The 72,089-nt window shown below is 43.7% G+C and overlaps 3 protein-coding genes and 1 long non-coding RNA gene across 6 annotated transcripts in view; 3 read left to right on the top strand and 1 right to left on the bottom strand.

Moving 5' to 3' along the window:
- Positions 1-22,878: 22,878 nt before the first annotated feature.
- LOC106560556 (protein odr-4 homolog) lies at positions 22,879-28,466 on the top strand. The gene is made up of 13 exons (XM_045687883.1): positions 22,879-22,967; positions 23,074-23,196; positions 23,304-23,408; positions 23,556-23,651; positions 23,775-23,881; positions 24,319-24,355; positions 24,775-24,912; positions 25,096-25,194; positions 25,287-25,337; positions 25,533-25,667; positions 25,773-25,854; positions 26,311-26,520; positions 27,744-28,466. Exons 2-12 carry the CDS (start codon positions 23,101-23,103, stop codon positions 26,391-26,393), a joined length of 1,029 nt encoding a protein of 342 aa, XP_045543839.1. The 5' UTR covers positions 22,879-22,967; positions 23,074-23,100; the 3' UTR covers positions 26,394-26,520; positions 27,744-28,466.
- Positions 28,467-30,784: 2,318 nt separating this feature from the next.
- On the top strand, positions 30,785-40,584 carry LOC123724419 (protein odr-4 homolog). Its single transcript, XM_045687884.1, has 12 exons — positions 30,785-30,853; positions 35,015-35,119; positions 35,267-35,362; positions 35,500-35,606; positions 36,225-36,261; positions 36,699-36,836; positions 37,020-37,118; positions 37,211-37,261; positions 37,448-37,582; positions 37,688-37,769; positions 38,242-38,451; positions 39,444-40,584. Exons 2-11 carry the CDS (start codon positions 35,039-35,041, stop codon positions 38,322-38,324), a joined length of 909 nt encoding a protein of 302 aa, XP_045543840.1. The 5' UTR covers positions 30,785-30,853; positions 35,015-35,038; the 3' UTR covers positions 38,325-38,451; positions 39,444-40,584.
- An 8,240-nt stretch (positions 40,585-48,824) lies between these two features.
- LOC123724418 (uncharacterized) lies at positions 48,825-54,421 on the top strand. Of its 2 annotated transcripts, none has more exons than XR_006756958.1 (5): positions 48,825-48,938; positions 49,123-49,257; positions 49,362-49,443; positions 49,914-50,123; positions 51,347-52,457. It is a non-coding gene; the product is annotated as an uncharacterized lncRNA (long non-coding RNA). The 2 variants fall into 2 exon arrangements; XR_006756959.1 differs by lacking the exon at positions 51,347-52,457 and adding an exon at positions 54,207-54,421 and having other exon boundaries at positions 48,914-48,938.
- A 9,259-nt stretch (positions 54,422-63,680) lies between these two features.
- pdcb (phosducin b) overlaps positions 63,681-72,089 on the bottom strand; it is an 11,514-nt gene continuing 3,105 nt past the window's right edge. For both annotated transcript variants that reach the window (XM_014123551.2, XM_014123553.2), the window contains exons 2-4: positions 66,069-66,130; positions 65,206-65,354; positions 63,681-64,845 (exon numbers count right to left, since the gene is read on the bottom strand). In XM_014123551.2, coding sequence (XP_013979026.1) covers positions 64,315-64,845; positions 65,206-65,354; positions 66,069-66,114 — 726 coding nt within the window. In that variant the 5' untranslated portion in view covers positions 66,115-66,130 and the 3' untranslated portion in view covers positions 63,681-64,314. The remainder of the gene's footprint in view (positions 64,846-65,205; positions 65,355-66,068; positions 66,131-72,089) is intronic.

Below are 72,089 nucleotides of genomic sequence, written 5' to 3'. Positions count from 1 at the left end.
CCTTAAACCGGCAGAGCTGTAGTAGACCTCACCCTGATAGGCCTAAATGTACTAAGACGAATTGCAACTAAGCCTGGGCATGGTATGTTCTCTATAAAAACACAGTAAATGTAGTAACAACAGTTTCATTAGGTTTTAGAAGCTCATGACATTATAACGGGGTGTTTCTCCCATCAACAGGCCAACAGCTACATCTCAGTCATTTAGGCCTATGTTGTAATTATTTCATTGACTAGATCTACATGTAACATGTATACCACGTCTTTAAGCAGCAACATGTTGTTGTTTTTAATGATATAGAAGACAGCAACGGTCTATTAATAAATTGTCATTTTTTTGTTGTCAATTTCCTGAGCTTGTCTATCCTGAGACACAGAGCTGAATAACCTCTTCTAACAGATGGTAGATTCCAACCAAGCCTCAAGTATTCAACGATGGGGAGTGGACAGCTTCGAGACAAAATCTATTTATAAACCTCAATTGAGGGTGACAAAAATCCTGAATGGGCCATGCAGGACAGGAAGAGCGGCTAGACATCCACCTGCCAGCTCTCAGATAAACCCATTTTACCACACTATCAAACCCTCTTCTCTTCAGCCATGTAGGGGCGAACTGAGGGCTTTTGTTGAGTATAAGATAAGTCAAGGGTGAGTTGATGACAGGCATTTTGTGGAAAACAAAACCAATCCAAGAGCTGTAGGTATCGTATCATATTGTCACATTCTTCTTCGTCAGATGATAAAGAAAAATCATTGTCGGACCAAAACGCAGCGGGGTTATGTGCACTCATCTTCTTTTATTGAATTGGCAAAGAAGGAAAAACCAAAATAAACACGTACACAAAACACAATGACGAATAACAGGCCGGTAAGGCATAAAAGCTATACCTAGCACAATCTCCCACAAATTACCAAAACAAACACATACCTATTATATAGAACCCTCAATCAGAGGCAACGAGAAAACACCTGCCTCCAATTGAGGGTTCAACCCCCCAATTAACTAAACATAGAAACACAAACGACTAGACTAAACCTAGAAATACATAAACAAGAACATAGCCCAAAACCCGGAATAAATAAATCAAACACCCTTCTAAACAACCAACCACCCCGAACCACAAAACAAATACCCCCTGTCACGTCCTGACCAAACTACAACACAAATAACCCCTATTACTGGTCAGGACGTGACACATATTGTATTTACTGTATATGATATAACATCTAATACTGTTATAGCACTGGTACTCACTGGTACACAACATTGGTAGGCTGCAGTTGTATCAGTTTAATAAGCACATAACGCTCTTCAGGTATTTGTTTTTTCATTTTTATTTATTTAACGAGGCAATGACGGCCTACCAAAAGGCCTCCTGCGGGGGCGGGGGATTAAAATAAATAAATAAATACAATATAATTATAGGACAAAACACACATCACAACAAGAGAGACAACACAACATAAAGAGAGACCTAAGACAACAACATAGGAAGGCAGCAACACATGACAACACAGCATGGTAGCAACACAACATCACAACAACATGGTAGCAACACGAACATGGTAGCAGCACAAAACATGGTAGAAACATTATTGGGCACAGACAACAGCACAAAGGACAAGAAGGTAGAGACAACAACACATCACACAAAGCAGCCACAACTGTCAGTAAGAGTGTCCATGATTGAGTCTTTGAATGAAGAGATTGAGATAAAACTGTCCAGTTTGAGTGTTTGTTGCAGCTCATTCCAGTTGCTAGCTGCAGCGAACTGAGAAGACGAGCGACCCAGGGATGTGTGTGCTTTGGGGACCTTTAACAGAATGTGACTGGCAGAATGGGTGTTGTATGTGGACGATGAAGGCTGCAGTAGATATCTCAGATAGGAGAGAGTGAGGCCTAAGAGGGTTAGAAAACATCCCCATATTATATCATATATAAACCAGAAAGCCTTTGACCACAGTCATGTGTACATGCAGTACATAGGTTGAAAGGTCCTGACCATTGTACTGCTACACCATCCAGGGTCAACAGAATAGCGTCAAATGTTTGTTTAAAGTACATTAATCCTCTCAAAATCAATACATGGGGTACTAATTATCCTCTCCCACGTTTGTCTACTTCCTCCTGTGATGAGCAGTGTGTGGTGCAACACCGATACAGCTTCTCCGCCAGAGTCACGTTTCAGCGGGGTGTTTACGGTTCCACCATCAGCCATGACAAACGAGGACAAATTGCAGGCCAGGAGTGCATTAGCGCACGGTGATTGTATTACATGTTGGTAAAATACAAGCCTGACAAAACACTTTATCCTGCACAATCTCAGAGGTGTCACAGATGCTGCACAAATTGGAAAAAGGAACAATGTCCCTGTCTCTTACAGCACTGAGGAAGGTACCTCAGGGATTACCATTTAAAGTAAAAGAAAGCACGGGGATTAAACGCACTATCGCACTATTCTCAATATTGACAGTTCAAAAGGAGATTATCCAGGCAATATGCTCTTTCTGTGAGTTTGGTCAGTCAAAATAATATAATCAATGCATTTTTCATGGGAAATTGTTACGTGACACTGTTACAGACATCACGTTGCTTGCTTAGCCGGTACCACTTCCCACTGATTCAGCTCATAACTCGGGATCTCTACTTTACTAATACACGTGACCGCCCTCTTTGACAAACGTTCCAACTGGTTGAGCCACCCAAAAGGTACCAATTGGATGGCTCCATCCACGACACGTAGGCTAGCTGTGGAGTGATCTTACAGTACGTTCTTAACGCCGTTACACCACTTCCGTCTCAACATATAATAAGACTCTCATAAATTACCATTTTAGATATTTACTCCCTCAGAAGACCTCCATCCCAGCAAGGAAATCAACAGTATATCCCTTTGGCAGCAAGTCTCTTTATCTCTCTTTCTTTCTCTATCTCGCACTCTCTTCATGTACTCTTCTTCATGTACATACAGTATCTACTTCAAAAACCTTGTACCTCTGCACATTGATCTGGTACTGGTACTCCCTGTATATAGCTCCACATTGATCTGGTACTGGTACTCCCTGTATATAGCTCCACATTGATCTGGTACGCCCTGTATATAGCTCCACATTGATCTGGTACTGGTACTCCCTGTATATAGCTCCACATTGATCTGGTACTGGTACTCCCTGTATATAGCTCCACATTGATCTGGTACTGATACTCCCTCTATATAGCTCCACATTGATCTGGTACTGGTACTCCCTGTATATAGCTCCACATTGATCTGGTACTGGTACTCCCTGTATATAGCTCCACATTGATCTGGTACTGGTACTCCCTGTATATAGCTCCACATTGATCTGGTACTGATACTCCCTCTATATAGCTCCACATTGATCTGGTACTGGTACTCCCTGTATATAGCTCCACATTGATCTGGTACTGGTACTCCCTGTATATAGCTCCACATTGATCTGGTACTGGTACTCCCTGTATATAGCTCCACATTGATCTGGTACTGGTACTCCCTGTATATAGCTCCACATTGATCTGGTACTGGTACACCCTGTATATAGCTCCATTCTCTTGTATTTTATTTTATTCCTCTTGTGTTAGTTACTACACGCTTTGTATTATTATTTTTAAACTCTGAATCTTTGGAAAAGGTTCGTAAAGCAAGTATTTCACTGTAAAGTCCTCACCAATTGTATTCGATAAATACAATTTGATTTAATTTCTCACACACAAATACACGCACATACACACTCTCTCTGTACCTCACACTTTTTCTCCCTTTCCACCTCTCAATCCAGCCCCATCCTGTAGCTTTAATATTGGCTCTAAACGCACTACAAGGCCTTGCTGGTGGAAACTGATTGCTGTATGGAACACCATGGAGAGGGTTGCAGCCATCTGCATCAATCCAGATATATGACAAAGGCAAGGGATTGTGACAAGGCACTTTGCAGATGGCAGGCAAGTCTGGAAATCTGACAATTAAATGCTAGTCCCTGTGAGATGCTAGTCCCTGTGAGGTGCTATTCCTTGTGAGGTGCTTGTCCCAATAAGGTATCGCTAGTCCCTGTGAAGTGCTAGCATATCTCATGCATGACATGTAGTAACCCCAGTAGCCTGCCAGACAGGAAGTAACCCCAGTAGTCTACCTGACATGAAGTAACCCCAGTAGCCTACCTGACAGGAAGTAACCCAAGTAGGCTACCTGGCATGAAGTAACCCCAGGAGCCTACCTTACAGGAAGTAACCCCGGTAGCCTACCTTACATGAAGTAACCCCCCCAGCCTACCTGACAGGAAGTCTCCCCAGTAGCCTACCCACCAAGAAGTAATCCCAGTAGCCTACCTGACAGGAAGTAACCCCAGTAGCTTACCTTACATGAAGTAACCCCAGTAGCCTACCTGACATGAAGTAACCCCAGTAGCCTACCCACCAAGAAGTAACCCCAGTAGCCTACCTTACATGAAGTAACCCCAGTAGCCTACCTGACAGGAAGTAACCCCAGTAGCCTACCTGACAGGAAGTAATCCCAGTAGCCTACCAGACAGGAAGTAACCCCAGTAGCCTACCTGACAGGAAGTAACCCTAGTAGTCTACCTGACAGAAAGTAACCCCAGTAGCCTCCAGCCTCTATTCCAGTGCATACAGATGACATGTCTTTTTTGTCTTGCCCCTGTTCCTGTTCCTGCCCATTTGATAATAGGGCATTCTAAATGGAAACTAATTTTACATATTAGTTAAGACAACATTAAATTGAGAATAGTCTGAGGGGTGAACATTTGATCACTAGATGAGAGAACAGCATGTGCAGAAACAGATCGCAACTCATCAATAGCCTATAGTCACATCATGCAGCCCATATATGTTTTGATTTCTAAGACATTTTAAGGTTTGCATCATTCAATACTAAAGTTGCCAAATAACTAAATCTAGCACATAGGACCTGTTTCAAATGATTGCTTTTACACTCAACATTGCCACTTCATATGGGCACGCTCCTCCAGAATGGGAAAAATATAATTTCTATTTTATTCAGCTAAGTTCAATTATGTTCTTCTTACTATAAAATCATATAATATAAAATAATGGCAAGGTGATTATAAGCATATTGTATCTTGTCAGCTAAATGAATAATCCTAGAGCCTATGGCATGGTGCATAGCCAGATAACATACAGTAGGCCAACTCATATTCTGTTCTTCAGAAATACATTTTCTTCATATCATAATGTTTCTTCAGACCTGCCTAAGATAAAAAATAGATTTATTGTGATGGTGTATATTACATTGATTTATTATACTTTTTTAAATGTAGATGTTCCAAAGGCGCGCATCAGCGGCTTGTATGCGGCTTCTATGCATGTCACTGTGTTTAATTATGTTAATTAATGGTCAATTACAGTGAGACAGGCAGTCTTTGTTTTTTGCATGACAATAACCATCTGACTATATTTCATGACGGCCACAGCTCTCGTCATGATCAAAGGCTAGCTCTGGTCCAACGTTAGTAAAGCCAACTCTCTGAAGTTCAAAGAGATTCAAAGTTCCTTCCTAGAAGCCATTCCTCTGTAGTTATAATTCTGTGTACCTAATTCAGATAATGCATGGCATAACAACAAGATACACAGCACTTCATGCATAGCGCTTTCCTCACCCGCAAAATTTCAGTCACATGTCACACCATACACTACACTTATTTGTCCAATGCATGTCCATAGCTTGCCCACTCAATAGGAAGCTGCTCTATATATTAATTTGAGAACCAGGCTTTTAATTTAATGTTGAGCTAAATGTAAAAAATATATATTTTGCTGGTCGGAACAGTGGAACGGAATTCAAAAAATAATCATTCTGTTCAGAACAAAAATAAATAAATAATTTCCCTTGACAGAGTGATGATGAATGTAAAAAAGGTATCAACTTACCCCACTCTCCCATATAGCTAGACTGGAGAAAATGTTCATCAATGGCAGGATTACATTATATAATCTCTGGAGAACAATTATAACTTGGATTGTAATTATTATCAAAAGTCGGGGAACGCACGAAAACTGTGTTTTTGAACATTCTGTGTACTAAGGAAATTGAGGGTCGACTTCCAATTATAATCAATTTGTTTGGTATGCGTCTTCACTTAACCTTGGGGGCTTTGAAGTTATGTTGAATGTGCCTACACACACACACACACACACACACACACACACACACACACACACACACACACACACACACACACACACACACACACACACACACACACACACACACACACACACACACATCCCTCTAGTCTAAAAGAAGCGATTGATGTCGTGGACTAACTTGTAATGTCCAAGTTTCATTAAAACGAAATTCAGGAATAAAAAAAAGGGAGTGAGAGAAATTAGAGCAGATTTGTGAAGCCTGGTTCTCAAAGTGACAGGCCTGAAATTAGAACAGATATGAAGCCTGGTTCTCAAAGTGACAGGCCTGAAAATAGAACAGAAAAAAACCTGGTCCTCAAAATGACAGGCCTTAGAACAGATTCAAAGCCTGCTTCTCAACGTGACAGGCCTGAAATTAGAACAGATATGAAGCTTGGTTCTCAAAGTGACAGGCCTTAGAACAGATTTAAAGCCTGGTTCTCAAAGTGACAGGCCTGAAATTAGAACAGTTTGAAGCCTGGTTCTCCAAGTGACAGGCCTGAAATTAGAAAATATATAAAGCCAGGTCATCAAAACAACAGGCCTTTGAACAGATCTAAAACCTGGTTCTCAAAGTGACAGCCCTGACGTTAGAACAGATATGAAGCCTGGTTCTCGAAGTGACAGGCCTGAAATTAGAACACATATGAAGCCTGGTTCTCAAAGTGACAGGCCTGAAATTAGAACACATATGAAGCCTGGTTCTCAAAGTGACAGGCCTGAATTTAGAACAGATATGAAGCCTGGTTCTCAAGGTGACAGGCCTGAAATTAGAACAGATTTGAAGCCTGGTTCTCAAAGCGACAGGCCTGAAATTAGAACAGATTTAAAGCCTGGTTCTCAAAGTGACAGGCCTGAAATTAGAACAGATATGAAGCCTGGTTCTCAAAGTGACAGGCCTGAAATTAGAACAGATATGAAGCCTGGTTCTCACTTAATTCCTTTGACAGACCTTTTGAGACATGCACATATTCCTATTGGGCCTCCATTGTTTCCCATTATTATTACTTTGGTATTATCAATTGGCAGGAGTAAGGACAGGAATCCTGATCATTAGCACAATCAAATCAAAATTACATTTTATTTGTCACATGCGCCGAATACAACTAGTGTAGAAATGCTTACTTACGAGCCCTTTCCCAACAATGCAGTCAAAAGGTATTAACATTAACAAATAGATCAAAAGAAAATAACAGCAATGAGGCTATGTACATGGAGTACCGGTACTGAGTCAGTGTACTGGGGTATGAGGTAGTTGGGGTTGGTGATTGATTGAGGTAATATGTACATATACATTTGGTTAGGTGATTGATTGAAGGCAGGGGGTGAAAAGCAGAAAGTCTGGGTAGCCATTTAACTGTTCAGGAGACTTATGGCTTTGGGATAGAAGTTGTTCAGGAGCCTTCCTTTGACACCACCTAGTATATAGGTCCTGGATGGCAGGCCAGTCAAGATGCTCTCAATGGTGCAGCTGCAGAACTTTTTAAGGATCTGAGGGCCCATGCCAAATCTTTTCAGCCTCCTGAGGGGGTGAGAGGCTTTGTCGTGCCCTCTTCACAACTGTGTTCGTGTGTTTGGACCATGATAGGTCCTTAGTGATGTGGACACAGAGGAACTTGAAGCTCTTGACCATCTCCACTACAGCCCCGTCGATGTGAATGGGGGCGTGCTCGGCTGAACAATCTATGAGCTTCAAGGCCCAATGCAATGTGCCTGAAATGTCTCATTTCTACAATGTCTTACCAACTCTTTACAGCTAGGCATCTTATCAGAAATATAAAACGTTAAAATACAAATCAGTAAATGACCTAATCTTGGCTTCAGAGAATTCCCACAAAAAGATGTGAAAAGGGAGTTGTAGTATACTTAAGGGACACTACAACTCCCTTTTCAGTGGCAAATGTTACTACTACATGATGCACCAAATGTTTATTTGTTTAATTTAACCTTCATTTAACTAGGCAAGTCAGTTAAAAACAAATTCTTATTAACAAAGACTGCCTACCCTGGCCAATGACGGCCTACCCCGGACGACGCTGGGTCAATGGTGCACCGCCCTATGGGACACCCAATCACGGTCGGTTGTGATACAGCCTGGAAACAAACCAGGGTCTGTAGTGACGCCTCTAGCCCTGAGATGCAGTGCCTCAGACCGCTGCGCCACTTCGGGAGCCCAAAACTCGAGAGCCCAAAACCAAAACTCAGCTAGATTATGCTCACGTCACAGGTCAGTGACTACTGCAACAGAATGGGGTTTGTTTACTTTCTCTGGCTGCCCAAAATAGGAAAACTAAAATTGGAAATCCCCCCCAGAACAGACTTGTTATTGTTTTCATCATCTCCATGTTCCAGCATGTGACACCATAGCAAGGCACTGTCTCTCTGGGACCAGCAGAATAGGGAGCAGAATGTCCAGTATACACATGTACAAATAAAGTTATATTCTATGGTTCCACAGCTCATATTCTATTAGGGCCAATCAGGGACAGTGAGATGGTAGATTGATTAGTCTTTAGCTGATTACTGAGGGCAGAGCTATAACAACATGGCCGTCCCCTCAGTCTTAGCTCGCCAATGGAGATTCAGCATGTAAATAAACGCCAAATCTTGAAACAAGCTCCTGGATGTGTTCAGTTGTACACAGAAAACCGGTGAGCATGTTTGTACTGTGGAGAGAGAGACAGACAGACAGAGAGTGTGAGAGAGAGCAACGGAGGCATGACTGATCAGCATGAAAGGAGCGTTATCATAGTCAAACACATCAATGATTAGCATCAGAGCCAGATTAGCCACAATTAGCAATCATTGACAGCCTATCTCCAGTAATATAAAAATGTACACAACATCACTGGCACAAAGCCTATTAGATACACCAGATATAAATAGAATATATTACCGGGTGGATTTTGTTTATTAAAACAGAAAGTCCTAGGAGAATGATGACTCAATGAAGGAAGGAAGAAGGAAAGGAAGGGCTGGTGCAGATATCAGCATATTTTTGTTGCTCAAAGCTAAATAACTAATTTATTCTCAACAGACACCACCAGGCACCCTTTTTGCATCTGTAAGATATAGCAGTTTTTAGTTTTTTTGGCGAAATAGTAATTTCTCATGCACACAATCTGAAGCGCTACACTTTTCTTGGTACATGTAGTACTTTGGGAAGTGCATTCCAAAACCAAGGCTCGAGAATCTTTTACATCGTCTGAGTTAAAATGATAGGCATTAATCTACATTTTCCCAAAAGTTCTGTAGTTATCAAAAGACCAGCCAACTGTAGATAATGAACTCAAATTAACACTCTATATAGTTAGTATTTCATAGCATAATGGGCATATACTGTATTCCCCTTACTACTGCAGAGGCAGTTCAATTACTTTTGTAATGGCCTAATTGGAAGATATATTTCCAGTGCTATATGAAGCCACCTCTTCCTCTCATTTCCTGCTGTCCCTCTCACTACCTAGGTTACATCACCAGGAGATAATTCACACAGTGCAGAGAGATACAGAGAGAAAGAGAGAGAGATATACAGAGCGAGATAAAGTAAGAGAGAGATACAGCGAGAGAGATATAGAGAGAGATAAAGTGGGAAGGAGATACAGAGAGAGAGAGATACACAGAGAGAGAAAGAGAGATACAGATTGAGAGAAAGAGAGAGAGAAATACAGAGAGAGAGAGATACCGAAAGAGAGAAACAGAGAGAGAGGGAGGGAGAGAGGAGGAGAGCAATAGTCTGCAAGAGTCATACCTACATTTTACAATACTAACCTCTCTCTTGAAGCTGCCTGTCAGCACATCAGAGTGTACATAATTACAAATACTGATAACTGTCCATTACACACTCAACACAGCTCTACATGTCATCCAGATGTCAACAGATCCTTCTAGAATAGCACATATTGGTAACTGCCAAAATAAAGGAAACACCAACATAACAAGTGTCTTAATAGGGAGTTGGGTCACCACGAGCCATCAGAACAGCTTCAATTCGCCTTGGCATAGATTCTACAAGTGTCTGTAACTCTATAGGAGGGATGCAGCACAATTCTTCCAAGAGAAATTCAATAATTTGGGGTTTTGTTGATGGAAAATGTTGTCTCAGGCGCTACTCCAGAATCTCCCATAAGTGTTCAGTTGGGTTGAGATCTGGTGACTGACACACACACACACACACACACACACACACACACACACACACACACACACACACACACACACACACACACACACACACACACACACACACACACACACACACTAAACACCTTCCGCTAATTCCCTCTTTCAAAGACTCTCTTCTTCTAGCCATGATAGCCAATATAATGGGCAACTGGGAATTTTTATACATGACCCTAAGCATGATGGGATGTTAATTGCTTAACTAACTCAGGATCCACACCTGTGTGAAAGCACCTGCTTTCAATAAAAATTGTATCCATCATTTACTCACATTTCCTTTATTTTGGCAGTTACCTGTATGTCTGTCAGCATGCTCTGAATGCACATGTAGCTAGGGCTATCAGGACTGGGCTGTGCTTAACACACTTACCCTGAGGGCTACAGTACATGTGCACTCAGAAATTAATCTGTTCTTTGTAATCTAATCTCTGAATACAAAGTGGCGATAGAAGAAAAGGACTGGGATTGTAACTGCAACAGGACCGCTAAAAGACAGTGAACATCTGCTGTTTGTCATGTGATTGGTGCAGCCTGCCATTAAGGTGTGCTCAATTCAGTTACACTTTATTTGAACCCAATCTGTCTCATAAGACTTACTTAGTAATAGTGTAATAATGACATAACAAATCTGTCTCATAAGACCTTCTTAGTGATAGTGTAATAATGACATGATGTCCTAAAAAGTTTATCAACAATTGATGTTTGAATTCTGGGTCTATACAGACATTTACAAGAAACAGAGTAGTGGGGCTGCAGATGAACAAAAACAATGTGATATTGACCAGGCAGCCGCCTGTGCTTTCCATGCAAACCAACAGCACAGTAATGAAGCATTCTCAACTGCTCAAATGCTGACTCATAGGCCCAATTAAATCTAAATATTCTGTTTTGTTTACCACTGCTGTGTAAACCACAGAATGAGTAAATACCTTCTGAATGTGTTTACAGCCAATATCCTACTGGATTAACAAGTAAATCACGTCTTGCCAACTGAAAGGAATCATTTACAAATTTCAAACATGATGAAGAGCTAAGGGTCGACATGTAGTCAAAATACTGTAAATCACACTATGGTAAATCAAAGTTGGGGGCATACTGTAGATCACAGTATGCAGAATATTCCTTGTATTATTTCTGAACGTTGGCTACTTTGGCTACTACTCATAAATTAAATGAAAGGATTGCATACATTTTTTTCATCAATTGCACACAAGGTCCAACTGAAACTTTCCTTCCGCTTTTAACCCAACCCCTCTGAATCGGAGCGATGTGGGAGGCTGCCACATTGGGCACCCAGGGAGCTGTTGTTGTGGGGGATTAACCAGCTTGCTAAAGGGCACAATGACGGATTTTTCACCTTGTCGGCTCAGGGATTTGAACTGGCAACTTTTCGGTTACTGGCCCAATGCTAACCACTAGGCCACCTGCCGGCATCCAGCCGGTCTTCATCATCTAACAACTGGATGTGCTTCTGTTTCTATCTTTCCCAAACGAATTCCCTGAATTACTACACATAAGATATAAGCAAGATTAAAAGCAAAACACCAAACAACACGTAGCATAATACTGCTTCCCAAAGCCCAAACTGTAGCCTAAAGCCCAGACAGAGAGACGGACAGCTCAACCAGTGTCTCTCTGCGTCATCTACCCAGTGTGTTCATCCAATGTGTGGATGAGAGTTTTAATAGGAATCATAAAACATCCTGTAGCACCTCACAAGACTTTCATTCAGCCAGCTCTCTCCTTCAACAGTACAGACCCAGTAACCGTAACGGTTTATGAACTGGTGCGTTTCACAGAGGGAGCTGATGCAGAGGTTCAAGGTTGGCTGCTTCCTGGCCTGAGCGATAATACCCTCTAGTCTGGACAGCCGGTGTATCAATCTCTCTCTCCCGTCTGGCAGAAGTAAAGTCTGCCCGCTGACTCACCGACTTGCTGTAGTCAGGGAGTTCTTTCAAGGCCTCGGCAGGGAGAGGGGAGGAGAGAACTCAGGAGGGATTTGCCTAGTGATCGGGCCAGAATCAGGAAGGATTTGCCTAGTGGTCAGACCAGAATTAGGAGGGATTTGCCTAGAGATCAGACCAGAATCAGGAGGGATTTGTCTAGAGGTCGGACCAGATCAGGAGGGATTTGTCTAGTAGTCGGACCAGATCAGGAGGGATTTGCCTAGTGGTCAGACCAGAATTAGGAGGGATTTGCCTAGAGATCAGACCAGAATCAGGAGGGATTTGTCTAGAGGTCGGACCAGATCAGGAGGGATTTGTCTAGTGTGCGGACCAGAATCAGGAGGGATTTGCCTAGTGGTTGGACCAGAATCAGGAGGGATTTGTCTAGAGGTCGAACCAGATCAGGAGGGATTTGTCTAGTGTTCGGACCAGAATCAGGAGGGATTTGCCTAGTGGTTGGACCAGAATCAGGAGGGATTTGTCTAGAGGTCGAACCAGAGCAGGAGGGATTTGTCTAGTGTTCGGACCAGAATCAGGAGGGATTTGCCTAGTGGTTGGACCAGAATCAGGAGGGATTTGCCTAGTGGTTGGACCAGAATCAGGAGGGATTTGCCTAGAGGTCGGACCAGATCAGGAGGGATTTGTCTTGTGGTCAGACCAGATCAGGAGGGATTTGTCTAGTAGTCGGACCAGATCAGGAGGGATTTGTCTAGAGGTCGGACCAGATCAGGAGGGATTTGTCTTGTGGTCAGACCAGATCAGGAGGGATTTGTCTAGAGGTCGGACCAGATCAGGAGGGATTTGTCTAGAGGTCGGACCAGATCAGGAGGGATTTGTCTAGTGTTCGGACCAGAATCAGGAGGGATTTGCCTAGTGGTTGGACCAGAATCAGGAGGGATTTGCCTAGTGGTTGGACCAGAATCAGGAGGGATTTGCCTAGTGGTTGGACCAGAATCAGGAGGGATTTGCCTAGTGGTTGGACCAGAATCAGGAGGGATTTGCCTAGAGATCAGACCAGAATCAGGAGGGATTTGCCTAGTGGTTGGACCAGAATCAGGAGGGATTTGCCTAGAGATCAGACCAGAATCAGGAGGGATTTGCCTAGTGGTTGGACCAGAATCAGGAGGGATTTGCCTAGAGATCAGACCAGAATCAGGAGGGATTTGCCTAGTGGTTGGACCAGAATCAGGAGGGATTTGCCTAAAGGTCGGACCAGAATCAGGATAAGGTTTAAGAACAGAGAAAACATAACCGAACTAAAACGCTATGAGTAAACTCTGAAACAGGTACCACACTACTGTGGGCTCACTGTTTTAGCTGATTTATTTGCTTACCATTAGATAATAAGCCCCCAGATTTAAAATGACGAGGGTGTCATTCCAAACTGACGATTTCAAATTCCCCTCGACAGACAAATGTTTCCCTTCCTCTCAACACACTGAAATGCTTTGTCTTCCCTCGTCCTTCTCACCTGAGTATCATGTTGTTCTACCTCAGGGCAGGCTCCCTCCCTCCATTACCGCGTGATAACCAAGACCTTCCTGAAACACTATGGCAATTACAAATGTTTATTCATTTACCTGAAAGATGCTTTGTATAATAAAACTGTTTGAAGTAGGAAGAACACCATGCACGCCATCATTCCTGCTTTATTATAATTAGCCCATCTGTCATCAACCCATAAATAAACCTTATGAATACTCTGAGAAAAAACACTGGCGTGAGAGAGAGCAAAAGAGAGGGGGGGGAGTAGCAAAAGAGAGGGGTGGGAGAGAGAATGACAGGGAGAGAAAGAGAGAATTTTAATGAATAAATGAATGAATGGCATTTCTGCATAGTGAAAAGCTCCCTTCGAAAGGAATGAGAAATGACGCACATGCAGTATTTTAAACCTTACACTACATTAAGTGGAAAATAGAGGATTTTATAAGAGACCCATTTCAATGAGAAAGGGTTATAAGTGAATGAATACATAGTTGGCATATTCCTTGCTGTATTTCTCTATCCACAGCAGAGAGAAGAGAGGCGTGGCAGATGAGCGCATCAGGACTGACCAGCTGTCACAACAGTTTGACAGGATGAATGGTGAGGTAGGATGGCCTGGCAGCATCACACATGTAGGTCTCACTGCTTTGACTGAGGAGAGGCAGGTACAGCCTAGTGACTCTGACACTCACACAAGCATACACACACACACACACGCACACACACACACGCACACACACGCACACACACAAGGCACGCACAAGGCACAAGAGTGACTGGGCCATTTCATTTCCATGGCAACCACTCATTGAAGCCTAGAGTTGTGCTGTGTAGGGACAAGAGAGAGAGAGAGAAGAGAGAGAGAGAGAGAGAGAGAGAGAGAGAGAGAGAGAGAGACAGTAGGGATGAGGGTGAGGGTGAGTGGGAAAGGCAGTAGTGGTGAGAATGAGATTGACAGTAAATATGACAGAGACCATAAATATGACAAGAGAACTAACATGGCTTTTTAGAGCTGCAGAAGTAATTCAACAAGAAGAAATTATGTGAAATAAGAAATTTCTCTTAATGTCAAACAGCATTGCTCCATTACCATCCATGTCTGTCAGGTAAAACAGTGCACTTGGCCTGAGCATAGGTACCTGGTGTGCGACCTACAGCTCCAGCCCTGTCTCTCTGCAGCCTCTGTATCTGAACTAGACCCCACAGAGACACTCTGAGAACCTGCTGGTCATTTTTCAGCTGATGTGCTTTCCTGTGAAGCAGATTATTGAGGTGCAGATAAAGAGTTTAAATTGCTGCAAGGTCAACGTAATTCCTGCTTGAGATAAAGGAACATGGACCTTCTGGCACTCACCTGGGCTTTCTGAAGCCAACTGATAAAACTGCACTGGGGGGGGGTGAGAGGGAAATCCTACCTATGTGGGAGTCCTTTTATATTAGCAAAGAAAATCACATCCTGAATTGAGAATGTAACAAGTACAGTTTCTTCAGACAGCCATCTTCAGATATGAAACTAAATTACACAGGATTAAACTACTGTACAGATGTATTGCTTGTATATTCTTGCTAAATGGTAGCTGCACTTGACCTGATTATACGTGTAAACTGTCAAATTGAATTTTGTTTTGTGTTTCGTGCACACAACACACTATATGACCAAAAGTATGTGGACACCTGCTCGTCAAACATCCCATTGCAAAATCATGGGCATTAATATTGAGTTGAGCATTAGTGAGGTCAGGCACTGATGTTGGGCGATCAGGACTGGCTTGCAGTTGGCGTTCCAATTCATCCCAAAGGTGTTCAATGGGGTTGAGGTCAGGGCTCTGTGCAGGACAGTCAAGTTCTTCCACACCGATCTCGACAAACTATTTCTGTATGGACCTCGCTTTGTGCAAGGGGGCATTGTTATGCTGAAACAGGAAATGGCCTTCCCCAAACTGTTGCCACAGTTGGAAGCACAGAATCGTCTAGAAAGTAATTGTATGCTGTAGCGTTAAGAAAAACAGCCCCAGACTATTATTTCTCCTCCACCAAACTTTACTTTGCACTTTGCATTTGGGCAGGTAGCGTTGTCCTGGCATCTGCCAAACCCAGATTCATCCGTCGGACTGCCAGATGGTGAAGCGTGATTCATCACTCCAGAGAATGCGTTTCCACTACTCCAGAGTCCATTGGTGGCGAGCTTTATACCACTCCAGCCAACGCTTGGCATTGCACATGGTGATCTTAGGCTTGAGTGCGGCTGCTCGGCCATGGAAACCGATATCATGATTCATGGAAGCTCCCAATGATGTTGCTTCCAGAGGCAGTTTGGAACTCGTTAGTGAGTGTTGCAACCGAGGACAGACTATTTTTACGCGCTACGCACTTCAGCACTCGGTGGTCCTGTTCTGTGAACTTGTATGGCCTACCACTCGTGGCTGAGGCGTTGTAGCTCCTAGATGTTTTCACTTCACAAAAACAGCCCCTACAGTTGACTGGGGCAGCCAATCCACTAATTTCAAAGGGTGTTCACATACTTTTGTATATATAGTCTACTTCAAGAAATTGGTGTATGACACTGAATTAAATAAAAAATGAATCATGTAGGTTAGTTGCTACTGAACTGATGAGCTGGTAACGGCAGAGAAGTGTGGTGTTTTTTCCTGAAAAGATGTATGGCATTATGTCCAACACATAATGCAAACATTAGTGGTTGATCACTGATTGGACCAGTTTGGCCCAATAGAACAGGACATGTAGCCTATCACATCAATACTAAGCATCATCAATATAAACAAGACGTACACCTCAACAGCTAATAGAGTGAGGTGGGGATCGATTCATCCATCAATAGAAATGGCCTGTTTTGACCTTGTGAAAATAACCTATAATTTCAGAACAAAAGCAGCAGCATGTCCAATTGTAACTATGACACAGCTCAGAGGCGGTAAACTAGTCCCCTCAGCATCTTCCAACAGAGCATTCTGTTTGACAACTTGTATCAAGGGCTCGTGGATTACTTTGCTCAAGGAGCTGTGAAATATCTTCAGAGACCTCAAACCGCCCAAACAACCCGGTGTCTGTCCGCCCTTTCTGCTAGTGACGCACACACACACAAACACATGCACACACACACACACACACACACACACACATATGCACACACCGCCCATCGTCCATCTTGAATAACAAGGAGACACCGACACCCGGGCCCCACACCAGACAAGATACCACCCCCCCATCCCTCCTCTCAGTCTGAACCACCACACTGTCAATGATTGGGAGGCGTAAACTTAAGGATTTTAAACACTGACCCGACATCGTACCAATCCAATGTGTGTCAACTGTGCCACTCACCCCCAAAAACAGCAATAAGCACTGACAGCCGTCAGGAGAAAACTAACGTGGCACATTGCAGTAACCTCCCTCTAAAACAAATGTCACCATTGATAGCATCGCCCATCACAGTCAAAATGAGTCCTGTCCAACCTTTTAACAGAGATGTCAAAAGAGTAGGAGAAGGGGAATCTAACAGTTTAATTTCAGATGCCTAAAACTTATGTTTCGAATCCCACCCCCCGTATCTCATTCCTAGAATGTCAACACTGCCCACCCTGTCCCACGATCACACGTAGCCTACTCCCTCAAGCAAACATGATGAAGACAGGAGGGAAGGCATTTTATAGGCGGATGTTGAAGGTTGTATTTCATTGCTGGTGTCGCCTTGTCTCCTTCTCTCTGTCTGCACTGCTCTGAAAGGACAGGAGAGATGAAAGCAAATCCTTCTTGTTTCCACTTCATTGCGTTGCTGCCCTCTTAGGTCAAACCAGATTAATAACAGGAAAACACAGTGACAACTTCACCATAGAGACCAGTTTCCCAGAGCAAGAGTGAGACTACTCTTGGACTAAAAAGCTTGCAAAATGGAGAATCTGGATTGAAAATTCCTTCCAGGAATAGGCTTTTCTTGGCTCTGGGAAACCGGCCCTTGGAGTAGAGGTGCACCCTATGAGGTAGCCTCTACTATCTTTCCGTAGCTATAGTAATCATGCAGTAGCATGGCCTTGATCAGGTGCTGAGCCTTGACTCCAGAGAGAGAGGACCATGATTGTCCACCGTGGGGGGGAGGGGGGGGGGGGGGTGATTAATGAGGGTATCCTGTGCTGCAGCACCTTGTGGGCTGATTACACGGCCTAGTCAAATGCATGCAGCAAACGGATATTAAATCAACATTGCTTATTGCCATGCCACCGAACGGCGAGGCCCAGGCGTGGGCAAAATACGTCTGCAGCTCACGCGTAAACACTTGAGGGGGAGTGGGGATAACATTTCCGGGGTTTCTGGATGAGTTAGGCAATCTAGCTGTCAGTGGCAATGATTAATTAAGATGGTCTCATAAATTCTGCAGAGAAATATATTGCCCCTATAATATCTGTCATTTGCACTAGGTTCCTCCTCTGCCTTAAGGTCTGTTCTGGGAAACAACAGTCAACAAATGGCTCAGTCCCCAAGAGTAAAAAATTAAATACAACTCCCACGCCTAGCCTGACGTATGACTGAAGGAGTATGGGTAAAAAAGACAAAGTAGATCACAGTGACGCGTGCTTGGCTTATCTGCGTGGTAAGAGCTATGGATTTTGGTGTTAGCTTATCGAAGACATTGCTAATAATGAATGATTATGCACATCGCCAACAGGCACATAACAGAATCTCTCCAGCACTCAGCAGCCAAACCAACATTGAGGAGGGAGAGCATAGTTTTGATCAGTGAAGACCATGATAACTTCTGTTATTACCTCACCATTTAAAAAAGACACAGTGCCAATTACAGTCACTCATATGAGTGGGGAGAGGGATTGCGAGCAGGAGAGAGCGAGAGCGAGAGCGAGAGCGAGTGCGAGAGCGAGAGAGAAGGGGGATGGAGGAAGAGAGAAAGGGTGGACGAAGGAAGAGAGAGATAGAGAAGCTAAGTTGTATTGGTATTTTTGGGGTATTTTATTAGGATCCCCATTCGCTGTTGCAAAAGCAGCAGCTACTCTTCCTGGGGTCCACACAAAACATGAAACATAACATAATACAGAACATTAATAGACACGAACAGCTCAAGGACAGAAGTACATCCAGGTTGATAGATGCCTCAGAGACAAGACATAGAGCGAAAGAGACTTTCCTATTGGTCTCTTTCTTTAAGGTTATCAATGAGGATGAATTGTGTGCGTTAATCTTTCAAATATGTAATCACTAAATAATGAAATGTTCTCTCCCTTTACTCAGAAGCTGGGAAAGAACCTAGCCCTTGTGCGTTATGGTTGGCAAGTTATGCCCCTAAGTTTCCTGGTGGTTTGTTTTTTCTCTACAAAGTAATTTTAGCCAGAGGGACTCCCAAATTGCCACAATGACTATTACTATGGACACTTGATTCATTAGGCACCTTTCATGACCTGTGACCTTGAGGTGACATCATACTCTATGATACCATTCTCATAAATAATACTGAAGCCATTTTCTCAGTTGATAAATAATTGACTAGCAGTTTCAAAAACATGGTTTATGTTATCATATAATGATTTCTGTAGTTAAGGACCATAACACTGCACATGCAATGTTAATCAATAGTTTGATCAATGACCTCTATTGATCAATAACTAACTAACATGATGACAATCTCTGGACTGGGGGCAACTACTAAATGAACAGGGCAGTGTGGCGGATGTTTTTTTATTGTTATGGGCAGGTATGGTATGCCCTCATGTGATTGAATATCAGAGTTGAACTAATAATACAGGACCCAGAGCAATATCCTGGGGGTGTACATTCACTAGCAACCAAGAAGAAGCAACCGGGATGACGTTTGACAACGTTTGGCTACACAACGTGGCCCTGTAGTCCCACCTCATATAGTTGACAGCATGTTCCCTGCTGCCTGTCTTCATCCCGCTGGTAGACATGCAGCCACAGCATCAGAGGCAAAGCTCCTGCATGGTCCAGTGTGCAAGAAAGCAAGCTGCAATAAAAAGAGGAGAAATACAACACACAATTGCCAAATGTATGTTTGATGAGGGAGGAGGGACAAGAGACTATTAAAAATGCATTTCATCTTTATGACATGAGCATGCATATACAGTGCATTCAGAAAGTATTCAGACCCCTTGACTTTTTACACATTTTGTTACGTTACAGACTTATTCTAAAACTGATTAAACAGTTTTTTTCCCTCATTAATCTACACACAATACCCCATAATGACAGAGCAAAAACATGTTTTTAGACAGGAAGAAGTATGTCCATAATAAAGTGCTACTCTGCCTTCTTAACAGCACTATCAACAAGGCAAGTCCTACAGGCCCTGGTTTTGTCGCACCTGTACTACTGTTCAGTCATGTGGTCAGGTGCCACAAAGAGGGACCTCAAAAAATTGCAATTTGACAAGAGATTATTAAAAATGCACACACTACCATAAATCTCAAGAATCTCAAGAAACAAGCAAATGGAGAGCTTGGGACTATAAGGTTTTATCTGCGTTTTTGATTTATTGAGTTATTGACACAGCCTTGATCTGTTCAATGTTCTCTACCTAAATAGTACTCTAAATACCCTAATTCATGTTGTTAAGTTCAAAAGAATACAAGATTTAAAAAAATTACTGACACCATTCAAACCAATGATGGTTCGGAAACGTTAATGCCAATTATCTCAGAATCCTCTTTTTGCAAATCGAACCTTACAGTCCCAAGCTCTCGAAATGTCACCAGAGATTTTTTTAGCAATCTTTCTTTGCTAAAAACACCAGTCTCAACTTCAACAGTGAAGAGGCAACTCCGGGATGCTGGCCTTCTAGGCAGAGTTCCTCTGTCTGTGTTCTTTAGCCCATGTTAATCTTTTATTTTTATTGGCCAGTCTGAGATATGGCTTTTTCTTTGCAACTCTGCCTAGAAGGCCAGCATCCTGGAGTCGCATCTTCACTGTTGACGTTAAGACTGGTGTTTTGCGGGTACTATCTAATGAAGCTGCCATTTGAGGTCTTGTGAGGCGTCTGTTTCTCAAACTAGACACTCTAATGTACTTGTCCTCTTGCTCAGTTGTGCATCGGGGCCTCCCACTCCTCTTTCTATTCTGGTTAGAGCCAATTTGCGCTGTTCTGTGAAGGGAGTAGTACACAGCGTTGTTTCTGGCCATTTTGAGCCTGTAATCGAACCCACAAATGCAGATACTCCAGATACTTAACTAGTCTAAAGAAGGCCAGTTGTATTGCTTCTTTAATCAGAACAACAGTTTTCAGCCGTGCTAACATAATTGCAAAAGGGTTTTCTAATGATCAGTTAGCCTTTTAAAATGATCAACTTGGATTAGCTAACACAACGTGCCATTGGAACACAGGAGTGATGGTTGCTGATAATGGGCCTCTGTACGCCTATGTAGATATTCCATTAAAAAAATCTGCCATTTCCAGCTACAATAGTCATTTACAACATTAACAATGTCTACACTGTATTTCTGATCAATTTGATATTATTGCAATGGAGAAATGTGCTTTTCTTTAAAAAACAAGGACATTTCTAAGTGACCCCAAATTTTGGAACGGTAGTGTATATATTCTTAATTCCATTCCTTTACTTTGGATTTGTGTGTATTGTTGTGAAATTGTTAGATATTACTTGTTAGATATTTCTGCACTGTTGGAGCTAGAAAAACAAGCATTTAGCTACACCCGCAATAACATCTGCTCAACACGTGTATGTGACCAATAAAATTTGATTTGATTTGGCTCAACCTACCCTGTCCTGCGGCTCAATTTACCCTGTCCTGCGACTCAACTTACCCTGTCCTGCGACTCAACTTACCCTGTCCTGCGACTCAACTTACCCTGTCCTTCGGCTCAACTTACCCTGTCCTGTGACTCAACTTACCCCATACCTGTTTTCAAGAGATCACATGTTTTCAAAACGGTTGTGTTTACATGAATTTGGATTAATTCCAGGGATACACATCATCCTGAAATATATCTGGATATCTTCGTTAGAAAGAATACTAGATTTCCCTTGAAGGAGTGATGTTGAATGTAAAAATTGGCTCAACTTACCCCACTTTCCAGTGTCCAACACACCAGTCAGATATTAATGGTCATCGGAGCATATGCCGATACTAATATGCTGGAAAGCAAGGGAGTGCTGCTCTCAGATCAGCTTTCTCCATTAAATTCACCATGCTCAGTTGGTAGAGCATGGTGTTTGCAATGCCAGGGTTGTGGGTTTGATTCCCACGGGGGGCCAGCACAGAAAAAAAATGTACGAAATGAAATGTATGCATTCACTACTGTAAGTCGCTCTGGATAAGAGCGTCTGCTAAATGACTAAAATGTAAATGTAATTACTTCACAATTGCCTACTGACGACTTATCAACTCCTGTTACCACATACGGCTGCAAATATTGACCAATCTTAGTCTAATGCTTAACCCCCAAAAATGCACTAAATCACCGATTTGGCACATCATTGCGCACATGTTAGTCTACACATCATGAAATATATTGAGACAAATTACAGACAGTAGCCTACAAGTAGCAAAATAGAACTCAATTGATTAACATGAAATGTATTTCAATATGATTGAATTAGGCCTATAGCCTACTGTTTATATTTTAATGCAGTCATCTAGGTTTTCATTTAAAGCATAATTTTATACATCACTTGTTTGTATAAACTGCAAAGACATTGGCAACTTTGTAGGCTATTTGAAGTCAACTTTGTTCTGAAATTATCGGCGGCCGAAGAGAGACGGATAAACCATTTGATTCTATGTTTAGCTGAAACCTGTATATAAAGTGAAGCGGATGGTCAAAAAACCATTTAATGACGCAATGATTTACTTATTATTTGAAGCGGATGGTCAAAAAAGCATTTAACAACGCAATTATTTAATTATTATTTGTCTGATTGAACATGGTCAAGAGGCGTTTATAAATTCACTGCATAGAATACTGTGCTTGATAAATTACGATGAATTACGTTCTAAAAAAAGGACATGCTTGAACTTCCTTATGTCACAATGCATTGCTGCATTATGACTTCATACATGTTCTCGAATCACCCGTTCAGGAGATGAGGTAGTGGAAACTCAGCGAAGACTGTCAAGTACTGTTGACTGGACGATAACAGAATCCCAAACGTCTGAAATTGAAACAAAATCCCCGTAGGTTTCTTTGATGATATAATCTTGCATTCTTCTAATACACTGACAATACCTACCTATAGTCCTATACTGTAAAGTTCTCATTGATCTTCATTTATAATTGCAGATTAACTTGGTGTAAATCGGGAAAGGAATGGGAAAAGGCATCATTGCTGATGCTGCAGTGGAGAAATACTTTGCTGACCTGAATGCAAGCACATCTTACATCATTGGACTTTTAGTTGGACAGGTGAGACATTTAGGCCTACTGTACGTAAGGGGACGTAGTCTGTCTTTCTAATGTCAGGCTATCCCATGCAATATCATTTTATTTGTTCAACATTTGTTTTGCTACAGGGGGAGTTTGTGGTGCATGCAGCGATGACCCCACTAAAGGAGGACAATCCTGGTGGCCTGATGAATGAGGATGACAAAGACTACATCCTAGATCACGCAGAACATGTCAGATTTAATGGAGAACATGCCTGAGAAATATGGAGGATTGTTTTTTCTGAAACGATCTTCTGTTGTACTGTGGTGTTATAGTGTTATGATATTCAAGTGTCTATGGTTTGGTTAATGACTCCTGCATTTTTCCTTTTGTTAAAGCTGAACCGCATGGTTCCTGGAGGACTGTCTGTGATGGGCATGTTTGTGGTCTCCCCGTCCCATCAGACCAAAGAGAGCCATATGAACATGAGGCGGGTGAGGCAGGAATTTCTTCTTTGTCAAATTTCAAGCTTTTGTTTTCCTTCGATGTTTTTGGTTTGATTGTCTATCTGATGATTTATCCATTTGTCTGTATTCTGTCTGCATTTTCTCTGTTAGACTATGGTTGCTGTGGAAAATCGTGTATCTGAGGACAGGCTTTGGGGTTTGTCAGAGGAGGACACCAATGACAGAGTGATGCTTCATATCTGCTCCAACACCAACAAGTATCCTCTTACCCAGACTCCACTGCTGATGACACACACACACACACACACACGTCCACACACGCAGACACACACGCAGACACACACGCAGACGCACACGCAACATGCAGACACACGCAGACACACACACGCAGACACACACACCCATCCACACACACATCCACACACGCAGACACACACGCAGACACACACAGACACACACACGCAGACACACACGCAGACACACACACGCAGACACACACACACAGACACACACACACAGACACACATGCAGACACACGCACACATCCACAGACACACACACGCAGACACACATGCAGACACAAACACACATCCACACACACACACACACGCAGACACACACACACACACTGACACACATGCACATAACACAAAGACTAAAGAGAACACACTCTTTCTTAACAATTTCATCACAGAGTGACTTGCTGGATTATGAACATTAAAGAACCCAGTGTGAGTACGGAGTTGAACATTTTACTCATTCATTCATTTGCCTGTGTATTATCTTCTAACACCGCAATACACTGCAAATCAAATTTGCCGAATACAGTGAAATGCTTACTTACAAGCCCTTAACCAACAATGCAGTTCAAGAAAAATATGTATTTAATAAACTAAAGTAAAAAATAAAATAAAATAGTATCACAATAAAATTACATTACATTAACAAGGCTATATACAGGGGATAGCGGTCAGGTTAGTCGAGGTAATTTGTACATGTAGGTAGGGGTAAAAGGACTATGCATAGATAATAAACAGCGAGTAGAAGCGTGGGGGGGTGGGGGGGTAGCGGGAGAGAAGGAGAGAAAATGCTGAATTCTCGTTCCTGGTTAGTGTTGATAAACGTTGACTTACTGCGTCATGTCTTCCAGAAATCTTCTAAATCTGCGACATGGAGTTACCTGCAGTGGATGACAGCGTTCTGGCCTGTTGCAGTCTGCCCCATGGACATCGACCTCATGTTCCCTATCAAGGACAAGACCCGCCACGGTTTGATGCAGGCCATGAAGGTAACCTAGGGCCCCAGTCAAAAGTAGTGTACTATATAGGGAATGTGGTGCCATTTTGGACAGAGGCCTAGTTTAATGATTATTACTCTTACATGTTTATTACACATTCAGTCTTCCATCAGACAAGGCTTCTTCCACCACTACTTCTACTGACAAAGTGACAATACATGTTATCCATGTTAGGATGGGATGATGAGGTGGGCAAAGAAGACTGAGGCCAGTGTTTGTCTCCTCAACAACAAAAAGCTACCAGCTAAGACAAATTTGAACCCCCCAACTAAGGCAAGTTTGGTGTGGTGTACAACTGAATATTGCAATGTTGTTGCTGACGATCCTTGTGAATGACAACTGGTTTTGTCCTGTATGTTCTTTAGAGGAACGATTCACAAAGGATAAAGATTCAAGGTCAGATCTTCATCCCAACAGTAAGTGGGAATATGAATATTGAGAAGCAAAAAAAAATTACAGTAAAAATCGGATTGTTGTACTTTTCTTCCATTGTAATGGATAAGTGTAACGGGCTCAAATCTGCTCCATATAGAGGTTCAGATGAACCCAAGTTGCAAGCTCCTCTCTCTCTCTCTCTCTCTCTCTCTCTCTCTCTCTGGGTTGTCTTGTAGGCAGGGGGCAAGCTGGGGGAGAGGCCGTCCACTGCGTCAGTGCAGGTATGCAGCTGTATCCTGAGACTGAAGGGGAGTCTGGGGTGCAGAGCGTACATGAACCCTGCAAGGACCACTGCCAAGACCACCACCATGGTAGGCAACCGTGGGCACCAATAATACCGGCACCCGGTATTTCAAACACTTGAGCTGCATCTCCATGATGATTTTTTGATGACCTTGAGTCCATGTCACTCACAGTACATCAAGAGGGACATCATCAGGAGTGTCTACAGCAGTGCCAAAAACTTCTTTCAACATCTGATAAATGATGAAAACTCAGGTAGGTTACAACTGATGAATAGTTAGTTACAAGTGCAGTAGGTCTTAAATGGCCTTGAAATTCAATAATGAGTCCACAGCTGTGCCACTAGATGGCGATGGTTAGGCACTGTAGTTTTCAAATGTACTGTACACTAAACCAGCATCATACATAACGATATGACAGAGGCTCTTGAATAATTGTGAAATATGTAAAAAACGATCTTTAACCTTAATATAAAAAACAGGTACGCATATATCTGTGTGCATGTGTGACCCTGCAGATATCCATGCCTATGTCTCTGTGTGTGTGTTTGTTTGCATGGTTGCGTGTGTGTGTGTGTGTGTGTGTGTGTGTGTGTGTGTGTGTGTGTGTGTGTGTGTGTGTGTGTGTGTGTGTGTGTGTGTGTGTGTGTGTGTGTGTGTGTGTGTGTGTGTGTGTGTGTTTGCATGTGTCTATGTATGTGTGTCTCTATAGCGAAGGCATTCATGGGCTCCCAGGCCTTGGCCAAGCGGGTGTTCTTCCTGGTTCCCGACACTGGCATCTCTCTGTGTGACTAGACACTCTCCTCTGAGACTGAGGCAGCTGTCCAGGAGAGGGTGAGGGAGTGGGCAGGCTTCACCATCCCTGATGGGCAGCTCCATATCACCCAGCAGCTGGTACAGGGAAGGTTGGAGTGGCACCAAGGTAGGCTAGGTACTGGTTCAGCTCCGTCTATGCTGTCTGAAATGAAACCCAATTTCTCATAAAGTTGCCAAAAGATAATCTGCTGGTCAAATAGATATCTTGATGTTCCTTGAGTGTGATAAGATATACTTGGCTGCATTTTAGAAAGTGACTGTCAAATGTGACTTGATCACTATTCTAAGTAGGCCTACAGACAGGTCTGATAATGTCACAGCAGTAAATGTTGTTACCTCCTCGTACATCCTGTCATCTGTCATCAGCTTTATTCCTCTTCATGTCATGTTTTAAAATGCACGTAGGACAGGCCATCAGCAAATCGTTATATTCATAGATAATAGTTATATTCTAGTTCTATTCTATTCTATTTACTTTTGCCACTACCTGTGTCTACCTGCTTTTATAAGGTTCCTCCCCAGTTTCAGTTTCTGTCCCACCCATAGCATACATCTCAATAAGATACCTGTGCCCTTTGTGACACGGTTACGGTGTGTGTTCAGATCTTGTCGTGACCTGTTTCATCTGTGTGGTTTACAGATGATTGAGCATCAATATGGATTTTTGTTATTTAATAAAAGACAAGCAGAAGAAAATAAATAGCTGAAGTCAATTGATCTCCCCCAGGCATCAGATATGTGTTACAATAAAGAAGGTGGTTCCTCGCAGCCTTTCTGCCTGTAGTTTAGTGAGGTGTACACTAACAGTAACCTCGCCCTCGCTCTGCTATGTTAAATTCTACCATTGAGTCATCCATCTCAGAGATGTCAATACTTGTTTGAAAAGGGAAATCCAGGGGTCAAGTGTAGGTTTAGACACTGGCCACACAGATCACATCCAGGGGTAGGAAGGTAGGAAGCAGGTAGGAAGCAGTTAGGAAGAAGATAGGAAGCAGATATGATGCAGGTTGGAAGCAAGTAGGATAGAGGTAGGACACATTTAAGAAGCAGGTATGAAGCATGTTGGAAGCATGTAGGCTGCAGGTAGGACACAGGTAGGAAGCAGGTAGGAATCAGATATGATGTAGGTAGGAAGCAAGTAGTATATAAGTAGGACACATTTAGGAAGCAGGTATGATGCAGGTAGGAAGCAGGTAGGCTGCAGGTAGGGCACAGGTAGGGAACAGTTAGGAAGCTGGTAGGAATGCAGCAAACCCTCTCTCTCTCGCATTCCGTTTACTTTTCCCCTCTCCTCCATATTAGTCAGTACTCCTCTCCTCTGTATTGTAGGTGTGGCAGTGGCTTCAGGAGTCTCCCTAGTGGCCTGTCTCATCTATAGGCTCTTCCTAGAAGAGTGACGATGTGGCCCACGGAGTCAAGCGGTTCAATCCCAGGATCTGGCATGCAAAGGGCATCAGAACATCCCAGTGATTCCCGTAAATTAAAGGGGCCTGAGCAATGATATGGAAGTTAAGATGTGTTTTTTCCATTTCTATTAACACATTCCAGTAACAGATGACAGTGTGTCTAGGAATACACTTCATGGGTTCATTGTTAGAGGGGCCCATTCATATTTTCGGCGTGAGACGGCAAAGTCACGTGGAAGGAGCAATTTATTTTCACGTGAGATCAGAGCAGCTGCTATAGTTTTACACTCTAACGGGAGCATCATGCCCCAGACCGGGTCCTCAGCCCTGTGTCATGCCTCATGATGTGACATCATCAGAAATTTGCTTCCTGCAACACAAACTCAAAAAAGTTCTGGGACACTGTAAAGTCCTTGGAGAATAAGAGCACCTCCTCCCAGCTGCCCTCTGCACTGAGGATAGGAAACTCTGTCACCACCGATTAATCCACTATAATTGAGAATTTCAATAAGCATTTTTCTACAGCTGGCCATGTTTTCTACCTGGCTATCCCTAACCCGGTCAACAGCACTGCACCCCCACAGCAACTCGCCCAAGCCTTCCCCATTTCTCCTTCTCCCAAATCCAGTCAGCTGATGTTCTGAAAGAGCTGCATAATCTAGACCCCTACAAATCAGCCGTGCTAGACAATCCGGACCCTTTCTTTCTAAAATGATCTGCCGAAATTGTTGCAATCCCTATTACTAGCCTGTTCAACCTCTCTTTCGTGTCGTCTGAGATTCCCAAAGATTGGAAAGCAGCTGCGGTCATCCCCCCTCTTCAAAGGGTGGGACACTCTTGACCCAAACTGCTGCAGACCTAGAACTATCCTACCATGCCTCTCTAAAGTCTTCGAAAGCCAAGTCAACAAACAGATTACCGACCATTTCGAATCCCACCGCACCTTCTCTGCTATGCAATCTGGTTTCAGAGCTGGTCATGGGTGCACCTCAGCCACGCTCAAGGTCCTAAATGATATCTTAACCACCATCGATAAGAAACTATACTGTGCTGTCGTGTTCATTGACCTGGCCAAGGCTTTCGACTCTGTCAATCACTACATCCTCATCGGCAGACTCAACAGCCTTGGTTTCTCAAATGATTGCCTCGCCTGGTTCACCAACTACTTCTCTGATAGAGTTCAGTGTGTCAAATCAGAGGGCCTGTTGTCTGGGCCTCTGGCAGTCTCTATGGGGGTGCACAGGGTTCAATTCTTGGGGCGACTCTTTTCTCTGTATACATCAATGATGTCGCTCTTGCTGCTGGTGAGTTTCTGATCCACCTCTACGCAGACGACACCATTCTGTATACTTCTGGCCCTTCTTTGGACACTGTGTTAACTACCCTCCAGACGAGCTTCAATGCCATACAACTCTCCTTCCGTGGCCTCCAACTGCTCTTAAATACAAGTAAAACTAAATGCATGCTCTTCAACCGATCGCTGCCTGCACCTGCCCGCCCGTCCAGCATCAATACTCTGGACGGTTCTGACTTAGAATATGTGGACAACTACAAATACCTAGGTGTCTGGTTAGACTGTAAACTCTCCTTCCAGACTCACATCAAACATCTCCAATCCAAAGTTAAATCTAGAATTGGCTTCCTATTTCGCAACAAAGCATCCTTCACTCATTCTGTCAAACATACCCTCATAAAACTGACCATCCTACCGATCCTCGACTTCGGCGATGTCATTTACAAAATAGCCTCCAATACCCTACTCAATAAATTGGAGGCAGTCTATCACAGTGCCATCCGTTTTGTCACAAAAGCCCCGTATACTACCCACCACTGCGACCTGTACGCTGGCTCCAGGTCATCTACAAGACCCTGCTAGGTAAAGTTCCCCCTTATCTCACCATAGCAGCACCCACCTGTAGCACGCGCTCCAGCAGGTATATCTCTCTGGTCACCCTCAAAGCCAATTCCTCCTTCGGCCACCTCTCCTTCCAGTTCTCTGCTGCCAATGACTGGAACAAACTACAAAAATCTCTAAAACTGGAAACACTTATCTCCCTCACTAGCTTTAAGCACCAGCTGTCAGAGCAGCTCACAGATTACTGCACCTGTACATAGCCCATCTATAATTTATCCCAAACAACTACCTCTTTCCCTGCTGTATTTATTTATTTATTTATTTATTTTGCTCCAATGCACCCCGTTATTTCTATTTCTACTTTGCACTCTCTTCCACTGCAAATCTACCATTCCCATGTTTTACTTGCTATATTGCATTTACTTCGCCACCATGGCCTTTTTTGCCTTTACCTCCCTTTTCTCACATCATTTGCTCACTTTGTATATAGACTTATTTTTCTACTATATTATTGACTGTATGTTTGTTTTACTCCATGTGTAACTCTGTGTTGTTGTATGTGTCAAACTGCTTGCTTTATCTTGGCCAGGTCGCAATTGTAAATGAGAACTTGTTCTCAACTTGCCTACCTGGTTAAATAAAGGTGAAATAAAAATATTTAAAAAATCTTAGTGGGGTTTTGTGTGGGTCAACTAAAGTGTTGCAGCTGGTGCCATGAATCAAAGCTCCACAGCGCAAACTGAGAAACAACCTACCCAATAAACAGAGAGAGAGAGAGGGAAGGGGGCGCTTATTATAACTACTGTAGGTAAATATTTGTGTTAGCTAATCTCATTCTCGGAAGTCTCGGGTAATCAACAGCACCTCTTCAAACTCAGGAGGCTGAAGAAATTTGGCTTGTTAACTAAAACTCTCACAAACTTTTACAGATGCACAATTGAGAGCATCCTGTTGGGCTATATCACTGCCCGGTACAGCAATTGCACCGCCCACAACCGCAGGGCTCTCCTGAGGGTGGTGCGGTTTGCACAACGCATCACCGGGGGCAAACTACCTGCCCTCCAGGACACCTACAGCATCCAATGTCACAGGAAGGCCAAAAAGATCATCAAGGACAACAACCACCCCAGCCACTGCCTGTTCACCCCGCTACCATCCACAAGGCGAGGTCAGTACAGGTGCATCAAAGCTGGGACCGAGAGACTGAAAAACAGCTTCTATCTCAAGGCCATCAGGCTGTTAAACAGCCATCACTATCACAGACAGGCTGCTGCCTACAGTACATACACATATTTGAAATCACTGGCCACTTTCGTAAATGGAACAATAGTCACTTTAATAATGTTTACATATCTTGCATTACTCATCTCATACGTATATACTGTATTCTATACTATCTATTGCATCTTAGCCTATGCGCTCTGACATTGCTCATCCATATATTTATATATTCTTATTCCATTCCTTTTCTTAGATTTGTGTGTATTAGGTATATGCTGTGGAATTGTTAGATATTACTTGTTAGATGTTGCTGCACTGTCAGAACTAGAAGCACAAGCATTTCACTATACTCACAATAACATCTGCTAACCATGTGTATGGGACCAATACATTTGATTTGATTTGATCTATAATGGGAATTCATGCATAGCCCAGTGTCTAAACAAAAATGTAGCAGTTGGTATAGCGCTACTGTGTTGACTTTATGGAACGTTATAGATCTTATTTTGTTTGTGGCTAATATCTGTCTCAGCCCTTCCATAAGGCACTTGATGTTTTCTCTCAACACTGCTACAGGCCACAGGCTTACACTGCACTCCTGAACCCTGACATCAACAACAACCACCTCAGATACACAACACTTACTGTAGGCTATTATACAGTATATATGACTTGCAGCTACAGTAAAATTCCATCTGTGGCACATCACATACCGAAACTCTGTGGTTACTGTGAGCATGGGGCAAGTGGTGACATGCCTGTCCAGACTCCAGACAGACACAGAGAGGATATTTTGGCTACTAGGCCCAGCCGCCACCCATGCGATGCAACGGTTGCCGCAGTGAGCAGAAGATGTTGTCAGTCTGGTGGGACTGTGTTGTTACATGCTTAAGAAACCACAGGCAGGAGAAGCACCAGGTTGCATGAAAGGAAAGCTCCATTGGGAGGTTTCAGTGTGGCGGTGATAGGGGTTAGACACACCACTGGTTGTGGAGACGTGAAAGACAGTCTCCCTTAAAGGTTACCCTGGTTACCCTGGTTACCCTGGGCCGTGTGTAGTCTGTAACAGGATCACCTGTATTTTAAACTTAAGAGGAAATGTGTCAGTGTGTCACAGTTCACAGTATTCTGCTGTTGGCCTGACGAACAATCACCCGCTGGCCGGTGCCTGACGAACACTCACTTGCTGGCCGGTGCCTGACAAACACTCACTCACTGGCCGGTGCCTGACGAACACTCACTCGCTGGCCGGTGCCTGACGGACACTCACTCACTGGCCGGTGCCTTAGGTTAACACACGTCAACAATTACGGGTAATTAACCTGTCTGGGCTAGGGGGCAGTATTTTCACGGCCGGATAAAAAACGTACCTAATTTAAACTGGTTACTACGCTTTCCCAGAAACGGGAATATGCATATTATTAGTAGATTTCGATAGAAAACACTCTGAAGATTCTAAAACTGTTTGAATGGTGTCTGTGAGTATAACAGAACTCATATGGCAGGCAAAAACCTGAGAACATTCCAAGCTGGAAGTGGCCGGCCTGCGAATTTGTAGTTCTCCATTTGCTTCTCTATCGAAACTACAGTGCCCGTGGGGTTATGTAGCACTTTCTAAGGCTTCCATTGGCTCTCTAAAGTGTTCAGAAAGCGGATTGAGGCGTCTCCTGTCTCTGGGCAGATAACAGGAGCACAGTTTGTAAGTGGACTGCCTGGTGACAAAGAGATTGGAAATGCACGTTCAGGAGACCTCTATGCCATTTTTTCTCTGCCTTTTTGAATGAATACAGCATTGTCCGGTTGGAATATTATCGCTATTTTACGAGAAAAATACCATTAAAATTATTTTAAACAGCGTTTGACATGCTTCTAAGTACGGTAATGGAACATTTTTACATTTTTTGTCTCGAAATGCGCTCGCGCGTTACCCTTTGGATAGTGACTTGAACGCACGAACAAAACGAGGTATTTGCACATAACTATGGATTATTTGGAACAAAAACACCATTTGTTGTGGAAGTAGCAGTCCTGGGAGTGCATTCTGACGAAGAACAGCAAAGGTAATCCAATTTTTCTTATACTAATTCTGAGTTTAGTGAGCTCCGAACTTGGCGGGTGTCAAATTAGCTAGCCGTGATGGCTGAGCTATGTACTCAGAATATTGCAAAATGTGCTTTCGCCGAAAAGCTATTTTAAAATCTGACATAGTGATTGCATAAAGGAGTTCTGTATCTATAATTCTTAAATAATTGTTATGTATTTTGTCAACATTTATCATGAGTAATTTAGTAAATTCACCGGAAGTTTTCGGTGGGAATCCAATTTCTGAACATCACACGTCATTGTAAAAAGCTGTTTTTTATATAAATATGAACTTGATTGAACAAAACATGCATGTATTGTATAACATAATGTCCTAGGAGTGTCATCTGATGAAGATCATCAAAGGTTAGTGCTGCATTTAGCTGTGTTTTGGGTTTTTGTGACATATATGCTTGCTTGAAAAATGGCTGTGTGGTTATTTGTGTCTATGTACTCTCCTAACATAATCTAATGTTTTGCTTTCGCTGTAAAGCCTTTTTGAAATCGGACAATGTGGTTAGATTAACGAGAGTATTATCTTTCAAATTGTGTAAAATAGTCGTATGTTTGAAATATTGAAATTATAGCATTTTTGAGGTATTTGTATTTCGCGCCACGCTCTTCCACTGGCTGTTGAATAGAGTGGGACGCTAACGTCCCACCTAGCACATAGAGGTTAATGATACAGTATTTATTGCAGTAAGAAGGACGAGTAAGTAGCATATCTTTGCATAGATTTGTCAAATCAAATTCTGAAAATATCAAGGGTGAGATAGAAGAAGCAATGGTCTGATTACAATTTCAGAGAATAAACAAAAGTTTTGTTTTTTACAGAATATACACTGAACAAAAATATAAATGCTGCATGCAACAATTTCAAAGATTTCACTGCCCGGTGCTTGACGAACACTCACTCACTGTACCCCTGAAGGGCCCCGTGTTGAGGATCAGCGTGACGGATGTGTTGTTACCTACTCTTACCACCGGAGGGCGGCCCGCCAGGAAGTTCAGGATCCAGTTGCAGAGGGAGGTGTTTAGTCCCAGGGTCCTTAGCTTAGTGAGGGTACTATGGTGTTGAACGCTGAGCTGTCCTCAATGAATAACATTCTCACATAGGTGTTCCTTTTATCCAGGTGGGAAAGGGCAGTGTGGAGTACAATAGAGATGAGTTCAGAGTGGGTCTAGGGTTTCTGGGACAAGGATGTTGATGTGAGCCATGACCAGCCTTTTTTATAAAAAATTTTAAAAATGACCAGCCTTTCAAAGCATTTCATGGCAACAGACGTGAGTGCTACGGGTTGGTAGTCATTTAGGCAGATTACCTTAGTGTTCTTGGGCACTAAGGTACAGACTCAGACAGGGAGAGTTTGAAAATGTCAGTGAAGACACTTGGCAGTTGGTCAGCGCATGCTCGCAGTACACATCCTGATAATCCGTCTGGCCCAGTGGCCCTGTGAATGTTGACCTGTTTAAAGGTCTTATTCACATCAGCTGCAGAGAGAATGATCACACTGTTGTCTGGAACAGCTGATGCTCTCATGCATGTTTCAGTGTTACTTGCCTCGAAGCGAGCACAGACGTTATTTAGCTCATCTGGTAGGCTCATGTCACTGGGCAGCTCTCGGCTGTGTTTTCCTTTGTGGTCTGTAATAGTTTGAAAGGCCTGCCACATCCGACGAGCATCGATGCCGGTGTAGTATGATTCGATCTTAGTTCTGTATTGACGCTTTTCCTGTTTAGTGGTTCTTCGGAGGGCATAGCGGGATTTCTTGTAAGCATCCGGGTTAGAGTCCCACTCCTTGAAAGCAGCAGCTCTACCCTTTAGCTTAGTGTGAATGGATCATTTTATTTGTTGATGCTGCAGTGGAGAAATACTTTGCTGACCTGAATGCAAGCACATCTTACATCATTGGACTTTTAGTTGGACAGGTGAGACATTTAGGCCTACTGTACGTAAGGGGACGCAGTCTGTCTTTCTAATGTCAGGCTATCCCATGCAATATCATTTTATTTGTTCAACATTTGTTTTGCTACAGGGGGAGTTTGTGGTGCATGCAGCGATGACCCCACTAAAGGAGGACAATCCTGGTGGCCTGATGAATGAGGATGACAAAGACTACATCCTAGATCACGCAGAACATGTGAGATTTAATGGAGAACATGCCTGAGAAATATGGAGGATTGTTTTTTCTGAAACGATCTTCTGTTGTACTGTGGTGTTATAGTGTTATGATAATCAAGTGTCTATGGTTTGGTTAATGACTCCTGCATTTTTCCTTTTGTTAAAGCTGAACCGCATGGTTCCTGGAGGACTGTCTGTGATGGGCATGTTTGTGGTCTCCCCGTCCCATCAGACCAAAGAGAGCCATATGAACATGAGGCGGGTGAGGCAGGAATTTCTTCTTTGTCAAATTTCAAGCATTTGTTTTCCTTAATTTTCTTTCTTTCGATGTTTTTGGTTTGATTGTCTATCTGATGATTTATCCATTTGTCTGTATTCTGTCTGCATTTTCTCTGTTAGACTATCGTTGCTGTGGAAAATCGTGTATCTGAGGACAGGCTTTGGGGTTTGTCAGAGGAGGACACCAATGACAGAGTGATGCTTCATATCTGCTCCAACACCAACATGTATCCTCTTACCCAGACTCCACTGCTGATGACACACACACACGTCCACACACGTCCACACACGCAGACACACACGCAGACACACACGCAGACGCACACACACATCCACACATGCAGACACACACACACACCCATATGAAGACACACGCAGACACACACACGCAGACACAAACACACACCCATCCACACACACATCCACACACGCAGACACACACGCAGACACACACACTCATCCACACACGCAGACACACACACGCAGACACAAACACACACCCATCCACACATACATCGACACACGCAGACACACACGCAGACACACACACTCATCCACACACGCAGACACACACAAACATCCACACACGCAGACACACACACACTCACACACATGCAGACACACACGCAGACACACACAGACACACACACACATCCACACACGCAGACACACACACATCCACATCCACAGACACACACGCAGACACACACACGCAGACACAGACACACATGCAGACGCATGCACACATCCACAGACAAACACACGCAGACACACACGCACGTAGACACATGCACATAACACAAAGACTAAAGAGAACACACTCTTTCTTAACAATTTCATCACAGAGTGACTTGCTGGATTATGAACATTAAAGAACCCAGTGTGAGTACGGAGTTGAACATTTTACTCATTCATTCATTTGCCTGTGTATTATCTTCTAACACCGCAATACACTGCAAATCAAATCAAATTGTATTTGTCACATGTGCCGAATACAGTGAAATGCTTACTTACAAGCCCTTAACCAACAATGCAGTTCAAGAAAATATGTATTTAATAAACTAAAGTAAAAAATAAAATAAAATAGTATTACAATATAATTACATAACATTAACAAGGCTATATACAGGGGATACCGGTAAGGTTAGTCGAGGTAATTTGTACATGTAGGTAGGGGTAAAGGGACTATGCATAGATAATAAACAGCGAGTAGTAACGTGGGGGGGTGGGGGGGTAGCGGGAGAGAAGGAGAGAAAATGCTGAATTCTCGTTCCTGGTTAGTGTTGATAAACGTTGACTTACTGCGTCATGTCTTCCAGAAATCTTCTAAATCTGCGACATGGAGTTACCTGCAGTGGATGACAGCGTTCTGGCCTGTTGCAGTCTGCCCCATGGACATCGACCTCATGTTCCCTATCAAGGACAAGACCCGCCACGGTTTGATGCAGGCCATGAAGGTAACCTAGGGCCCCAGTCAAAAGTAGTGTACTATATAGGGAATGTGGTGCCATTTTGGACAGAGGCCTAGTTTAATGATTATTACTCTTACATGTTTATTACACATTCAGTCTTCCATCAGACAAGGCTTCTTCCACCACTACTTCTACTGACAAAGTGACAATACATGTTATCCATGTTAGGATGGGATGATGAGGTGGGCAAAGAAGACTGAGGCCAGTGTTTGTCTCCTCAACAACAAAAAGCTACCAGCTAAGACAAATTTGAACCCCCCAACTAAGGCAAGTTTGGTGTGGTGTACAACTGAATATTGCAATGTTGTTGCTGACGATCCTTGTGAATGACAACTGGTTTTGTCCTGTATGTTCTTTAGAGGAACGATTCACAAAGGATAAAGATTCAAGGTCAGATCTTCATCCCAACGGTAAGTGGGAATATGAATATTGAGAAGCAAAAAAAATTACAGTAAAAATCGGATTGTTGCACTTTTCTTCCATTGTAATGGATCAGTGTAACGGGCTCAAATCTGCTCCATATAGAGGTTCAGATGAACCCAAGTTGCAAGCTCCTCTCTCTCTCTCTCTCTCTCTCTCTCTGGGTTGTCTTGTAGGCAGGGGGCAAGCTGGGGGAGAGGCCGTCCACTGCGTCAGTGCAGGTATGCAGCTGTATCCTGAGACTGAAGGGGAGTCTGGGGTGCAGAGCGTACATGAACCCTGCAAGGACCACTGCCAAGACCACCACCATGGTAGGCAACCGTGGGCACCAATAATACCGGCACCCGGTATTTCAAACACTTGAGCTGCATCTCCATGATGATTTTTTGATGACCTTGAGTCCATGTCACTCACAGTACATCAAGAGGGACATCATCAGGAGTGTCTACAGCAGTGCCAAAAACTTCTTTCAACATCTGATAAATGATGAAAACTCAGGTAGGTTACAACTGATGAATAGTTAGTTACAAGTGCAGTAGGTCTTAAATGGCCTTGAAATTCAATAATGAGTCCACAGCTGTGCCACTAGATGGCGATGGTTAGGCACTGTAGTTTTCAAATGTACTGTACACTGAACCAGCATCATACATAACGATATGACAGAGGCTCTTGAATAATTGTGAAATATGTAAAAAACGATCTTTGACCTTCGTATATAAAACAGGTACGCATATATCTGTGTGCATGTGTGACCCTGCAGATATCCATGCCTATGTCTCTGTGTGTGTGTTTGTTTGCATGGTTGCGTGCGTGTGTGTGTGTGTGTGTGTGTGTGTGTGTGTGTGTGTGTGTGTGTGTGTGTGTGTGTGTGTGTGTGTGTGTGTGTGTGTGTGTGTGTGTGTGTGTGTGTGTGTGTGTGTGTGTGTGTGTGTGTGTGTTTGCATGTGTCTATGTATGTGTGTCTCTATAGCGAAGGCATTCATGGGCTCCCAGGCCTTGGCCAAGCGGGTGTTCTTCCTGGTTCCCGACACTGGCATCTCTCTGTGTGACTAGACACTCTCCTCTGAGACTGAGGCAGCTGTCCAGGAGAGGGTGAGGGAGTGGGCAGGCTTCACCATCCCTGATGGGCAGCTCCATATCACCCAGCAGCTGGTACAGGGAAGGTTGGAGTGGCACCAAGGTAGGCTAGGTACTGGTTCAGCTCCGTCTATGCTGTCTGAAATGAAACCCAATTTCTCATAAAGTTGCCAAAAGATAATCTGCTGGTCAAATAGATATCTTGATGTTCCTTGAGTGTGATAAGATATACTTGGCTGCATTTTAGAAAGTGACTGTCAAATGTGACTTGATCACTATTCTAAGTAGGCCTACAGACAGGTCTGATAATGTCACAGCAGTAAATGTTGTTACCTCCTCGTACATCCTGTCATCTGTCATCAGCTTTATTCCTCTTCATGTCATGTTTTAAAATGCACGTAGGGCAGGCCATCAGCAAATCGTTATATTCATAGATAATAGTTATATTCTAGTTCTATTCTATTCTATTTACTTTTGCCACTACCTGTGTCTACCTGCTTTTATAAGGTTCCTCCCCAGTTTCAGTTTCTGTCCCACCCATAGCATACATCTCAATAAGATACCTGTGCCCTTTGTGACACGGTTACGGTGTGTGTTCAGATCTTGTCGTGACATGTTTCATCTGTGTGGTTTACAGATGATTGAGCATCAATATGGATTTTTGTTATTTAATAAAAGACAAGCAGAAGAAAATAAATAGCTGAAGTCAATTGATCTCCCCCAGGCATCAGATATGTGTTACAATAAAGAAGGTGGTTCCTCGCAGCCTTTCTGCCTGTAGTTTAGTGAGGTGTACACTAACAGTAACCTCGCCCTCGCTCTGCTATGTTAAATTCTACCATTAAGTCATACATCTCAGAGATGTCAATACTTGTTTGAAAAGGGAAATCCAGGGGTCAAGTGTAGGTTTAGACACTGGCCACACAGATCACATCCAGGGGTAGGAAGGTAGGAAGCAGGTAGGCTGCAGGTAGGGCACAGGTAGGGAACAGTTAGGAAGCTGGTAGGAATGCAGCAAACCCTCTCTCTCTCGCCTTCCATTTACTTTTGCCCTCTCCTCCATATTAGTCAGTACTCCTCTCCTCTGTATTGTAGGTGTGGCAGTGGCTTCAGGAGTCTCCCTAGTGGCCTGTCTCATCTATAGGCTCTTCCTAGAAGAGTGACGATGTGGCCCACGGAGTCAAGCGGTTCAATCCCAGGATCTGGCATGCAAAGGACATCAGAACATCCCAGTGATTCCCGTAAATTAAAGGGGCCTGTGCAATGATATGGAAGTTAAGATGTGTTTTTTCCATTTCTATTAACACATTCCAGTAACAGATGACAGTGTGTCTAGGAATACACTTCCTGGGTTCATTGTTAGAGGGGCCCATTCATATTTGCGGCGTGAGACGGCAAAGTCACGTGGAAGGAGCAATTTATTTTCACGTGAGATCAGAGCAGCTGCTATAGTTTTACACTCTAACGGGAGCATCATGCCCCAGACCGGGTCCTCAGCCCTGTGTCATGCCTCATGATGTGACATCATCAGAAATTTGCTTCCTGCAACACAAACTCAAAAAAGTTCTGGGACACTGTAAAGTCCTTGGAGAATAAGAGCACCTCCTCCCAGCTGCCCTCTGCACTGAGGATAGGAAACTCTGTCACCACCGATTAATCCACTATAATTGAGAATTTCAATAAGCATTTTTCTACAGCTGGCCATGTTTTCTACCTGGCTATCCCTAACCCGGTCAACAGCACTGCACCCCCACAGCAACTCGCCCAAGCCTTCCCCATTTCTCCTTCTCCCAAATCCAGTCAGCTGATGTTCTGAAAGAGCTGCAAAATCTAGACCCCTACAAATCAGCCGTGCTAGACAATCCGGACCCTTTCTTTCTAAAATGATCTGCCGAAATTGTTGCAATCCCTATTACTAGCCTGTTCAACCTCTCTTTCTTGTCCTCTGAGATTCCCAAAGATTGGAAAGCAGCTGCGGTCATCCCCCTCTTCAAAGGGTGGGACACTCTTGACCCAAACTGCTGCAGACCTAGAACTATCCTACCATGCCTCTCTAAAGTCTTCGAAAGCCAAGTCAACCAACAGATTACCGACCATTTCGAATCCCACCGCACCTTCTCTGCTATGCAATCTGGTTTCAGAGGTGGTCATGGGTGCACCTCAGCCACACTCAAGGTCCTAAACAATATCTTAACCACCATCGATAAGAAACTATACTGTGCTGTCGTGTTCATTGACCTGGCCAAGGCTTTCGACTCTGTCAATCACTACATCCTCATCGGCAGACTCAACAGCCTTGGTTTCTCAAATGATTGCCTCGCCTGGTTCACCAACTACTTCTCTGATAGAGTTCAGTGTGTCAAATCAGAGGGCCTGTTGTCCGGGCCTCTGGCAGTCTCTATGGGGGTGCACAGGGTTCAATTCTTGGGGCGACTCTTTTCTCTGTATACATCAATGATGTCGCTCTTGCTGCTGGTGAGTTTCTGATCCACCTCTACGCAGACGACACCATTCTGTATACTTCTGGCCCTTCTTTGGACACTGTGTTAACTACCCTCCAGACGAGCTTCAATGCCATACAACTCTCCTTCCGTGGCCTCCAACTGCTCTTAAATACAAGTAAAACTAAATGCATGCTCTTCAACCGATCGCTGCCTGCACCTGCGCGCCCGTCCAGCATCAATACTCTGGACGGTTCTGACTTAGAATATGTGGACAACTACAAATACCTAGGTGTCTGGTTAGACTGTAAACTCTCCTTCCAGACTCACATCAAACATCTCCAATCCAAAGTTAAATCTAGAATTGGCTTCCTATTTCGCAACAAAGCATCCTTCACTCATTCTGTCAAACATACCCTCATAAAACTGACCATCCTACCGATCCTCGACTTCGGCGATGTCATTTACAAAATAGCCTCCAATACCCTACTCAATAAATTGGAGGCAGTCTATCACAGTGCCATCCGTTTTGTCACCAAAGCCCCATATACTACGCACCACTGCGACCTGTACGCTGGCTCCAGGTCATCTACAAGACCCTGCTAGTTAAAGTTCCCCCTTATCTCACCATAGCAGCACCCACCTGTAGCACGCGCTCCAGCAGGTATATCTCTCTGGTCACCCTCAAAGCCAATTCCTCCTTCGGCCACCTCTCCTTCCAGTTCTCTGCTGCCAATGACTGGAACAAACTACAAAAATCTCTAAAACTGGAAACACTTATCTCCCTCACTAGCTTTAAGCACCAGCTGTCAGAGCAGCTCACAGATTACTGCACCTGTACATAGCCCATCTATAATTTATCCCAAACAACTACCTCTTTCCCTGCTGTATTTATTTATTTATTTATTTATTTTGCTCCAATGCACCCCGTTATTTCTATTTCTACTTTGCACTCTCTTCCACTGCAAATCTACCATTCCCATGTTTTACTTGCTATATTGCATTTACTTCGCCACCATGGCCTTTTTTGCCTTTACCTCCCTTTTCTCACATCATTTGCTCACTTTGTATATAGACTTATTTTTCTACTATATTATTGACTGTATGTTTGTTTTACTCCATGTGTAACTCTGGGTTGTTGTATGTGTCAAACTGCTTGCTTTATCTTGGCCAACAATTGTAAATGACAACTTGTTCTCAACTTGCCTACCTGGTTAAATAAAGGTGAAATAAAAATATTTAAAAAATCTTAGTGGGGTTTTGTGTCGGTCAACTAGAGTGTTGCAGCTGGTGCCATAAATCAAAGCTCCACAGCGCAAACTGAGAAACAACCTACCCAATAAACAGAGAGAGAGAGAGGGAAGGGGGCGCTTATTATACCTACTGTAGGTAAATATTTGTGTTAGCTAATCTCATTCTCGGAAGTCTCGGGTAATCAACAGCACCTCTTCAAACTCAGGAGGCTGAAGAAATTTGGCTTGTTAACTAAAACTCTCACAAACTTTTACAGATGCACAATTGAGAGCATCCTGTTGGGCTATATCACTGCCCGGTACAGCAATTGCACCGCCCACAACCGCAGGGCTCTCCTGAGGGTGGTGCGGTTTGCACAACGCATCACCGGGGGCAAACTACCTGCCCTCCAGGACACCTACAGCATCCAATGTCACAGGAAGGCCAAAAAGATCATCAAGGACAACAACCACCCCAGCCACTGCCTGTTCACCCCGCTACCATCCACAAGGCGAGGTCAGTACAGGTGCATCAAAGCTGGGACCGAGAGACTGAAAAACAGCTTCTATCTCAAGGCCATCAGGCTGTTAAACAGCCATCACTATCACAGACAGGCTGCTGCCTACAGTACATACACATATTTGAAATCACTGGCCACTTTCGTAAATGGAACAATAGTCACTTTAATAATGTTTACATATCTTGCATTACTCATCTCATACGTATATACTGTATTCTATACTATCTATTGCATCTTAGCCTATGCGCTCTGACATTGCTCATCCATATATTTATATATTCTTATTCCATTCCTTTTCTTAGATTTGTGTGTATTAGGTATATGCTGTGGAATTGTTAGATATTACTTGTTAGATGTTGCTGCACTGTCAGAACTAGAAGCACAAGCATTTCACTATACTCACAATAACATCTGCTAACCATGTGTATGGGACCAATACATTTGATTTGATTTGATCTATAATGGGAATTCATGCATAGCCCAGTGTCTAAACAAAAATGTAGCAGTTGGTATAGCGCTACTGTGTTGACTTTATGGAACGTTATAGATCTTATTTTGTTTGTGGCTAATATCTGTCTCAGCCCTTCCATAAGGCACTTGATGTTTTCTCTCAACACTGCTACAGGCCACAGGCTTACACTGCACTCCTGAACCCTGACATCAACAACAACCACCTCAGATACACAACACTTACTGTAGGCTATTATACAGTATATATGACTTGCAGCTACAGTAAAATTCCATCTGTGGCACATCACATACCGAAACTCTGTGGTTACTGTGAGCATGGGGCAAGTGGTGACATGCCTGTCCAGACTCCAGACAGACACAGAGAGGATATTTTGGCTACTAGGCCCAGCCGCCACCCATGCGATGCAATGGTTGCCGCAGTGAGCAGAAGATGTTGTCAGTCTGGTGGGACTGTGTTGTTACATGCTTAAGAAACCACAGGCAGGAGAAGCACCAGGTTGCATGAAAGGAAAGCTCCATTGGGAGGTTTCAGTGTGGCGGTGATAGGGGTTAGACACACCACTGGTTGTGGAGACGTGAAAGACAGTCTCCCTTAAAGGTTACCCTGGTTACCCTGGTTACCCTGGGCCGTGTGTAGTCTGTAACAGGATCACCTGTATTTTAAACTTAAGAGGAAATGTGTCAGTGTGTCACAGTTCACAGTATTCTGCTGTTGGCCTGACGAACAATCACCCGCTGGCCGGTGCCTGACGAACACTCACTTGCTGGCCGGTGCCTGACAAACACTCACTCACTGGCCGGTGCCTGACGAACACTCACTCGCTGGCCGGTGCCTGACGGACACTCACTCACTGGCCGGTGCCTTAGGTTAACACACGTCAACAATTACGGGTAATTAACCTGTCTGGGCTAGGGGGCAGTATTTTCACGGCCGGATAAAAAACGTACCTAATTTAAACTGGTTACTACGCTTTCCCAGAAACGGGAATATGCATATTATTAGTAGATTTCGATAGAAAACACTCTGAAGATTCTAAAACTGTTTGAATGGTGTCTGTGAGTATAACAGAACTCATATGGCAGGCAAAAACCTGAGAACATTCCAAGCTGGAAGTGGCCGGCCTGCGAATTTGTAGTTCTCCATTTGCTTCTCTATCGAAACTACAGTGCCCGTGGGGTTATGTAGCACTTTCTAAGGCTTCCATTGGCTCTCTAAAGTGTTCAGAAAGCGGATTGAGGCGTCTCCTGTCTCTGGGCAGATAACAGGAGCACAGTTTGTAAGTGGACTGCCTGGTGACAAAGAGATTGGAAATGCACGTTCAGGAGACCTCGCCATTTTTTCTCTGCCTTTTTGAATGAATACAGCATTGTCCGGTTGGAATATTATCGCTATTTTACGAGAAAAATACCATTAAAATTATTTTAAACAGCGTTTGACATGCTTCTAAGTACGGTAATGGAACATTTTTACATTTTTTGTCTCGAAATGCGCTCGCGCGTTACCCTTTGGATAGTGACTTGAACGCACGAACAAAACGAGGTATTTGCACATAACTATGGATTATTTGGAACAAAAACACCATTTGTTGTGGAAGTAGCAGTCCTGGGAGTGCATTCTGACGAAGAACAGCAAAGGTAATCCAATTTTTCTTATACTAATTCTGAGTTTAGTGAGCTCCGAACTTGGCGGGTGTCAAATTAGCTAGCCGTGATGGCTGAGCTATGTACTCAGAATATTGCAAAATGTGCTTTCGCCGAAAAGCTATTTTAAAATCTGACATAGTGATTGCATAAAGGAGTTCTGTATCTATAATTCTTAAATAATTGTTATGTATTTTGTCAACATTTATCATGAGTAATTTAGTAAATTCACCGGAAGTTTTCGGTGGGAATCCAATTTCTGAACATCACACGTCATTGTAAAAAGCTGTTTTTTATATAAATATGAACTTGATTGAACAAAACATGCATGTATTGTATAACATAATGTCCTAGGAGTGTCATCTGATGAAGATCATCAAAGGTTAGTGCTGCATTTAGCTGTGTTTTGGGTTTTTGTGACATATATGCTTGCTTGAAAAATGGCTGTGTGGTTATTTGTGTCTATGTACTCTCCTAACATAATCTAATGTTTTGCTTTCGCTGTAAAGCCTTTTTGAAATCGGACAATGTGGTTAGATTAACGAGAGTATTATCTTTCAAATTGTGTAAAATAGTCGTATGTTTGAAATATTGAAATTATAGCATTTTTGAGGTATTTGTATTTCGCGCCACGCTCTTCCACTGGCTGTTGAATAGAGTGGGACGCTAACGTCCCACCTAGCACATAGAGGTTAATGATACAGTATTTATTGCAGTAAGAAGGACGAGTAAGTAGCATATCTTTGCATAGATTTGTCAAATCAAATTCTGAAAATATCAAGGGTGAGATAGAAGAAGCAATGGTCTGATTACAATTTCAGAGAATAAACAAAAGTTTTGTTTTTTTACAGAATATACACTGAACAAAAATATAAATGCTGCATGCAACAATTTCAAAGATTTCACTGCCCGGTGCTTGACGAACACTCACTCACTGTACCCCTGAAGGGCCCCCGTGTTGAGGATCAGCGTGACGGATGTGTTGTTACCTACTCTTACCACCGGAGGGCGGCCCGCCAGGAAGTTCAGGATCCAGTTGCAGAGGGAGGTGTTTAGTCCCAGGGTCCTTAGCTTAGTGAGGGTACTATGGTGTTGAACGCTGAGCTGTCCTCAATGAATAACATTCTCACATAGGTGTTCCTTTTATCCAGGTGGGAAAGGGCAGTGTGGAGTACAATAGAGATGAGTTCAGAGTGGGTCTAGGGTTTCTGGGACAAGGATGTTGATGTGAGCCATGACCAGCCTTTTTTATAAAAATTTTAAAAATGACCAGCCTTTCAAAGCATTTCATGGCAACAGACGTGAGTGCTACGGGTTGGTAGTCATTTAGGCAGATTACCTTAGTGTTCTTGGGCACTAAGGTACAGACTCAGACAGGGAGAGTTTGAAAATGTCAGTGAAGACACTTGGCAGTTGGTCAGCGCATGCTCGCAGTACACATCCTGATAATCCGTCTGGCCCAGTGGCCCTGTGAATGTTGACCTGTTTAAAGGTCTTATTCACATCAGCTGCAGAGAGAATGATCACACTGTTGTCTGGAACAGCTGATGCTCTCATGCATGTTTCAGTGTTACTTGCCTCGAAGCGAGCACAGACGTTATTTAGCTCATCTGGTAGGCTCATGTCACTGGGCAGCTCTCGGCTGTGTTTTCCTTTGTGGTCTGTAATAGTTTGAAAGGCCTGCCACATCCGACGAGCATCGATGCCGGTGTAGTATGATTCGATCTTAGTTCTGTATTGACGCTTTTCCTGTTTAGTGGTTCTTCGGAGGGCATAGCGGGATTTCTTGTAAGCATCCGGGTTAGAGTCCCACTCCTTGAAAGCAGCAGCTCTACCCTTTAGCTTAGTGTGAATGGATCATTTTATTTGTTGATGCTGCAGTGGAGAAATACTTTGCTGACCTGAATGCAAGCACATCTTACATCATTGGACTTTTAGTTGGACAGGTGAGACATTTAGGCCTACTGTACGTAAGGGGACGCAGTCTGTCTTTCTAATGTCAGGCTATCCCATGCAATATCATTTTATTTGTTCAACATTTGTTTTGCTACAGGGGAGTTTGTGGTGCATGCAGCGATGACCCCACTAAAGGAGGACAATCCTGGTGGCCTGATGAATGAGGATGACAAAGACTACATCCTAGATCACGCAGAACATGTGAGATTTAATGGAGAACATGCCTGAGAAATATGGAGGATTGTTTTTCTGAAACGATCTTCTGTTGTACTGTGGTGTTATAGTGTTATGATAATCAAGTGTCTATGGTTTGGTTAATGACTCCTGCATTTTTCCTTTTGTTAAAGCTGAACCGCATGGTTCCTGGAGGACTGTCTGTGATGGGCATGTTTGTGGTCTCCCCGTCCCATCAGACCAAAGAGAGCCATATGAACATGAGGCGGGTGAGGCAGGAATTTCTTCTTTGTCAAATTTCAAGCATTTGTTTTCCTTAATTTTCTTTCTTTCGATGTTTTTGGTTTGATTGTCTATCTGATGATTTATCCATTTGTCTGTATTCTGTCTGCATTTTCTCTGTTAGACTATCGTTGCTGTGGAAAATCGTGTATCTGAGGACAGGCTTTGGGGTTTGTCAGAGGAGGACACCAATGACAGAGTGATGCTTCATATCTGCTCCAACACCAACATGTATCCTCTTACCCAGACTCCACTGCTGATGACACACACACACGTCCACACACGTCCACACACGCAGACACACACGCAGACGCACACACACATCCACACATGCAGACACACACACACACCCATATGAAGACACACGCAGACACACACACGCAGACACAAACACACACCCATCCACACACACATCCACACACGCAGACACACACGCAGACACACACACTCATCCACACACGCAGACACACACACGCAGACACAAACACACACCCATCCACACATACATCGACACACGCAGACACACACGCAGACACACACACTCATCCACACACGCAGACACACACAAACATCCACACACGCAGACACACACACACTCACACACATGCAGACACACACGCAGACACACACAGACACACACACACATCCACACACGCAGACACACACACATCCACATCCACAGACACACACGCAGACACACACACGCAGACGCAGACACACATGCAGACGCATGCACACATCCACAGACAAACACACGCAGACACACACGCACGTAGACACATGCACATAACACAAAGACTAAAGAGAACACACTCTTTCTTAACAATTTCATCACAGAGTGACTTGCTGGATTATGAACATTAAAGAACCCAGTGTGAGTACGGAGTTGAACATTTTACTCATTCATTCATTTGCCTGTGTATTATCTTCTAACACCGCAATACACTGCAAATCAAATCAAATTGTATTTGTCACATGTGCCGAATACAGTGAAATGCTTACTTACAAGCCCTTAACCAACAATGCAGTTCAAGAAAATATGTATTTAATAAACTAAAGTAAAAAATAAAATAAAATAGTATTACAATATAATTACATAACATTAACAAGGCTATATACAGGGGATACCGGTAAGGTTAGTCGAGGTAATTTGTACATGTAGGTAGGGGTAAAGGGACTATGCATAGATAATAAACAGCGAGTAGTAACGTGGGGGGGTGGGGGGGTAGCGGGAGAGAAGGAGAGAAAATGCTGAATTCCGTTCCTGGTTAGTGTTGATAAACGTTGACTTACTGCGTCATGTCTTCCAGAAATCTTCTAAATCTGCGACATGGAGTTACCTGCAGTGGATGACAGCGTTCTGGCCTGTTGCAGTCTGCCCCATGGACATCGACCTCATGTTCCCTATCAAGGACAAGACCCGCCACGGTTTGATGCAGGCCATGAAGGTAACCTAGGGCCCCAGTCAAAAGTAGTGTACTATATAGGGAATGTGGTGCCATTTTGGACAGAGGCCTAGTTTAATGATTATTACTCTTACATGTTTATTACACATTCAGTCTTCCATCAGACAAGGCTTCTTCCACCACTACTTCTACTGACAAAGTGACAATACATGTTATCCATGTTAGGATGGGATGATGAGGTGGGCAAAGAAGACTGAGGCCAGTGTTTGTCTCCTCAACAACAAAAAGCTACCAGCTAAGACAAATTTGAACCCCCAACTAAGGCAAGTTTGGTGTGGTGTACAACTGAATATTGCAATGTTGTTGCTGACGATCCTTGTGAATGACAACTGGTTTTGTCCTGTATGTTCTTTAGAGGAACGATTCACAAAGGATAAAGATTCAAGGTCAGATCTTCATCCCAACGGTAAGTGGGAATATGAATATTGAGAAGCAAAAAAAATTACAGTAAAAATCGGATTGTTGCACTTTTCTTCCATTGTAATGGATCAGTGTAACGGGCTCAAATCTGCTCCATATAGAGGTTCAGATGAACCCAAGTTGCAAGCTCCTCTCTCTCTCTCTCTCTCTCTCTCTGGGTTGTCTTGTAGGCAGGGGGCAAGCTGGGGGAGAGGCCGTCCACTGCGTCAGTGCAGGTATGCAGCTGTATCCTGAGACTGAAGGGGAGTCTGGGGTGCAGAGCGTACATGAACCCTGCAAGGACCACTGCCAAGACCACCACCATGGTAGGCAACCGTGGGCACCAATAATACCGGCACCGGTATTTCAAACACTTGAGCTGCATCTCCATGATGATTTTTTGATGACCTTGAGTCCATGTCACTCACAGTACATCAAGAGGGACATCATCAGGAGTGTCTACAGCAGTGCCAAAAACTTCTTTCAACATCTGATAAATGATGAAAACTCAGGTAGGTTACAACTGATGAATAGTTAGTTACAAGTGCAGTAGGTCTTAAATGGCCTTGAAATTCAATAATGAGTCCACAGCTGTGCCACTAGATGGCGATGGTTAGGCACTGTAGTTTTCAAATGTACTGTACACTGAACCAGCATCATACATAACGATATGACAGAGGCTCTTGAATAATTGTGAAATATGTAAAAAACGATCTTTGACCTTCGTATATAAAACAGGTACGCATATATCTGTGTGCATGTGTGACCCTGCAGATATCCATGCCTATGTCTCTGTGTGTGTGTTTGTTTGCATGGTTGCGTACGTGTGTGTGTGTGTGTGTGTGTGTGTGTGTGTGTGTGTGTGTGTGTGTGTGTGTGTGTGTGTGTGTGTGTGTGTGTGTGTGTGTGTGTGTGTGTGTGTGTGTGTGTGTGTGTGTGTGTGTGTGTGTTTGCATGTGTCTATGTATGTGTGTCTCTATAGCGAAGGCATTCATGGGCTCCCAGGCCTTGGCCAAGCGGGTGTTCTTCCTGGTTCCCGACACTGGCATCTCTCTGTGTGACTAGACACTCTCCTCTGAGACTGAGGCAGCTGTCCAGGAGAGGGTGAGGGAGTGGGCAGGCTTCACCATCCCTGATGGGCAGCTCCATATCACCCAGCAGCTGGTACAGGGAAGGTTGGAGTGGCACCAAGGTAGGCTAGGTACTGGTTCAGCTCCGTCTATGCTGTCTGAAATGAAACCCAATTTCTCATAAAGTTGCCAAAAGATAATCTGCTGGTCAAATAGATATCTTGATGTTCCTTGAGTGTGATAAGATATACTTGGCTGCATTTTAGAAAGTGACTGTCAAATGTGACTTGATCACTATTCTAAGTAGGCCTACAGACAGGTCTGATAATGTCACAGCAGTAAATGTTGTTACCTCCTCGTACATCCTGTCATCTGTCATCAGCTTTATTCCTCTTCATGTCATGTTTTAAAATGCACGTAGGACAGGCCATCAGCAAATCGTTATATTCATAGATAATAGTTCTATTCTAGTTCTATTCTATTCTATTTACTTTTGCCACTACCTGTGTCTACCTGCTTTTATAAGGTTCCTCCCCAGTTTCAGTTTCTGTCCCACCCATAGCATACATCTCAATAAGATACCTGTGCCCTTTGTGACACGGTTACGGTGTGTGTTCAGATCTTGTTGTGACCTGTTTCATCTGTGTGGTTTACAGATGATTGAGCATCAATATGGATTTTTGTTATTTAATAAAAGACAAGCAGAAGAAAATAAATAGTTGAAGTCAATTGATCTCCCCCAGGCATCAGATATGTGTTACAATAAAGAAGGTGGTTCCTCGCAGCCTTTCTGCCTGTAGTTTAGTGAGGTGTACACTAACAGTAACCTCGCCCTCGCTCTGCTATGTTAAATTCTACCATTGAGTCATCCATCTCAGAGATGTCAATACTTGTTTGAAAAGGGAAATCCAGGGGTCAAGTGTAGGTTTAGACACTGGCCACACAGATCACATCCAGGGGTAGGAAGGTAGGAAGCAGGTAGGAAGCAGTTAGGAAGCAGATAGGAAGCAGATATGATGCAGGTTGGAAGCAAGTAGGATAGAGGTAGGACACATTTAAGAAGCAGGTATGAAGCATGTTGGAAGCATGTAGGCTGCAGGTAGGAGACAGGTAGGAAGCAGGTAGGAATCAGATATGATGTAGGTAGGAAGCAAGTAGTATATAAGTAGGACACATTTAGGAAGCAGGTATGATGCAGGTAGGAAGCAGGTAGGCTGCAGGTAGGGCACAGGTAGGGAACAGTTAGGAAGCTGGTAGGAATGCAGCAAACCCTCTCTCTCTCGCATTCCGTTTACTTTTCCCCTCTCCTCCATATTAGTCAGTACTCCTCTCCTCTGTATTGTAGGTGTGGCAGTGGCTTCAGGAGTCTCCCTAGTGGCCTGTCTCATCTATAGGCTCTTCCTAGAAGAGTGACGATGTGGCCCACGGAGTCAAGCGGTTCAATCCCAGGATCTGGCATGCAAAGGGCATCAGAACATCCCAGTGATTCCCGTAAATTAAAGGGGCCTGTGCAATGATATGGAAGTTAAGATGTGTTTTTTCCATTTCTATTAACACATTCCAGTAACAGATGACAGTGTGTCTAGGAATACACTTCATGGGTTCATTGTTAGAGGGGCCCATTCATATTTTCGGCGTGAGACGGCAAAGTCACGTGGAAGGAGCAATTTATTTTCACGTGAGATCAGAGCAGCTGCTATAGTTTTACACTCTAACGGGAGCATCATGCCCCAGACCGGGTCCTCAGCCCTGTGTCATGCCTCATGATGTGACATCATCAGAAATTTGCTTCCTGCAACACAAACTCAAAAAAGTTCTGGGACACTGTAAAGTCCTTGGAGAATAAGAGCACCTCCTCCCAGCTGCCCTCTGCACTGAGGATAGGAAACTCTGTCACCACCGATTAATCCACTATAATTGAGAATTTCAATAAGCATTTTTCTACAGCTGGCCATGTTTTCTACCTGGCTATCCCTAACCCGGTCAACAGCACTGCACCCCCACAGCAACTCGCCCAAGCCTTCCCCATTTCTCCTTCTCCCAAATCCAGTCAGCTGATGTTCTGAAAGAGCTGCAAAATCTAGACCCCTACAAATCAGCCGTGCTAGACAATCCGGACCCTTTCTTTCTAAAATGATCTGCCGAAATTGTTGCAATCCCTATTACTAGCCTGTTCAACCTCTCTTTCGTGTCGTCTGAGATTCCCAAAGATTGGAAAGCAGCTGCGGTCATCCCCCTCTTCAAAGGGTGGGACACTCTTGACCCAAACTGCTGCAGACCTAGAACTATCCTACCATGCCTCTCTAAAGTCTTCGAAAGCCAAGTCAACAAACAGATTACCGACCATTTCGAATCCCACCGCACCTTCTCTGCTATGCAATCTGGTTTCAGAGCTGGTCATGGGTGCACCTCAGCCACGCTCAAGGTCCTAAATGATATCTTAACCACCATCGATAAGAAACTATACTGTGCTGTCGTGTTCATTGACCTGGCCAAGGCTTTCGACTCTGTCAATCACTACATCCTCATCGGCAGACGCAACAGCCTTGGTTTCTCAAATGATTGCCTCGCCTGGTTCACCAACTACTTCTCTGATAGAGTTCAGTGTGTCAAATCAGAGGGCCTGTTGTCTGGGCCTCTGGCAGTCTCTATGGGGGTGCACAGGGTTCAATTCTTGGGGCGACTCTTTTCTCTGTATACATCAATGATGTCGCTCTTGCTGCTGGTGAGTTTCTGATCCACCTCTACGCAGACGACACCATTCTGTATACTTCTGGCCCTTCTTTGGACACTGTGTTAACTACCCTCCAGACGAGCTTCAATGCCATACAACTCTCCTTCCGTGGCCTCCAACTGCTCTTAAATACAAGTAAAACTAAATGCATGCTCTTCAACCGATCGCTGCCTGCACCTGCCCGCCCGTCCAGCATCAATACTCTGGACGGTTCTGACTTAGAATATGTGGACAACTACAAATACCTAGGTGTCTGGTTAGACTGTAAACTCTCCTTCCAGACTCACATCAAACATCTCCAATCCAAAGTTAAATCTAGAATTGGCTTCCTATTTCGCAACAAAGCATCCTTCACTCATTCTGTCAAACATACCCTCATAAAACTGACCATCCTACCGATCCTCGACTTCGGCGATGTCATTTACAAAATAGCCTCCAATACCCTACTCAATAAATTGGAGGCAGTCTATCACAGTGCCATCCGTTTTGTCACAAAAGCCCCGTATACTACCCACCACTGCGACCTGTACGCTGGCTCCAGGTCATCTACAAGACCCTGCTAGGTAAAGTTCCCCCTTATCTCACCATAGCAGCACCCACCTGTAGCACGCGCTCCAGCAGGTATATCTCTCTGGTCACCCTCAAAGCCAATTCCTCCTTCGGCCACCTCTCCTTCCAGTTCTCTGCTGCCAATGACTGGAACAAACTACAAAAATCTCTAAAACTGGAAACACTTATCTCCCTCACTAGCTTTAAGCACCAGCTGTCAGAGCAGCTCACAGATTACTGCACCTGTACATAGCCCATCTATAATTTATCCCAAACAACTACCTCTTTCCCTGCTGTATTTATTTATTTATTTATTTATTTTGCTCCAATGCACCCCGTTATTTCTATTTCTACTTTGCACTCTCTTCCACTGCAAATCTACCATTCCCATGTTTTACTTGCTATATTGCATTTACTTCGCCACCATGGCCTTTTTTGCCTTTACCTCCCTTTTCTCACATCATTTGCTCACTTTGTATATAGACTTATTTTTCTACTATATTATTGACTGTATGTTTGTTTTACTCCATGTGTAACTCTGTGTTGTTGTATGTGTCAAACTGCTTGCTTTATCTTGGCCAGGTCGCAATTGTAAATGAGAACTTGTTCTCAACTTGCCTACCTGGTTAAATAAAGGTGAAATAAAAATATTTAAAAAATCTTAGTGGGGTTTTGTGTGGGTCAACTAAAGTGTTGCAGCTGGTGCCATGAATCAAAGCTCCACAGCGCAAACTGAGAAACAACCTACCCAATAAACAGAGAGAGAGAGAGGGAAGGGGGCGCTTATTATAACTACTGTAGGTAAATATTTGTGTTAGCTAATCTCATTCTCGGAAGTCTCGGGTAATCAACAGCACCTCTTCAAACTCAGGAGGCTGAAGAAATTTGGCTTGTTAACTAAAACTCTCACAAACTTTTACAGATGCACAATTGAGAGCATCCTGTTGGGCTATATCACTGCCCGGTACAGCAATTGCACCGCCCACAACCGCAGGGCTCTCCTGAGGGTGGTGCGGTTTGCACAACGCATCACCGGGGGCAAACTACCTGCCCTCCAGGACACCTACAGCACCCAATGTCACAGGAAGGCCAAAAAGATCATCAAGGACAACAACCACCCGAGCCACTGCCTGTTCACCCCGCTACCATCCACAAGGCGAGGTCAGTACAGGTGCGTCAAAGCTGGGACCGAGAGACTGAAAAACAGCTTCTATCTCAAGGCCATCAGGCTGTTAAACAGCCATCACTATCACAGACAGGCTGCTGCCTACAGTACATACACATATTTGAAATCACTGGCCACTTTCGTAAATGGAACAATAGTCACTTTAATAATGTTTACATATCTTGCATTACTCATCTCATACGTATATACTGTATTCTATACTATCTATTGCATCTTAGCCTATGCGCTCTGACATTGCTCATCCATATATTTATATATTCTTATTCCATTCCTTTTCTTAGATTTGTGTGTATTAGGTATATGCTGTGGAATTGTTAGATATTACTTGTTAGATGTTGCTGCACTGTCAGAACTAGAAGCACAAGCATTTCACTATACTCACAATAACATCTGCTAACCATGTGTATGGGACCAATACATTTGATTTGATTTGATCTATAATGGGAATTCATGCATAGCCCAGTGTCTAAACAAAAATGTAGCAGTTGGTATAGCGCTACTGTGTTGACTTTATGGAACGTTATAGATCTTATTTTGTTTGTGGCTAATATCTGTCTCAGCCCTTCCATAAGGCACTTGATGTTTTCTCTCAACACTGCTACAGGCCACAGGCTTACACTGCACTCCTGAACCCTGACATCAACAACAACCACCTCAGATACACAACACTTACTGTAGGCTATTATACAGTATATATGACTTGCAGCTACAGTAAAATTCCATCTGTGGCACATCACATACCGAAACTCTGTGGTTACTGTGAGCATGGGGCAAGTGGTGACATGCCTGTCCAGACTCCAGACAGACACAGAGAGGATATTTTGGCTACTAGGCCCAGCCGCCACCCATGCGATGCAATGGTTGCCGCAGTGAGCAGAAGATGTTGTCAGTCTGGTGGGACTGTGTTGTTACATGCTTAAGAAACCACAGGCAGGAGAAGCACCAGGTTGCATGAAAGGAAAGCTCCATTGGGAGGTTTCAGTGTGGCGGTGATAGGGGTTAGACACACCACTGGTTGTGGAGACGTGAAAGACAGTCTCCCTTAAAGGTTACCCTGGTTACCCTGGTTACCCTGGGCCGTGTGTAGTCTGTAACAGGATCACCTGTATTTTAAACCTAAGAGGAAATGTGTCAGTTCACAATATTCTGCTGTTGGCCTGACGAACACTCACTCGCTGGCCGGTGCCTGACGAACACTCACTCACTGCCCGGTGCCTGACGACCACTCACTCACTGGCCGGTGCCAGACAAACACTCACTCACTGCCCAGTGCCTGACGAATACTCACTCACTGCCCGGTTCCTGACGAACACTCACTCGCTGGCCGGTGCCTGACAAACACTCACTCACTGGCCGGTCCCTGACGAACACTCACTCACTGCCCGGTGCCTGACGAACACTCACTCACTGGCCGGTGCCTGATGAACACTCACTCGCTGGCCGGTGCCTGACGAACACTCAGTCACTGCCCGGTGCCTGACGAACACTCACTCACTGCTCGGTGCCTGATGAATACTCACTCGCTGGCCGGTGCCTGACGAACACTCACTCACTGGCCGGTGCCTGACGAACACTCACTCACTGCCCGGTGCCTGACGAATACTCACTCACTGCCCGGTGCCTGACGAACACTCACTCACTGGCCGGTGCCTGAAGAACACTCACTCACTGCCCGGTGCCTGATGAATACTCACTCACTGCCCAGTGCCTGACGAACACTCACTCACTGGCCGCTGCCTTAGGTTAACACACGTCAACAATTACGGGTAATTAATGATACAGTAATTATTGCAGTAAGAAGGACGAGTAAGTAACATATCTTTGGATAGATTTGTCAAATCAAATTCTGAAAATATCAAGGGTGAGATAGATGAAGCAATAGTCTGTTTACAATTTCAGAGAATAAACTAAAGTTGTGTTTTTTTACAGAATATACACTGAACAAAAATATAAATGCTGCATACAACAATTTCAAAGATTTCACTGCCTGGTGCTTGACGAACATTCACTCACTGTACCCCCGAAGGGCCCCCGTGTTGAGGATCAGCGTGGCGGATGTGTTGTTACCTACTCTTACCACCTGAGGGCGGCCCGCCAGGAAGTCCAGGATCCAGTTGCAGAGGGAGGTGTTTAGTCCCAGGGTCCTTAGCTTAGTGATGAGCTTTGAGGGTACTGTGGTGTTGAACGCTGAGCTGTAGTCAATGAATAGCATTCTCACATAAGTGTTTCTTTTGTCCAGGTGGGAAAGGGCAGTGTGGAGTGCAATAGAGATTGCATCATCTGTGGATCTGTTTGGGTGGTATGCAAATTGGAGTGCGTCTGGGGTTTCTGGGATAATGGTGTTGATGTGAGCCATGACCAACCTTTCAAAGCACTTCATGGCTACGGACGTGAGTGCTACGTGTCTGTAGTCATTTAGGCAGGTTGCCTTTGTGTTCTTTGGCACAGGGACTATGGTGGTCTGCTTGAAACATGTTGGTATTACAGACTCAATCAGGGACATGTTGAAATGTCAGTGAAGACACCTGCCAGTTGGTCAGCACATGCCCGGAGCACACGTCCTGGTAATCCGTCTGGCCCCGCAGTCTTGTGTATGTTGACCTGTTTAAAGGTCTTACTCACGTCAGCTATGGAGAGCGTGATCACACAGTCATCCGGAACAGCTGATGCTCTCATGCATGCCTCAGCGTTGCTTGCCTCGAAGCGAGCATAGAAGTGATTTTGCTCGTCTGCATTCAGCATTCTTAAATAGGTATTTTTTTTGTCCAGATGGGATAGTGCAGTGGGATGGCGATTGCATCATCTGTGGACCTGTTGGGGGCGGTATGCAAACTGAAGTGGGTCTAGGGTGGCCGGTAAGATGGAGGTGATATGATCCTTGATTAGCCTCTCAAAGCACTTCATGATGACAGAAGTGTTTGCTACGGGGCAGTAGTCATTTAGTTCAGTTATCTTTGCTTCTTGGGTACAGGAACAATTGTAGCCATCTTGAAGCATATGGAGACAACAGACTGGGATAGGGAGCGATTAAATATGTCCGTAAACACACCAGCCAGCTGGTCTGCGCATGCTCTGAGGACGCGGCTCGGGATACCGTCTGGGCCAGCAGCCTTACGAGGGTTAATAAGTTTAAATGTTTTACTCACATCAGCCACTGAGAAGGAGAGGGGGGGACTCAGTCTTTGTTAGCGAGCTGCGATGGTGGCACTTTATTATCCTCAAAGCAGGAAAAGAAGGTATTTAGTTTGTCTGGAAGCGACGTGGCTATTTTTGTTTTTGTATTCTGTGATTTCCTGTAGACCCTGCCACATACGTCTCGTGTCTGATCCGTTGAATTGTGACTCCACCTTGTCCCTGTACCAGCATTTTGCTTGTTTGATTGCCTTGCGGAGGGAATGACTACATTGTTTATATTCAGCCATATTTCCAGACCTCTTTCCATGGTTAAGTCAAATCAAATCAAATGTATTTATATAGCCCTTCTTACATCAGCTGATATCTCAAAGTGCTGTACAGAAACCCAGCCTAAAACCCCAAACAGCAAGCAATGCAGGTGTAGAAGCACGGTGGCTAGGAAAAACTCCCTAGAAAGGCCAAAACCTAGGAAGAAACCTAGAGAGGAACCAGGCTATAAGGAGTGGCCAGTCCTCTTCTGGCTGTGCCAGGTGGAGATTATAACAGAACATGGCCAAGATGTTCAAATGTTCATAAATGACCAGCATGGTCAAATAATAATAATCACAGTTGTCGATGGTGTAACAAGTCAGCACCTCAAGAGTAAATGTCAGTTGGCTTTTCATAGCCGATCATTGAGAGTATCTCTACCGCTCCTGCTGTCTCTAGAGAGTTGAAAACAGCAGGTCTGGGACAGGTAGCACGTCCGGGGAACAGGTCAGGGTTTCATAGCCGCAGGCAGAACAGTTAAAACTGGAGCAACAGCATGGCCAGGTGGACTGGGGACAGCAAGGAGTCATCATGTCAGGTAGTGCTGAGGCATGGTCCTAGGGCTCAGGTCCTCCGAGAGAGAGAAAGAAAGAAAGAGAGAAAGAAAGAGAGAATTAGAGAGAGCATTCTTAAATTCACACAGGACACCAGATAAGACAGGAGAAATACTCCAGATATAACAGACTGACCCTAGCCCCCCGACACATAAACTACTGCAGCATAAATACTGGAGGCTGAGACAGGAGGGGTCAGGAGACACAAGTGCCTTGGATCCCGCTTTCAGTTTTGCGCGAATGCCGCCATCCATCCATGGTTTCTTGTTAGGGTAGGTTTTAATAGTCACAGTGGGTATAAGATCTCCAATGCACTTATTTATCAACGCACTCACCGAGTTAACGAATAGGTCAATGTTGTTCTCTGAGGCTGACCGGAACATATTCCAGTCCGCGTGATCAAAACAATCTTGTAGCATGGCTACTGATTGGCCAGACCAGCATTGAATGGTTCTCGTCACTGGTACATCCTGTTTGAGTTTCTGCCTATAAGCTGGGACGAGTAAGATGGCGTCAGGGTTGGATTTGCCGAATGGAAGGCGGGGGAGGGCTTTATATGCATCGCGGAAGTTCGAGTAGCTGTGGTCGAGATTATTATCCCTACCTGTCGTGCAATCAATATGCTGATAAAATTTAGTTAGCATTGTTCTCAAATTTGCTTTGTTAAAATCCCCAGCTACAATAAATGCAGCCTCCGGATATATAGTTTACAGTTTACATAGAGTCCAGTGAAGTTCCTTGAGGGCCGTCTTGGTGTTCGCTTGAGGGGGGGGGATGTACACAGCTGTGACTATAACTGACGAGAATTCTCTTGGTACGTAGAATGGCTGGCATTTGATTGTAAGGAATTCTAGGCCGGGTAAGTAGAAGGACTTGAGTTTGTGTATGTTGTTATGATTACACCATGCGTTGTTAATCATAAAGCATACACCCCCCCGCTCTTCCACTTCCCAGAGATGTGTTTATCTCTGTCGGCGCGATGCATGGAGAAGCCCGGTGGCTGAACCGATTCTGACAACATATCCCGAGAGAGCCATGTTTCCATGAAACAGAGAATGTTAGAATCTCTGATGTCTCTCTGGAAGGCAACCCTTGCTCGAATTTCGTAGACCTTGTTGTCAAGAGATTGGACATTGGCAAGTAGTATACTCGGGAGCGGTGAGCAATGTTCCCGTTTACTAATCCTGACCAGAAGACCGCTCCCTCTGCTCCATCTACCCCGCCGTTGTTATTGGGATTAGATCCATTGTCCTGGGTGGTGGTCCGAAGAGAGGATCCGCTTCAGTCGTATTCCTGGTCGTAATGTTGGTAAATGGACGTTGTTCTTATATCCAATAGTTCTTTCTGGCTGTATGTAATAAGACTAAAGATTTCCTGGGGTAACAATGTAAGAAATAATACATGGAAAAACTAAATACTGCATAGTTTCCTAAGAACGCGAAGCGAGGCGCCCATCTCTTTCAGAGTTATTGTTCCCAGCACAAGGTGCACCTGTGTAATGATCATGCTGTTTAATCAGCTTCTTGATATGTCACACCTGTCAGGTGGATGGAATGTCTTGGCAAAGGACAAATGCTCACTAACAGGGATCTAAACAAATTTGTTCACAGAATGTGAGAGAAATACATTTTTCTTTGCATATGGAACATTACTATTTCAGCTCATGAAACAAGGGACCAACATTTTACATGTTGTGTTTATATTTGTGTTCAGTGTATTTGCAATTTCATGTTTTTAAGGAAATACTCTTGGTTTGGACCCGTCTCTCTAAATGTAAAAAAATGTATTGGAGGCTAGCTAGACGCAACCAATCATCATTGTCTTGAGTACCTGTAGCTCACCTTTAGCAGCAGTGCCCAGAGAGAGAGAGTAGAAGCCAGGCCAAACAGCCACAGAGGCTTGTGACTTCATCCTATAAGAAGATTAGAACGCCTGATCAGCTAGAGGAGATCACTGTGATCACCCCTCATCATAACATAACATTGTGGATTATGTTGTGGAATGTGGAATGTCTGGCATTGTTCTGACTGTATGTTTCGTCACCATGCTGTGACACACAGGAGGCTGGTGGCACCTTAACTGGGGAGGACAGGCTCGTGTTAATGACTTGAGCGGTATTAGTGGAATGGTATCAAATACATCCAACACATGGTTTCCATGGTTTCCAGGTGTTTGATGCCATTCCATTTGCTCCATTCCGGCCATTATTATGAGCCATCCTCCCCTCAGCAGCCTCCTGTGAGTTACATCAAAAGATCAAGGTCAGGTTGTTGATTGGTGATTTTACATGACAGATTTGCTGCATTCTTAGGATATGTTTTCCTAACACAGTGGGGTCAGACTGTTAAAACTAAGGATAGGCCTACATGAATAAGAATAAATGCTACAGTATTGGCTCCTCAACAGAAGAGGGTGCACCATGCAAACCTGTTGAACATCTGGATCCCTGGTTGGAATGTGGAGCCTGCTGCCAACATCAAATAAAGGGCCAATGAGCTTTTGTCTTCTTTCTTAGTTATGAACTTGCTCTACACTCACAGCACACCAGCATCCAGTACCTTCTATCTTCATCATGGTAAACCCCTCTTCTGTTCCCGTAATTCTGGGTTCAGCCACAGTTCAGACCACAGTTCAACCAGAAGCACGCTTCCAGCAGTTCCATGTGCACGCATGTGCTTCTGTCAGTTTCCACTAAATAGGAAGCACCGTAATTTAATTTATGACATATCAAATTGTGGGTAAATAATGAACGTCTGTGCTTGAATAACTTTTATGTTTTACATTTTTTTTATTTCTATACGTGAACTTTTCAACCTGTGCTGGGGTCACAGCAGAGTCATTTCTATGCTGTGAACTTTTCAACCTGTGCTCGGGTCACAGCAGAGTCATTTCTATGCTGTAGTTATGTATGTGGCAAGGTTGTTCAACGTGTGAGAGCCTGCCACTCAAACTAAACCCAGGAGAGAGACTCAACGAGAGGGAGGAGACCTCCTGTCTGTCTGTCTGTCTGTCTGTCTGTCTGTCTGTCTGTCTGTCTGTCTGTCTGTCTGTCTGTCTGTCTGTCTGTCTGTCTGTCTGTCTGTCTGTCTGTCTGTCTGTCTGTCTGTCTGTCTGTCTGTCTGCCTGCCTGCCTGCCTGCCTGCCTGATTCTCTGGGTTCATTATTCTTCTTCCCTGCATTAAGAGCCTGGAGTACTGGAGTTATATCACATTAGAAATTACTTGATAAAATGTTATGCTGTGATCTGCATGTCTGGCATAGAATCAATTGGACTTAATAAAACTCTCCCAATGGCTTGAACTATTATTTAGTCATTATTGAAGACAAGCCAGCGTTTATGTTCTCTATACCAGCTTATATAGATGCCTTTCAATACACAAATTACATTACAGTTACTCAGTCTTTCTCAATGCAAACAAGTGTCAATATCTAGCACTACGTTGCCAGTGGAATCAGCTAAATCCCACAACAACCGCCCAAAAACAGCAATGTTTCCTAGACAACTGAGTGGGATGTTTCCATGATGACTTTATGTCACTTCTTCCAAAGGACACGCAGGAAACAGAATCATGAGGTGATGATTAAATGGTTCATGTAACAGGCCGCTTGTCAATGGCTTATCCAGATACAGTGGGGCAAAAAAGTATTTAGTCAGCCACCAATTGTGCAAGTTCTCCCACTTAAAAAGATGAGAGGCCTGTAAGTTTCATCATAGGTTCACTTCAACTATAACAGACAAAATGAGAAGAAAAAAAATCCAGAAAATCACATTGTAGGATTTTTAATGAATTTATTTGCAAATTATGGTGGAAAATAAGTATTTGGTCAATAACAAAAGTTTATCTCAATACTTTGTTATACACCCTTTGTTGGCAATGACACAGGTCAAATGTTTTCTGTAAGTCTTCACAAGGTTTTCACACACTGTCGCTGGTATTTTGGCCCATTCCTCTATGCAGATCTCCTCTAGAGCAGTGATGTTTTGGGGCTGTCGCTGGGCAACACGGACTTTCAACTCCCTTCAAAGATTTTCTATGGGGTTGAGATCTGGAGACTGGCTAGGCCACTCCAGGACCTTGAAATGCTTCTTACGAAGCCACTCCTTCGTTGCCCGGGCGTTGTGTTTGGGATCATTGTCATGCTGAAAGACCCAGCCACGTTTCATCTTCAATGCCCTTGCTGATGGAAGGAGGTTTTCACTCAAAATCTCACGATACATGGCCCCATTCATTCTTTCCTTTACACGGATCAGTCGTCCTGGTCCCTTTGCAGAAAAACAGCCCCAACGCATGATGTTTCCACCCCCATGCTTCACAGTAGGTATGGTGAACTTTGGATGCAACTCAGCATTCTTTGTCCTCCAAACACGACAAGTTGAGTTTTTACCAAAAAGTTATATTTTGGTTTCATCTGACCATATGACATTCTCCCAATCCTCTTCTGGATCATCCAAATGCTCTCTAGCAAACTTCAGACGGGCCTGGACATGTACTGGCTTAAGCAGGGGGACACGTCTGGCACTGCAGGATTTGAGTCCCTGGCGGCGTAGTGTGTTACTGATGGCAGGCTTTGTTACTTTGGTCCCAGATCTCTGCAGGTCATTCACTAGGTCCCCCCGTGTGCTTCTGGGATTTTTGCTCAACGTTCTTGTGATCATTTTGACCCCACGGGGTGAGATCTTGCGTGGAGCCCCAGATCGAGGGAGATTATCAGTGGTCTTATATGTCTTCCATTTCCTAATAATTGCTCCCACAGTTGATTTCTTCAAACCAAGCTGCTTACCTATTGCAGATTCAGTCTTCCCAGCCTGGTGCAGGTCTACAATTTTGTTTCTGGTGTCCTTTGACAGCTCTTTGGTCTTGGCCATAGTGGAGTTTGGAGTGTGACTGTTTGAGGTTGTGGACAGGTGTCTTTTATACTGATGACAAGTTCAAACAGGTGCCATTAATACAGTTAACGAGTGGAGGACAGAGGAGCCTCTTAAAGAATAAGTTACAGGTCTGTGAGAGCCAGAAATCTTGCTTGTTTGTAGGTGACCAAATACTTATTTTCCACCATAATTTGCAAATAAATTCATAAAAAATCCTACAATGTGATTTTCTGGATTTATTTTCTCATTTTGTCTGTCATAGTTGACGTGTACCAATTTTCCAAATGTTCGAACAATGTTACAAAATTCATTAATGAGCAATTCAATGACACGTTTGGTTTGTTAAGTTTTTTCATGTTTTTCATGTTTTGTTTTATTAAATATTATATAATCTTACAGCATTTGTAAATACCTAAAATAAATATGTAATTTAACCTTGAAAAAAAGACTAAAGACTTGAAAATATGACATATATATAATATATTAAATATTACCCAGAAACACCATAGGCTGGTGTCCTGGACCCAGAGTAATCCTAATCAGAATTGGCCCAATATGTGATATCATGTTTTCCCCCTTTCATACATGTAGCCTAATAATAGATCAACTTTGGCTCCCAACAATAAGTTAACTGGAAGTGTCCTTTTCTAGTAGGAATGCAAACCCTAATCCACATCAGGTACACAGGCCACCCGTATTCAGGCTGCTGAGGTTTCTTCCCTGTATGAACATTGAAATGAGCCCTTATTTAGGGAATGGACTCCTTCTACAGTACGCTCAGGCTCCTCTAGTGCAGTCAACCCAGTCTGTGTGCGTCTGCTACTCTGTTACACAAAACAAGATCCAATCCATCACAAAACCATATCCTCCTCCACACACTTCCCTCCTTCAACCCCACCAACCCTTCATCACTCCACTCCACCATAAACCCCTGTCCTCCATCTCCTCCTCCACACACCTCTCTTCCATAACCACTTCACTCCACTGCCTCCACATCCACGGCTGCCTCCTCCTCCTCTCCCCCAACGACTAAATCTTTCTCCGGCAGCAGGCCGTAGCCGTTGAGAAAAGCCTCCACGTCGGTGGCGAAGAACTCCTCGTTGAAGTGCTGGTTGGTGGCCAGGAAGTTTCCCAGCAGCTCGCCAGCCTTATACACCAGCATGGTGGGCAGGACGTCATCAGTGAAGCGCTCCCCCGCACCAGTCACCCCGGCGTCGATCCTGCAAAACTTGACGCTAGTGTACTCGGTGGCCAGGCAGTCCAGGCAGGAGTTGAGCGCATCGCAACCCTTGATCCCCTCCTTGTAGATGTGCACCACCACCACGGTGAGCCGGTGCTCCTTCTCAATGACCTCCAGAAATGCCTCGCCGCTGTCCAGCTCATACACGCCCTCGAACTTGGGACCGAAGCTGAGGCGCTCGTGCATCTCCTGCATGCACTGCTTGCGGTACTTCTTCATGCACTTCTCGTCATCCTCCTTAATCAGCTCGTACTCCTGTACGCTCATCTGAAACCATGACAACAAACAAAGAATGATTTACAGTTTATTGATCGTCATGGACATTGTTTTGTTTGCTGTGTACAATAGCATTACAAAGACAGTCATGTCTTGTTCTGTTTTTAGCTCAGTGAAGTCAGTTAGTGTACACAGCCCATCTGTCATTAGAGTCACACCTGTTTAGAGTATCTTAGCCATCTGTATAGAGAGACCTAGTCTGGGTGTTCAATTGACCGGTCCAAGATACTGGAAGGGGACACTTAAGTGAACTCATTTAAAGAGTACTTTTGTCAGCATGTGTGGTTCTGTTTGTGCGTTTGGACCATAGAAATATACATTAAACTGTGATGTAACCTAATCTAATCCCACCTTGCGGTTGAGGCCTCCCCTGCCGTCGTCTTTGGGCCTGTGTGGGGAGGACATCTGCCTGAGCAGCTCTCTCTTCTGGGGGGGCAGGGACTCCTGGTCCATGCTCTCAAGCTTAAACCTCCTCCAGTCATTGATCACTCCCTTTGGGCCTGAAGAAAACAGGACAATAGTCATTAATTTGTGGTCATATGGAACTATTGTAAGCCCCAGACTCCTGTCTTGTCATCCTCAATGGTTTGTAATGTTTGTAGTCCTACTGCCTTGACATGGTGTGCCGAACTGACACAGAATTGCAGAACAGTATTCTTGATGTCATGTGCCATGACTCCACCAAAATAGGGTTTATACATGGCATCAGCCATCTTTGTTTGGGGCTGTGACTCAGATGAACACAGCAGACTGTGTGTGTGTGTGATTGACAGATATACAATGTGCAGTGCTGGATGGGTTGGCCCGCCCTCAGATGGATTATGGCCTAAACTAGATGCTTAAGGCTGTCTTCTAATTGCACCTTGGTTGCGTAGGAGCAGGTAGGAAAGTAGCTTAGAGCGTGTGTCAAAGTGCCAGAACACCACAGAGCTCTGTGTTTCTCTGCAACCTGCTACTAACATTGCTTATCCCTTTCTAGTTTGAGTGGCTGCTCGCCGGCTGTATGCTGTATTTGACCTGACCCCTATTCAAAGGAATAATGCCATATATCCTATCAGGCTCGCTGTGGAAAGGCAGACAGACTGTTGCCAGTGTCTTATATATGTCTGATCTCAGATAGACCTAAATGTTCTAAGGATGAACTGTAACTGTACAAGACACCACCTCCACACTTTAATCACACACTCACACACACACATTAGCCTCATCCTCACCTGTGTGGGTGACGTTGGCCTCCTCCTCATCGACGTTTCCAGACATTATGTTTGAGAGTTAGCTGTTGGGAACAGAACACGGGAGGGGAGGGGATGTTTTAAAACTCTCTCAGAACCTAAACCATCGTTTATTGAACAAAAGGAACATTGTGACAATAAAGCTCAAGATCATTCAGGATTATCATATTTTGCAGTTCGGCCATTTGGAGTGGTGTTTAGTGTGCTCGTGACCAAAAGTGACAGCTGAGCTAGTACATGTTGACACCATATAATCCTTTTTGGGACTGAGGGCCATTGGTATCAGACAGAATGACTGCTCTACCTATTTCAATTCTGTGATCCCCAAATAATCTTAGCTCCCAAAACCAAATCTCAGTCTGTCAAAAGAGACTAGTCCCCCAATAACATTATGTAATCAAGCGTGTTTGAAAAGGTTCTGGCCCTGTATGTCCATGGAGCTTTCCTTGAAAGGCTAATCAAGTTAATGTGGTTTGAGTGGATTACTCTGGTATCCGATCCCTCTTGTTAGTGGTTGTCACGTGAGGGTTAGATTTTCTCTGGATTGTTAGTCATGGAAAGGAGGAGGGGCTAATGGAAAGGAGGAGGGGCTAATGGAAAGGAGGAAGGGTCTAAGGTGCCATTCCTGGAAAAATACTGGAAAACCAACAGCCACAAGACAGATTTTTAGACTTAAATGTATCCATCTGTGTGCTTTCGAAATCATCACGTTTTAAATATTTTTTTCTCTTTTGTCTCTCTCTCTCCTATAAACCTCTCTATAGAGATGTTAACCAGTTGAAGGCAGGACACCATATAGTCTAACCTGTGACTGACAGAGTTACACTGACTTTCCAACTGACAGATCACCCACCCCAGAGTTACACTGACTTTCCAACTGACAGATCATCCACCCCAGAGTTACACTGATTTTCCAACTGACAGATCACCCACCTCAGAGTTACACTGACTTTCCAACTGACAGATCACCCACCTCAGAGTTACACTGACTTTCCAACTGACAGATCACCCACCCCAGAGTTACACTGACTTTCCAACTGACAGATCACCCACCCCAGAGTTACACTGACTTTCCAACTGACAGATCACCCACCCCAGAGTTACACTGATTTTCCAACTGACAGATCACCCACCTCAGAGTTACACTGACTTTCCAACTGACAGATCACCCACCTCAGAGTTACAATGACTTTCCAACTGACAGATCACCCACCCCAGAGTTACACTGACTTTCCAACTGACAGATCACCCACCCCAAAGTTACACTGACTTTCCAACTGACAGATCACCCACCCCAGAGTTACACTGACTTTCCAACTGACAGATCACCCACCCCAGAGTTACACTGACTTTCCAACTGACAGATCACCCACCCCAGAGTTAAATTGATTGTCCAACTGACAGATCACCCACCCCAGAGTTACACTGATTTTCCAACTGACAGATCACCCACCCCAGAGTTACACTGATTTTCCAACTGACAGATCACCCACCTCAGAGTTACACTGACTTTCCAACTGACAGATCACCCACCCCAGAGTTACACTGATTTTCCAACTGACAGATCACCCACCCCAGAGTTACATTGATTTTCCAACTGACAGATCACCCACCCCAGAGTTACACTGATTTTCCAGCTGACAGATCACCCACCCAAAAGTTACACTGCCTTTCCAAAGCATTCCGACACCTTCTTCCCTTGTGTGCGAGGACACTGAGGTAAAGCTTGCGGTTGGGCTCGTACAGTGCTGCTTACACTAAACCAATACGTCAATGGATTAAACTGGCTCCAGTGTTTTGAACTTAGCACACCACACACAACATCCCTCCTTTCTGTATCCAACCTCTGACCCGGGTCTGTCCAACAGCCTACCACAAGGACTGATGTCTCCATGGCAACCCCCCAACCCCCAGCTTTAAGGGTGGGTTTGTGATTACAGTGTCCAGGCTATGCAGGTAATAGCCCTGATGCACTCCTCTTTAATGATTAATCTCCCTGATTGGAGTAGTGAAGTCCTTGGACCTTTAGCGAGTCCACAGCCCCATGTAGCATGATGAGCCATTTATAAAGAACATCTGTAAAGAACCAACTGATTGCAGCATTACCGCAGAAATGGAGGAGGCAAGTGGAAAGGGGAGATGGTAAGGAACTTGTCTGTCTGCCCTACATTATTAAGGACCAACATTCGTTAAAGTAAAATCTGATAAATAAACAAGTATACCAGTTTAAGTTAAGGACCAAAAAGTTGGCAGCTGCACCATACAAGTTGCAAAATATTTGGGAGGAGATTATTGATGTACCGATTCCATGCCACATGGTTTATGAACTGATACATAAAACGACGCCGGATTCAAAACGTAGAGTTTTTCAATATAAATGACTATACAAAATTCTTGCAACCATCCCAGCTCTGCAGATTTTGCTGCGAAGAGACAGATCACTTCTTTTGGTAATGCCCATATGTAGCTAGTTTTTGATCACAGGTTCAGGAATGGCTGAAAAGATGCAACATTTACTTGGAGTTAACTCTGCAAATAGCACTGCTGGGGGATTTGATAAGTCATAGTAAATCCATCAATAATATAATTGTACTCTTAGCAAAGGTGTTTGTCTTTAATTTAAAATCTGTAGAAACTTTGAAAACAGAAACGTTCAGAACTTTTGTGAAACATCACAGCACATTTAAAAAAATATATGGCAAATAGAAATAAAAATGGGATGTTCTTCAGAGATAGATAGGAGTGGTTGAGTGGAGGTAAAGGCTGGGACTTGACCGTGAAATATATGTAGAATGTATAAGCTGGAAGTGGATGTCACAACTTCTGTCGAAGTCGATGCCCCTCCTTGTTCGGGTGGTGCTCGGCGATCGACGTCACCGGTCTTCTAGCCACCATTGATCAGTTTTTCATTTTCCATTGGTTTTGTCTGGTCTCCTTACACACCTGTTTCTTATCCCAGTAATTACATGTTGTGTATTTAACCCTCTGTTTCCCCTCATATCCTTGTCGGTGATTGTTTGTTATGTTATGTACGTGTTGATTATGTATCGGTGTGAGACAGGTTATTTTTTCCCGGATTATTTAGTACATTGGTTTTGGAGTTTGTTTTCTTTAATAAATTCTCCATTTTGAACCACTTTGGTTTCTCCTGCACCTGACTTCCCTGCCACCTACATACACGGATTATGACAGTGGAAGCCTAAGTATTGTTGTCCATTAGTTTACTCCAATTAGGGGAGGGGTGGTAGGGTTAGGGGAAAATAATAAAGAAGGAAAATAAACTCAGCAAAAACAGAAACGTCCTTTCACTGTCAACTGTGTTAATTTTCAGCAAACTTAACATGTGTAAATATTTGTATGAACATAACAAGATTCAACAACTGAGACATAAACTGAACAAGTTCCACAGACATGTGACGAACAGAAATGGAAAAATGTGTCCCTGAACAAAGGGGGGTCAAATTCAAAAATAACAGTCAGTATCTGGTGTGGCCACCAGCTGCATTAAGTACTGCAGTGCATCTCCTCCTCATGGACTGCACCAGATTTGCCAGTTCTTGCTGTGAGATGTTACGCCACTCTTCCCCCAAGGCACCTGCAAGTTCCCGGACATTTCTGGGGGGGAATGGCCCTAGCCCTAGCCCTCACCCTCCGATCCAACAGGTCCCAGACGTGTTCAGTGGGATTGAGATCCGGGCTCTTCGCTGGCATTGAGATTGCCTGCAATGACAACAAGCTCAGTCCGATGATGCTGTGACACACCGCCCCAGACCATGACGGAACCTCCACCTCCAAATCGATCCCGCTCCAAAGTACAGGCCTCAGTCATTCCTTCGACGCTAAACGCGAATCCGACCATCACCCCTGGTGAGACAAAACCACGACTCGTCAGTGAAGAGCACTTTTTGCCAGTCCTGTCTGGTCCAGCAACAGTGGGTTTGTGCCCATAGGCGACATTGTTGCCAGTAATGTTTGTTGAGGACCTAGGTCTACAAGCCCTCAGTCCAGCCTCTCAGCCTATTGCAGACAGTCTGAGCACTGATGGAGGGATTGTGCGTTCCTTGTGTAACTCGGGCAGTTGTCGTTGCCATCCTGTACCTGTCCCACAGGTGTGATGTTCAGATGTACCAGTCCTGTGCAGGTGTTGTTACACGTGGTCTGCCACTGCAAGGACAATCAGCTGTCCATCCTGTCTCAGGTGTATCACTGTACAGACATTGCAATTTATTGCCCTGGCCACATCTGCAGTTCTCATGACTCAGGCAAATTCACATAGTTGAGCAGGTACCCTGGGCATCTTTCTTTTGGTGTTTTCAGAGTCAGCAGAAAGGCCTCTTTAGTGTCCTAAGTTTTCATAACTGTGACCTTAATTGCCTATCATCTGTAAGAGTCTTAACAACCATTCCACAGGTTCATTAATTGTTTTACCTTTATTTAACTAGGCAAGTCAGTTAAGAACAAATTCTTATTTTCAATGATGGCCTAGGAACAGTGGGTTAACTGCCTTGTTCAGGGGCAGAACAACAGATTTTTACCTTGTCAGCTCGGGGATTCGATCTTGCAACCTTTCGGTTACTAGTCCAACACTCTAACCACTACGCTACCTGTATGGGAAACAGTGTTTAAACCCTTTGCAATGAAGATCTATGAAGTTATTTGGATTTTTACAAATTATCTTTGAAAAGACAGGGTCCTGATAAAGGGATGTTTCTTTTTTTGCTGAGTTTATATAAAACAAATATACTGTATATATCTAAAATTATAGATACGGTATATTTACAGAAGAAATATATGGAGGATTGGAAATGATGCAGGCAATTACATAGACTGTGGTTTTTATCAATCTGCTAAAGCTGAAAATAAAACGTCTGTGCGTGTACCAATGCATTTATGGTAGATTGGATAAGAGCGTCTGCCAAATAACAAAAATGTACATGTAATGGTACCTATACCAATAGGCTACTGTACAGCGATAAACAGTTTATTAAACCATAGACGTTCAGCACCACTAACACGCACCATCCTTTATTACAAACAGAAAAATATCAGATCTGGGCCTGTATTTAAACAGTTGTCTCAGAGGACGAGTGCTGATCTAGGATCAGATACCCCCCATCCATGTAATCGTTTCCATTATTATCTAAACGGCAAATCTGACTCTTGGGGGAATTCCGACCCGAGTTAAGTGCACGTAAATGGAACGGAATTATCTTTTGATGCACTTTTCTCTATGTGTATTCTGACCTTGAACTGATATAGCATGCTATTCACCCGCTATTAATTTGGGGGTGGAGTTCAAAGAAAGGAAGGTGTGGCGAGATGTGTCTACAGATATGCTCTATTCTAACCTAATTTGTAAATTACAAGTTGTTTTATTTTACCTTAATTTAACTAGGCAAGAAAGTTAAGAACAAATTCTTATTTACAATGACAGCCTACTGCAGCCAAATCCAGACACCAATTGCACGCCATCCTATGGGACTCCCAATCACAGCTCAATGTGATACAGCCAGGTACTATAGCGACACCTCTTGCACTGAGATGCAGTGCCTTAGACCACTGTGCCACTAGGGAGCCCTAGGTAAATGAGTAATCCATTTGGATAAGGGGATTGTAATATGACAATTGTTTTAGATCTAGTTTACCTTATAATCGCTGGAGACAAATGTGAAACCAGTCATATGGCAAGGAACTGAAGCATATACACATGGCACCTTTTCCACAGTAAGTTTATGAAATGCTGGCCTTGTAACTTGGGATGAAATTTGGAGACCCAAGCTATATGCTTCTATAAAATGTTTTGATTAAATGCCCAGACTTTTCACAGTATTTTTTACAATTTGTATCTTGTTAAATATTAGCCACTGTCAGTAGTCACCGTCATTTATACCCACATACATTTATAACTGTTACTTTAGTGTTAGTTTCCTCACATTTATAACGGTTACTTTAGTGTTAGTTTCCTCACATTTATAACTGTTACTTTAGTGTTAGTTTCCTCAC

This window comes from Salmo salar, chromosome ssa10 (assembly GCF_905237065.1).
Source record: "Salmo salar chromosome ssa10, Ssal_v3.1, whole genome shotgun sequence".
In the NCBI taxonomy this organism is placed as follows: Eukaryota; Metazoa; Chordata; class Actinopteri; order Salmoniformes; family Salmonidae; genus Salmo; species Salmo salar.
This window is presented reverse-complemented; position numbering and strand designations above follow the sequence as displayed.

Bases quoted from the DNA above. Each gene is read 5' to 3' on its own strand.
- LOC106560556 (XM_045687883.1), top strand. From the start codon at position 23,101: ATGGGAAAAGGCATCATTGCTGATGCTGCAGTGGAGAAATACTTTGCT. The intron at 23,197-23,303 runs GTGAGACATTTA...GTTTTGCTACAG, and splicing joins TTGGACTTTTAGTTGGACAG to GGGGAGTTTGTGGTGCATGC. The intron at 24,913-25,095 runs GTAACCTAGGGC...TATCCATGTTAG, and splicing joins GTTTGATGCAGGCCATGAAG to GATGGGATGATGAGGTGGGC.
- LOC123724419 (XM_045687884.1), top strand. From the start codon at position 35,039: ATGACCCCACTAAAGGAGGACAATCCTGGTGGCCTGATGAATGAGGAT. The intron at 35,120-35,266 runs GTGAGATTTAAT...CTTTTGTTAAAG, and splicing joins TCCTAGATCACGCAGAACAT to CTGAACCGCATGGTTCCTGG. The intron at 35,607-36,224 runs GTATCCTCTTAC...ATTTCATCACAG, and splicing joins ATCTGCTCCAACACCAACAT to AGTGACTTGCTGGATTATGA.